The sequence below is a fragment of the Ascaphus truei genome, assembly GCF_040206685.1.
Source record: "Ascaphus truei isolate aAscTru1 chromosome 13 unlocalized genomic scaffold, aAscTru1.hap1 SUPER_13_unloc_1, whole genome shotgun sequence".
NCBI lineage: Eukaryota > Metazoa > Chordata > Amphibia > Anura > Ascaphidae > Ascaphus > Ascaphus truei.
In genome coordinates, this window is record NW_027453845.1 from 1,191,102 (window position 1) to 1,254,570 (window position 63,469).

Sequence of the window (63,469 nt, forward strand, 5' to 3'; positions counted from 1 at the left end):
TGAATTAAATTGAAAATAATTGTGGGTTAAAATAAAATTAATACTATCTACTAAAAATGTTTTAAGTGCTGGTGATGTAGTGACGTCCAATTCTAACCTGCGTGATATTGCCTGACAGCCTTTGGCATGATTTATGGTAGTGTACAATGAGGTAACATCCGCTGTCACCCAAGTGTACTCAGGCTCCCATTTCAGATCTCTAAGTATCTGAAGGACATGTGTTGTGTCACGCAGGTAGGACTGGACCTGATGTACCAAAGGTTGAAGGTGATGATCTATAAATAAAGATAAATTAGAAGTGAGTGATCCTATACCTGAAATGATAGGTCTGCCAGGGGGTTGTGTAATGCTCTTGTGTATTTTTGGGATAAAATAAAAGATGGGAGTGCGTGAAAACTGTACATCTAAAAATTCTAGTTCTTGTTGTGTTATAGCTCCTTCCTCGAGACCTTTGTTTAGCAATGTAGTGAGTTGAATTTCAAACTGTTTGAGAGGATTACTTAGAAGGGGGAGGTATGTGGCTGTATCTCCAAGCAGTCTCATTGACTCCTGGAGATAATATTCAATATCCATCACCACTATACCCCCCCGCTTTGTCAGCAGGTTTTATAACTATCCTCTTATTGTCCTCCAATTGTTGTAAGGCTAGTTTTTCATTAGTATTGAAATTGTCTCTATGAATTTTATATGTCCTACTAGACTCTTCAAATTCCCTGGTTACTATCTCCACAAAGGAGTTAACCAGATGACCTTGGGCAAATTTGGGATAAAAAGTGGACTTCACTTTAAAATTGTTATGTGATTTAATTGAATCTACATTCAAAGACTTCCGATCTAATTGACTAGTAACTGCATCTTTTAGAAAATATTTTTTTAGTGCAAGTTTTCGTGCAAACTTGTGCACATCAATGTGGATATTAAAGCTGTTGGGGCCGCATATTGGTGCAAATGTAAGGCCCTTACCCAACACCCTTTTTTCTACTGGAGTCAGGATGTGTCGACTAAGGTTAAAGATGTTTTGGTAAGTTTTACTATTACTTAACCTATTTCTATTAGTACCTCCTCTTCTCCCTCTGGTGCATTTTTTCTTTTTTTGTAATTCATGGGTGGCTGTACTTCTAGACTGGGTTTCTTTATTTCTACCTGGGGAAAGATGTGTTCCCTTTCCTTCCTCCACTCTAAAAAAGAAAAGTTAGTTTTAACCCCCGGGGTAGGTAAAGGCGTATATGACGCACTGTCAGGTTCGCTTTCTGACTCAATTTCTGATAGCACATGATATTTGTTACTAGACAAACTTGCTTCAATTTTGGATGTTGATGCTATCTGTGCGTCATATAGTTCCTTTGCTTTTTTTTGTTTGAGATACTGGCTCGTATCATGTTGAGGGATGGGAAAAAATAATTAATATAAATCAAAATAAAATATTACACAATAAAAACCACAATGTGATATATAGCTAAATATAGGACGGCTGCCAGGAAAAAAAAACTAACCCAAACACAGTTAGGGCCTCATGCAGTAAGCGTTGATAAGGGAATTATCGCCATTTTATAGCCAAAATTGGGTTTGAGATTCAGTAAGCGCCGATAAGTGCTTGATATCGCCAGGTTTCGGAGCCGATTATTTTGTTATGGCCAGTCGGCTGCCGATAAGCCTGTTTTCGCCACTGATCGCCACTTTTTTAATTCGGCTGGATTCAACAAAAAAAAACAGCTTATCGGGCCTGATCGGCACTACGAAATTGAGATGTTATGGCCAATTTCTCCCGCCAACTAAAGTTGGCAGTTTGGAGGGGAGAACGATCGCTAAGGCTGCCGCAACGGCACTTAGAAAAAAAAAACTTCTGTACATCAATGGAGTCAATGGAGCGGGGACGTATAACAGTATAGTACTGTTTACGTTTCATTGCTCACAATACAAACGTCATTTGCATTACAGTGTGGGGGCATTCCCTGCATTGTGTCACAGCTGACGTGTATTATTTGCATAACATTATACTTTTACATGTTTGCAGCATTTGCGGGTAACATTACTCATCATGTGATGATGTGCCAAGGGAAAATACTATACTCAACTCTTAAAGGAGAACCTCACATCATATCACACATTTTTATGAACTGAGCGACAATTATTTACATGATGTTACACATGTCACACATGTCACACATACACAGTATATTCATGTTCCTTTACATTACACAATGCTTGTAATGTGTCACGCATCTTTAAACGTTCATGTACATCTGTCTTCTCATGTTTACATCTAGTTTTGGGTCGTCCCTATTTTCATGACGTCACTTATTGGACGCTCAATCACATTGCATGTTTACATTGTAACCGTAGCATTACAAGCACTTCAACCTAACTTATACACACATGTACAGTAATTCAGCATTGGGACACCTTGTAAACTCATTCTATAGCAACTATCCTCATTACACAAATGCATGCATATGCACACGACTATTCATTGTTGTCAACATGTCACAATAACATGCCTAATTACACATGTTACACAAAACTTTTCCCACGTCAATCTCAGCCTTTTTGCCTAATTACATGACTGACTGTTGCGTTCACAAGTGTTACATGCATTGCACATGCAACTATTTATTTGCAAGCAATGTTTCTACAAAGGTTCACGTCACATCATTGCCAAATATCATCATTCCCTGCAGAATACACACAACAAATACTTATAACAAGAACTGCACTCAGCTTGCCACAGAAGTACTTTATTATGTTAATGTAACACCTTGCATTTTACTATGTCACCTGACATCATCACATACCTATTTAAAGGACGCCCATTACCTGATCATTCACAGCTACTCATTTCAAAATGTTGAGATTGTTTAGGAGACGGAGGAACATTCTTTTCTATGACATGCTTGATGATGAAGACAATCATATAGGGCAAGGGAGGGACACACCGAGGGACAGTGACAGTGACAGGGACAGTCACGCGGATACGACAGAGACAGGGAGAGGGACAGGAGATCAGAGGAGAAGACAGAGGAGACAAGTTGTGCCTCGTCCGCGTCTGTACAGGGAGAGAACCCTGTTAGATGGGATGAGTGAGGAGGAGATTGTAAGTCGCTATCGTTTGAGTTCAGCAGCAATCTTATCTCTTTATCAGGAGATAAGGGGAGATTTAGATTTTTTCACAGCCAGAGGTCGTGCAGTCCCTGGGCTTGTTAAAATGCTGTGCTCATTACATTATCTTGCTTCCGCGTCATACCAGACAACTGTGGGCATAGTGGGCGGGGTCTCGCAATCTACATTCTCGCGGGCCTTGACCCAGTTTCTCTATGCACTCAATAGACGCGCTAGGAATTATATTCATTTTCCTACAGAGGCGACAGAGTGGCTGGAAGTCAGGACTGGCTTTTATAATATAGCAGGGATACCATGTGTGCTGGGTGCAATCGATTGCACACATGTTGCTTTGATTGCACCTAGTCAGAGTGAGCATGTGTACCGCAATCGTAAGCACTACCATTCACTCAATGTACAGGTGGTATGTGATGCCACGATGAGGATAATGCATGTGGTACCCAAATTCCCTGGTTCCAGTCACGATTCCTCCATCCTGAGGAACTCTTCAGTCTTCCATGCGTTCGAAGAGGGACATTTTGAACATGGTTGGCTGCTGGGTGAGTACACATTTACATGTTATAACACAAAACACATTTTTATATAGGAATGTTGGCATTGTACAATTTGATCACTAATGTCAGCTTATGTGTGCTCCATTCATTATAGGTGACTCAGGATACGGAATTAGGCCGTGGCTCTTGACTCCGGTGCTAAACCCTCAAACTGAAGCAGAGGACAGGTACAATGCAGCCCATATATCTACAAGATCTGTTATAGAGAGGACATTTGGCCTACTCAAGACCAGATTTAGGTGTCTGGACAGAACTGGTGGGGCTCTTCTATACAAGCCTCAAAAAGTGTCTGATATTATCCTTGCCTGTTGCATTTTGCACAATGTTGCACTCAGGCACAATGTACAGTCAGACCTAGCTGAGCCTTTGGTAGACAAGCATCCCACCCATGTAGCTGCTGAAAATGAACAAACAGCCAGTGGTGGCCAGACACGCCAGAATCTCATCAATTCATTTTTTTCTTGTAAGTAAAAACATATATGTTCCAAGTTATACTTTTATAGTTACATTATGTTATCTTAACAATAATGTTTTTTTATATACCCTTCTGGTAGGACACAGATGAATATCGGTTGCACACCTTTCTTTTCTCTGCTGTGTGCACAAAGGGATGTGGCACCGGTATGTTATTGTTGCACAGGTTATATAATCCCTCTTCAATTGTACTTTAGTTGTGTGTATGTGAATACAACTGGGGTAACAAATCACTAATATTTTAGCATTGTGTTGTTCCTTATGCTAACACAATACACATATTATGCCCATACTCATTCATGCTTCTAGTATGCTTACATAAAATGTTATTGGTGCAGTGTAACATGTACATCCATATGATGTGTACACCAGGCTGATTTACATTTTGAATGTCATTAAATATACATGGTGTTGCACATTCAACACCAAATACACACTTTGCTGTGTTGTTTACGGTACTGAAGATGGCATGTCAATGTTTGCAATTTATATATTGTTCCTTTGCATTATAGGTATATCTCCAGTATGACTGATCATGGTATGTATATTTGCTGACATCTCTCATAAGATGTGCCTACCTCAATCTTCCTATAATTATTTGAAGTAAAAACCCTACATATTGGTTTTAACACAAATGTAACATACATGTACTTTCTGTATCATGTATATGCATTTAGCTACTCTTGAGCTTTCATGTGCATTGTATTAGAAAATGATTACTCACATTTCATCACATTTTATGTATGTTTCCTTATAAATTCCATTAATGTAATATAGAGGTGTTTGGAGAAAAGGGGATAACTGTACTTATGTGTTTACTTACGGGAGATCATTCATCACGGATGAAATTGACTGATCATAACACTCCATGCATGAATGCCTGTAATCACAACAATGCGTACTACATCTTAGATTTAGCAATGTAGGTGTTTTTTAATGCTAGGAATTAATAGTCAACATTAATTTACATTTGTGACATGTGTATGTATAAGTCACACGTGTGTGGATGTGTCCTACATGTACCAAGTGTAAAACTGTTAACAGAAAACACAATTTTGTTGCAAATGTTACTGTCATTTAGCATTTCTAATTTACCAATATGACAATGTTGGTAATATTTTCGCAATATAAATCACGTCACTTCATCATTATCATGATGATAATTATCAAGTATTCTCACAATTGTAACGTCAATCACGTGCACATTAGCATAGACACACTTTGTAAGACAACTGTTTGTGTCTGTATCAATTTGTGTAGGATCCATGTATAACACCGACAAATGATAACACCAGCTTTATTATGGTAGCTTATATCATCATATTGACTATACTATGTATTTTTAGAACGTTTACTAAACACAGTAAACTATAGTTAGTTAGGTTAATGAAATATACACAGAAACGTACTTCATTACATGATGTTGATGTCATAATCAGAACATCATGCATTGTAGGGGACCACAACATCTGGCCAATAACATTATTTGCTACAGTCCCAAACCATTTTATCAACATACCCATGTAACAAGAGATTTTTAACAAGAAATGGCTAGTTGGTTGTAAGTGTCCTTTACATTGGGAGAAGGAGTGGCTCAGTGAGTAAAGACACACACTGGCACTGAGATTTTGAAGCAGGGGAGTCTGGTTCAATTCCCGGTGTCGGCTCCTTGTGACCTTGGGCAAGTCACTTTATCTCCCTGTGCCTCAGGCGGCAAAAAATAAATTGTAAGTTCCACGGGCCAGGGACCTCAGCCTGAAAAATGTGTCTGTAAAGCGCTGTGTACAACTAGCAGCGCTATACATGAACATGCTCATATTATAATTATTATTATTATTATTATTATTATTGTTACATAGTTTCGACAGTCATACGTTCCATTACACAATAGAATTCACAAATGTGTTAGCAGAGTGGGAATGGTTGTTATATATAAAACACACCATGCCATAAAATGATAGTAGTCATTAAAGAACACTCAATAAAAATTCATGAGGCACTATTTTGCAACATCATTATGTTAATTAAGTGCTTATGCAATATAGGCATAAGGGTATCACATTTTTAATTGTTTGTTAATAAGCGCTGCAAGCAATATAAAATTAGTTCCATATGTAGTATAGTAGTCGGTGGCTCCTCCTCACAATCATCTCATATAAAGGTAGACTCTTCTGAAATCATACATTGATCCGATTGTATCTTCCCCGACATCTCTGAAATACAGCAAACACATGATGGTCAAATATGGCACCTTACTATATATGTATCCGTGACAACGCGTTACACAGCTCTATATGATTGTGTACATACACACGTCACTCACTTATATGTTAGAAGTACAAGTGTATATCAGTATGTAATGTTTCTTTAAATTTGTAGCAGGCATAACTATGTATATTATGTGAACGTTGCCTGTATACTGAAAAATGTGCGCGCACATCTTAGTGTGCGCACGCACTTCACGCTTGGCTGCACTAACTGTTAGCGCATGCGCAAAACAAAGCGTACGTTGTGCGTTCAATACATCTTGAAAATACCATTAAACATAAAATCTTTATTTCAAATACAATGAATACGAAACTACATTCGTTCTAAACGAGTACATCTGTATTCTTTTTAAACAGACGTGTTTGGACAGAAATGACGGCCGATAACACAATGCGCAAATGCAATACGTGTGACGTCATGTTAAACCAGCGTGAAACGCACGCTAACTCTCCTCCCACTCAATTAACATTCGGCTAACGCCCACTTTACGGCTACAAACACTGAGCCGCACACATGACACACTGCAGTTACCGTTACTATAACAAAACATGACAGCCAATAGGCTTTGAGGCGCGCACGTCGCTTGGGGGCGGGACTTACATCCGTAATCCTTTTTAAGGACGCCTTGGGCCATGACAAGGGTCCCACGTCATACGTGGTGGACCCGCTTTTAAATGTTGCATGATAACAAAACAGGTATGTGTTAGAGTTATGTTAAAATGTTGCTACTATGGTTAAAGGGATAGGAAAGTACGTATATTTATTCCGTCAGCAATGTGTACTACTCTTTCAGGTTATACTATATTGTATTCGGCAACAATTTCTTTGTGATCGCTACATGTTATGCAGTCTGCAATGTTACGCTGTATCCACGCATTGAAAGGGAAAATGGTGGTTAAAAAAAAAAAAAAAAAACATTTAAACGCACAGTCAACGCATAACGGTTGTTATATTTACCATTCTTCTAGAATTAACTCTTCGTCTGGCTGCAACTGGTCGCTCCAGAAATGCAAGGCATTTTCATCCACGCTTGACCCACCCGCTGAATCCAGTATGACACACATCTCCTCCATGAAGCGCTCATAGGAATCGCCACTGCTTTCTTCAAACAATTGGTCGGGAGGTAGGTTCATTTCTTCTGGTTCCCATTCCAATGCATTTTCAGCTGAAAGGCTTGGTACATAATCATAGTACTTTTGTTGTTGTACAATGTGGGTTTCAGGAATGGAGGGTGCAGATATTGCAGCAGGTATCGATTCACACGGAACAGTAGTAGCGGATCCATTGCTATTGGCATTAGGAATAAATATGCCTTTCACAACAATATACAGTATGTGCCCTCTTTCAGGGTAAAATGCTTTTCCTTTGCAATCTTCCAGAAACCATAGGTGTGTTCTAGCTTATCCTGCACACGTTCAAAAAAGTCATTAGTTGATAAAGTGAATCTTATTGAGGAATTAAAATTCCGCGCATGCCTACGGTCTTGGTAATAAGGATATTTAGCTCGAATCAAATCATAGATTTGGCGTGTGCTTGCTTTGTGTCCGCGACTGTTTAAAATTGCTTCTGAAACCATGTACTTATACCCTAAAAGGGGATTCATATTGTTAACGAATTCATCAGCCATGTCAGAGTAGCACAAAAGATGTGTGCAGTTCTGTCTTCTTTGCTCATCAAAATGATTCTGCTCAATGGCTAACAAATTCCTGTGTTTCGTTTTCAAGGTCAACAAAAGTAACTACTTTTACTCCTTATTTCAAACGCCAATTGGATGTGTCCTTTTAATTGGGTTAAGTTTTGTGGTTAGTGATAGGCGAATGTGGGAAAAACATGTATCATTTTTTTATCTCGTTTGTGAAAACATTCCTACACTTATTTCAGTAACATTGAGTTTTCTAGAAAAATAACAAAGAGCACTGTGTGAAAATAGTGCTTAGACAGCCATATCAGTAAATACACACACAACTGCAAAATGAAATGTTTTTTTCCCACATACTTTTCTGTGTGTATTTGAAAGTCTGGTTAACTACCTGTCTGCATGAGTTTAAATACGTGTGTATCTATATATATATAAATATATCTCTCATAAAAATATATATATATATATAAAGTGTATATTGTACTATATGTATAGTGTGTGTGTGTGTGTGTGTGTGTATATATGTATATGTATATGTATGTATGTATATATATATATATATATATATATATATATATATATATATATATATATATATATATATATATATATATATATATATATATATAAAATGTATCTTTTTTTTTTTTTTTTATATTGCAGGAGTACACACAACATATTGATGGCAGTAAGTAGGCCTTGTATGAAACCTATTTAAATGGTGATAAACATGAGTGAATTAAGTCATAAACATTTGTTTGCACCCAATAATGTTAGAGGCTCACACTTAGTATAGTTGTCAAACATTAGGCCTGTATTATTAAAATAGTGTGTTTTCACAAGGAAGCATGAAGTGTATGTTTTTTGTAAATACATCTATACCAGTTTAGATAGTACTATATATATACACACACACACACACACACACAGTGTGTGTCTGTGTGTGTGTGTGCATATATCAATACATACTACATATATTTTAGTATAAATTCAGAGATGTTCTTGAAACAAGAACACATAAATGATTAAAGGACAACATTACAATGGCCACCAAAGGTAAGTAATATTTAACACAAAATCCTGCTGTACACGTACAAGAAAGATGTTTGCAGTTAAATAGGTGCTTTTATAATTGCATGAAAATAATATGCACATGCAATGATTACATCAATTAACACACCCAAATGCAATGTTTTGCTGCAAAGTCAATGGCAGCTTCTCTAAACTTAGCAACTGGCTCCTGGTGGAGCATTACTGAACAGACGATTAATACATCAATATTTATAACACTATTCATTAATTAGGAGTGTTAACATTTCCAAAAATTCACGTGTACAAGAACATACTTGAAAGTTTGGAAACAACACAGTCTTCAGCATACATACAATAGTAATTAGATAATCTGAAGTCAACAAAACAAGGCCAAAGACATATTTTGTGAATTTTAAAATTTATTTTTTTTGTTCTTTTTGCGAGCGAGTAACAGGCCTGCTTGTTGTCTCTTGAATTTTCCTTTTTCTTTTGCCACCAACTTTAGGTACAACAGAGCCACTTTGAGTGGCCTCTGGCACTTCACGGGCAGGGCTTGTGGCCAGTGACTCACCTACAGGGCTTTTGGGCAGTGACTCACCTACAGGGCTTTTGGGTAGTGACTGTTCACCTACAGGGCTTGTGGCCAGTGACTCACCTACAGGGCTTGTGGCCAGTGACTCACCTACAGGGCTTTTGGGCAGTGATTCACCTACAGGGCTTTTGGCCAGCGATTCACCTACAGGGCTTTTGGGCAGTGACTCACCTACAGGGCTTTTGGGTAGTGACTGTTCACGGACAGGGCTTGTGCCCACTGACACATGTGAGCAAGTTGGTAGACACTGCACAAGTGATGGTTGGTCTGTTTCATGTGTGTCTTGTTTTGTTTTTGTCGCCTCCTTTGTAGGTGTCTGCTGCTGAATTTGTACAGATGGCAGCGGTAGGATGTCATCAGGAACCTGCACAGCAATGTCTGCTACTTGACCGGTAACATTTGGGCCTGGTGAATGAATATCAGATGAATGTGATGAAAACTGACCTGCATGAACAGATCCTGGCTGGGAGGTGTTGAATTGTGGTACATTAGTCATTCTCCAGTAATTAGCTTGTGTTTGCTGAACAACTAATGCTTCGAATGAGGTGTTGATTTTTTGCAACTGTTTAGGCACTTCAATGAAGACTCTGTGGAGATGTGCCAATTGTGAAACTGTTTCTTCCTGCAGTGCAATCATCCTTTCCAGCACTGTCATCAGGTCAGAATGGCGACGATTTTCTGCTTCCACAATTTTTCCCTCAGAAGCTACAATTGCATCATATGTGGTATTTGCTGGACGTTTTGGCGGTAAAACAGTTTCAATTGGAACCTCTTCATGGTCACTTGCTTGTATTTGTGTGTCTATGGCGGCGGCGGCGGCATCATCATCATCATCATCATCATCAAAATCCTCTTCATCATGTTCTACAAATAAATGTACACATTATTAAATGGCATGTTAATCTCTGCTGTGTTACTATGTAATTGTACTGTGTCATAAGTAACAACTAACATGTTTCCATACGTTTTATAACCTCACATTAAAAACTACCTTGACTTAAGAATAATGTTTGGACTCAGTATGAAATATGAGTGAATGAAAACTTGCTGTAAACTCACAACTCCTACATGATAGTTAACATCACTAACACAATACAAGTTGCCTTACACTTCATTTTCACTGACACTAAGTAATCCTATTTAAAGAAGATGTGCAAAACAAATAATGAACATGACAACATAACATATAGAAGAGCACATATTATATGGCCACCAACTGATACACTCACCTTCTAGGTGTGTTGAGCTGGCTGACCCAGGTGAAGACACTTGTTCAGTCTCAGGTGACACATGTCCTTCAGGGGCAACTATATATAACAATAACATAAGTTTTACATTTACATGTGTAAATATTGAACAAACAGTTATTGTATGTTCTGTATTTATGAGTACCTAACAGCATCATTTCCTTAACCCAAAATGTGTGTGTGAAAGTGAACATAAATAGTTGTAATAACAATGTGCATGCCTGTGTACTTAGAACTTTTGAGTTCCCTAACATAAAACATACTATGTTCCTGCAGTAATGCGTGAGGATAAATAGATAAAATTTGTACATAAAAATCATATGTTGTGTAGTGATATCAGTATCATAATGTACATAACTATCATGAGATGACCATTCACAATGGTTATCATGAAGGTGGTCATATTGCAAAAAGTGTTGTTTTTGGTAGAGGATATGTGTGGTACATTAATATAAGATGTGGCACACCTGAATGTGGCTGTGACTCAACAAGACAACACATGTAGTGTGTGATAATGTGTCGTTGATAGTAGTAGTTCAACTATAGATATGAGTGAACTAATGTGTGACGTACGCTTTGATAAGTAATGAGTTGTTGGGGCATTTAGTAGCTAAAGTGAAGCTTTCAAATGAGTGTGATTAACTTCAGTTGTGCTAGTCAGGTTGTAAGAACGGTATTCACTTCCCCAAAAAGCCTAATCAGCCACACCTTTCAATTACTTGAAACAGGTGAAAATGGTGTGAACTAAGTTGACCCTAAAATGAGGCTGTAATTAGTGTGTGTGCTGAACCCCACCCCCTCTGTTGAAGTGTATGCTGTGATGAGATATTAATTGCAGCTGCTTTAACACAATGGTAGATGAGCTAAATAGTCGTGTGCAGTTTTTAAGTTATGAAAACAATGACATAAAATATGATACGTGTGCCTCATTATGCTGTCTGTATATGAGTTAAAGCAAAAATGGACCTTTTCATAAACAACTATAGATGTGTTAGTGCAAGTGATGTTTGTAGGCCGTTGCATGCAATATATTTGATGCATGCTTAAAATAGGCAGTAATGTCATGTTTGTCGGAGTAAAATAAATAAAATACACAATAATATTATACATATTTCTGTTCTGTACCTGTAGCTAGTAATAATTTCTGATTAACATGTGTTACACATGTGTACTACCCTGTTGTTCCCCATCTTCGCCCACCATCAATTGCTTCCACTGCAGCAATGCATTTTGGGAATTCACATGTAAATGAGCACGCAATGGCACGTGCTATATTAGTTACTGCTTTTAGTAGGACTACAACATATATGTCTATTTTGAGATATATATATATACAGAATCAGACATATACATATATAGATGCAGGTATGCTTATATTGTGAAGACAGTATAAAAAGCAGTGTAACTATGCAAAATAACTGTAAGCAACGACACGCCTAGTACAGTAATATTTCTCACCTGGTGGAAATTGTGAGGGGTAAATTCCTATATCACGGTCACCAGGTAAGCCTTCCACGACGACGGGAAGTAATTTTGCCCGAAGCAGCTCCTCCAATGGACTTAATATGAGACGTTGTGGTGTGGGCCCACCTCCAGTGCCAGTAGCATGCACGCGTTGGTGTTGTATTTTCTTTTTCAATTTGGACCTAATATCATCAAATCTCTTGTGACAATTCCGCTTGTCCCTCACATGATTCCCACACGCATTGACACCAATGACTATTGTGTCCCACATTTCTTTTCTGCTTGCTGAACTTGTCCGCCCTTGAAAAACATATAAAATATATGAGGTAAATGATTAATAATAGAAGCACCAGTTTCCTACACTGCTAGCTGTTCCAAGAGATAGCAAACATGCTGTTTTATGTGTAATATGTGAAGCACATGAGCATTCACTACTAAACCTATACATGTAAGCAAGGTTGCATTCATATTGTATGCAGTTATGGCAAATTGACCGCCTGTGTTTAGTTGTCCTTGTAAGGCATGATAAAAAGCTGTGTTTCCAGACTAATTAACATAGAAAGATATTCTGAACCCATATTTGCATATGAACAAAACTCAGATGACCTAGGATCACATGTATTTGAATAATAAATGTAAAGGTACACTTACCTAGTAAATGTCCATATATACTGTCATAGTGCTCCAGAATGCCAGTGACAAGAGCTGTATTTTCCTGGTCATTGAAGCGAGGATTACGTGGCTTCTCCACACGTTTCTTCCGAGCAGGTTTAGGGTCAGAGCTTGGCTGGTGCTGACTGGACTCTCCTTCTTCCAATGGAAGAGCCTCCAAAAGCTGCCCACCAGCAAGCACGCCACCACCATCCACCCCATCAGCAACTGCGCCACCAGCAGCACTCACAGCACCAGCACTCCCACTCCTAGCACCAGCACTCCCACTCCTAGCACCAGCACTCCCACTCCCAGCAACAGCACTCCCACTCCCAGCAACAACACTCCCACTCACAGCAACAGCACTCCCACTCACAGCAACAGCACTCCCACTCCCAGCAACAGCACTCCCACTCCCAGCAACAACACTCCCACTCCCAGCAACACCACTCGGTGCACCAGCAACATCACTCCCCTGAACAGTACGTTCACTCCGACGCGTACTCGCACGAGTAGCACTCCCACTCCCACCAGCATCACTCTTCCCACGCTTTGCGGGCATACTTCCAGCACTCACAAAAAACAGACAACTAATGTACAGCCAATCACACGAAACACTTCCACATATAAAACAAGACAAAGATGTAAACAAAACAACAATGGACAAAGCTCACCCAATACACAACAAGTCTCTCCGTCAATATGCAAATGTTCAATCAGCCAGCTCTGTGCGTCTCTCTCTCTCTCACTCCCAACAACACAGAGAATGATTAGCAGTACACGTTGCCTTTAAATATGGCGCGCAATCCAATACATGCTTGTTTCGCCTGATTCAGCAAGATTTGTGATTGGGCAACCTATCAGCACCCCGCCACGCACGCCGATACACCTGTGTGTGATCGGCTAATCATCGTGAGAGTGGGCGGATTTGTTTTCGGGTTGATTTTGAATGTATTCGGCACTTACTGCATACGGAGAGGAAAAATCGCCATTAACATGACTAATCGGTAAGCTTGCCGATTTCACTTAATCGACGCTTACTGCATGAGGCCCTTAGTGAGAAACACAGAGAAAACAATACAGACCGGCGCCTCAAATGTCCAAAAAGGAAAATAAGTCCAAAGATGTGCTGCAGTGTCCAGTACAGGTGATCCAGTTGCCAGACAGCAGACTCCACAGCAGCAACCGTGGTATATAATGCAGGGAAGATAAAGAGAGAAATCATAGTGTGACACTGCATATCTGAAACATGTAACTCACACACACAAGACATACACCACTAACAACACTGACAGAAAGGCTGACAATATAACAGAGATTTATTAGAACAATTACTAAAAAATGGCAGTGAACTATGGAGCAGGTCTAGGATCCGGTGTGTAAAAACCGGAATCCTACTTACAACAATCCAGAGTTTTCAGGCAGTGATAGCAGGAGATGCAGTCCGGTATCAGCTGTTCCTAGGCGTGTGGTACTTCTATAATGGCCGCCGGCGCCTCCTCTGATAACTCTCAGGCCGGGCGTCTCTGCAGGCCAACCCTCGCGAGATTTTCCGTCCGGAATGACGTCACTCGCTGGGTGGAGCTATTCGCCGCTTACTGCTTGCCACACGTCTCTTCCGTCGGCTGGAACTAGGGATTGATGCAGGGGTCCGCTCCTTATGGTGTTCACTAACGAAGTGATTCTCTAAAAACACCCAACGCGTTTCGTGCGCATGCGCACTTCTTCAGGGGTAATTAGCACAGTCCAAGCTTGCCTTATATAATGGCAGGTGATACACAATTGGGGGAAATAGATTGTCTCTCAAATTGATCTTATGACAATCGTGATTGGTTGATACTCCTGTCACTCATGACGTGTGCTAAAAAACGACAGCCTAACATACACATAATACAATATATAACATAAAACTCACTACAAATACATTTCATATGTACAATATCCTGACAATCATGAAATAAAGTTTATTACAATTCATTAACATTACTAGATATTTATCTATCCACCATTGATGTTGCACAGTTTTGCACCAATCCTGCACCCACTATGTGCAAAATAGCTAATGATGCAGTTAATTCCTATATCTTATACTATATTAGTGAAAGCACTGTATGCCTGCCTGCCTGCCTGCCTGCCTGCCTGCCTGGATGTCCGGTGTCCCTAGGGGAAATCTCATTGGTCCCTTGGCCCGCCCCCGCACACCTCTCATTGGCCTGAGGCGGAGCGACGGGCCAAAGGACACACAAACACACACACACACAGGGACACACACATGGACACGGACGGGGACACACACACACAATCCCCTCCCGGTGCCCCTCACTCTCCCCCGTCAGCTGGACCGCACCTCAACTTCCACACCCCCCCCACCCTCCCTGTGCCCGAATTTACCCGGAGTCCCGTGTACACACACACACACACACATTCCCACCCCCCCAAGCTCACACACCTCACCCCCCCCCCAAGCTCATCCCCCCCCAAGCTCACCCCCCCCAACCTCACACCCCGGCGCCGCTACAGTCAGCGGGGGAGCGGAGCGAGCGCCCGGTACACACACGGGGGAGCGGCCACAACACGCGGCCTCCTGCCTCACATCCAGGTGGGAGCGGCCGGATGAGTGAGGCAGCGGCCGGATCAGTGAGGCAGCGGCAGGATGAGTGAGGCAGCGGCAGGACGGGTGAGCTCCCCCCCCCTCCACATGCTACGTGCTGCTCTTGCCCCTCCGCTCCCGGCTCCCCCCTGTCACCGCGTGACAGGCCGCGGGACGTGAGATGGGAGGGGGGATGCCCCTCCGCTCCCGGCCCCCCCCTGTCACCGCGTGACAGGCCGCGGGACGTGAGATGGGAGGGGGGATGCCCCTCCGCTCCTGGCTCCCCCCTGTCACCGCGTGACAGGCCGCGGGACATGAGATGGGAGGGGGGATGCCCCTCCGGTCCCGGCTCCCCCCTGTCACCGCGTGACAGGCCGCGGGACGTGAGATGGGAGGGGGGATGCCCCTCTGGTCTCGGCTCCCCCCTGTCGCCGCGGGACGTGAGATGGGAGGGGGTATGCCCCTCCGCTCCCGGCTCCCCCCTGTCACCGCGTGACAGGCCGCGGGACGTGAGATGGGAGGGGGGATGCCCCTCCGGTCCCCGCTTCACCTTCTCCCCACCATTGTCCCCGCTGCCTGCGCAGGAGGATGGGGGGGGGGGAGCGGGTGTTGGTGCTGGTGTGTGTAATTGTGTGAGACTGTGTGTGAGTGTCTGTGACTGTGTGTAAGTGTCTGTGACTGTGTGAAACTGTGTGGAAGTGTCTGTGACTGTGTGTGACTGTGTGTGACAGTGTGTGTAAGTGTTTCACAGTGTGTGAGTGTGTGTAAGTCTGTGTAAGTGTCTATGACTGTGTGAAACTGTTTGAAACTGTGTAAGTGTGTGTGACTGTGTGTGAGTGTGTGTAACTGTCTAATATTGTCTGTAACTGTGTGTGTATGTGTGGTGCACTGTGCAGTGTGAGCAATGAGCAGTGTGTCAGTGTGTGCAGTGTGAGCAATGTCCACTGTGTGTGCAGTGTCAGCAGTGTGTGTGCAGTGTGCAGTGTGTGTCAGTGTGAGCAGTGTGTGTGCAGTGTGAGCAATGAGCAGTGTGTGTGCACTGTGTGCAGTGCGAGCAATGAGCAGTGTGTCAGTGTGTGCAGTGTGACCAATGAGCAGTGTGTGTGCAGTATGCAGTGTGTGTCAGTCTGAGCAGTGTGTCAGTGTGTGCAGTGTGTGCAGTGTGAGCAGTGTGTGTGCAGTGTGTCAGTGTGAGCAATGAGCTGTGTATGTGTGTGTGTGCGCAGTGTGAGCAGTGAGCAGTGTATGTCAGTGTGACCAGTGTGTGTGCAGTGTGCAGTGTGTGTCACTGTGAGCTGTGTGTGCGCAGTGTGCGTCAGTTCGACCAATGAGCAGTGTGTGTGCAGTGTGTGTGTGCAGTGTGCAGTGTGCAGTGTGAACAATGAGCAGTGTGTCAGTGTGAGCACGGTTCACATCCCGGGCAACGCCGGGTCTCTCAGCTAGTATATATATATATGTCTAACTTCAAATGAATAGTAAAAAAATAAAAAATAAATTTGAATAGGGAAATAGAGGGGGGAGCAATAAAGAGGGAGCAGAAAAAGAGGGTGAGAGGGTGAAGAAATGTGTTAGAAGAAGAGGGTGGGGGCTCACATGGCCACTGACACTGTTGGCACTGATGGAGACACTAGAGAGGGTTGGGGTTCCTTACAATGCATTGATCAAATACATTGTAAGGAGCCCCAACCCTCTCTAACAGCGCGTCTGAAATCTGCATTGTAAGGAATCCCAACTTTCTCTAATAGCGCGTCAGAGATCAGATGCATTCAAAGGAGCCCCAACCCTCTCTAATAGCACGTCTGAGATCAGATGCATTGTAAGGAACCCCAACCCTCTCTAATTGTGACCCTTGCACTCACCACGAACAAGGCGGACCCCCGGTACTGAGGTGGGAAAGTAGAAACTGCGCACCCACAGCAGTGGAGGCACGCCTGGATTGTCAGCGTAGCCGGGTCGGGGTTGGAGAGAGAGGGTAGTCCAGATACTTGCCGCGGTCATGGGGAGGAGCCAGTAACGGTAGATGTCCGTTGTGCCGAGGTCGAGGGTTGGAGCTGGTGGGTTAAAAGAATGTCCTATATCCGTGGTCAGGGATGGAGAGATGCAGGTAGTCGAGGGCAAGCTGGGGTCGTTATACAGAGAGAGTCCAAGAGTCTAGCCGGGTCGGTACACATGAGGTCAAACTGAAAGCAAGAGAGGCAAGGCACAGCAGGAATGTAGGAACACAAGGCTACTATGGTCTATGCTCAGCAATTTGTAACTGAGCAAGCAGAGATTAAATAGGAGGACTGGAGCAATGAAAGTGAGAGGCGGAACGGAGGTGTGGCCCCCGCGGGAGCTGTGATTGGACGCAGAGCGCAGGAGACAGGTGGGCATTGTTACGGGTGTTGTGTCGCAGCTGGGGAGTGGTGCACGATCGTCCCGTGAGCGCACCGCGCGTGAGTGACACGTGACGCGAACGGGGGGTGGGACCAAGCTCCATAGAGATGTTTGAAAACCTCTGTGTGCGCGTGCGTTTTGTTGCCGGTCATTTGATTAGATGAGTTATTAAAAGCAAATTGTGTAGTTACTGTACCCTCTCTCCAGTTCATTTATTTTTTCGTTCCGGTTGTGCATCGCACATTTTTCACTTTGTACTATCTCCCTAGCGAACAACACACCAAAAGGTGCCCTGCAGCAACCCACAGGAGCAGGATTGAACTGATGCACCCTTTGATAACCATGAGTCTCCACTTTGTTATTATTGAGGATAGAGTCTATGATATTGGCCGACTAGCAAGTCTACAGTTATTGATTTAAAAAGTTAACTAGGTGCCATTCCATGTGAACATTTACAGCTGATTTGTGATAGCTCAATAACAGAGCAGAACCAGCTAGGCACCATCTTTTCTACATGTATATACTGTAAACCCCTAGACTGATCATTTACACCATTTATAAGTGGAGTTGGTAAGGATACCTTTCTATTTATGAGACAAAGGATTGGACATTACTGTAGTGTTTTTGATTTAAACAAACAGGGCCCCAAATCTACTGTTGGGATTGTTTTTTGGAGCCCCAGATTTGGTCTTTGGACTTGTTTTTGTCATAGTTTATAGACTGCTTGCTCACTGGATTGATTGTACTTAATATGTCATACCAAAATATTACACAACATATGAATTTATAGTCACAAATAGATTTTGCGAGAGTGTACGCAACAGCTCTACTCTGGGGGCCATGATGTTCACTTTTAAATGTCACATCTTCTTTAATATACACTAACGCAACATAGAGCGCTCCCAGATGGTATCGAATTGGTCTAACTGCATCAATACGAGACTCCCAACGTGTTTCACAAACTCTCTTTAGTGTTAAATTGGGTAAGGATTTTAAAAGAATGATCTATCTGTTGGTGGACCTGGGGAAGAAATTATACAACGGTTGAATTAAGCCCAAAATTTAAATGGCACCTATATTGGGTTTGGCAGTGTTGTTAACCACTAGGTTCAAATAATGAGAACTACTGTACATGGTACATAAAACGCACGTGGGTTCATGTTCAACATGTCTTTGAACTCCATTATGCTTTCCCCGCATATTTGCAGCATTGTCATAGCTTTGGCCCTGCATATTTTCTACATTTATATTGAGATCCAATAGTTCCTTTATTATCCAATCACTTAAGATGATGTCATTTCTGCCAAAAAATAAAATGGAAGCCATCACATGGTACATCCACCAATTAGATTGGTGGATATATCATTTGTCAGTCAAATGTGATGTCACAGGCCTTATATAAGGTCTGTCATGTCTTATTTGACCCTAAGAAGCCGTCCGATCAACATCTCCCGGACCTGTGAAGAAGAAAAAACTACTCACCCGGGCCTACTCTTCAAGCAACTGAGGATCATGGACCCACCCTCCCCATGGATTTCTTTCACCCCCCCTCCCCATGTCTCTTTCATCCCCCCATGTCTCTCTATCGCCTCCCTCCTCATGTCTCTCTATCGCCTCCCTCCCCATGTCTCTTTCACCCCTCTACCCATGTCTCTTTTTCACGCCCCACCCCATGGCTCTCTTTCACCCCCCTCTCTATGTCTCTTGCACCCCCTCCCCGTGTTTCTCTATCAACCCCCCCCTACAAATGTCTCTCTATCACCCCCCCTCCAAATGTCTCTCAATCACCTCCCAATGTCTCTTTCACCCTCCCCTCCCAATGTCTCTTTCAACCCCTCTCCCCATGTCTCTTCACCCCTGCTCCCATGTCTCTTCACCCCTGCTCCCCATGTCTCTTTACCCCTGCTCCCATATCTCTTCACCGCCGCTCCCCATGACTCTTTCACCCACTCCCCATGTCTCTTTCACCTGCTCCCCATGTCTCTTTCACCCCTCCCCATGTCTCTCTTTTAAACCCATTCCCATGTCTCTATTTCATCCCCCTCCCTATGTTTCTCTTTCACCCTCCTCCCCTCGCCATGTCTCTTTCACCCCCCTCCCCTCGCCATGTCTCTCCTTCACCCCCCTCGCCATGACTCTCACCCCTCCACCTTCCTTCCACATGTCATAAACTCACACACACACACACTCACACTTAACAATTCTTGGTATATCTATAGAGGGTATTACTGTGCATCTGTATTCTTTTTTAGTATAATGCTACTAGTAGTAGTACTTTTTTTTTTAAACAACTCTGAATTAAAATTTTAATGTATCATAATGTAACAATCATTTTTTGTTTCTATAGCAACCATTTACAAAGTCACATCCCCTTCCTCTTTTGAAACAGGCTCTGGCAACCCCTACCCCCCTTTTTTGAACGCTGCCCTCTCCCTAGCTGTGCAAAACTCAATTGTATCCAGTGACTGCCTGGTCACATGATCACCCCAGAGAACTTTGCATTTTTGGTCCTCTTCTGCTACACTGGCAACCATTTAGTGAACCCCCGAGCCGAATCTTCACCGATCTATCGCAACTTAGCTAATTACTTATCAATGTGTGGATTGTATTGATGCACATATCAAAGGGATTTTTTTTTTTAAACGACAGCTTGGACTGCTGCTTTAAAGGTGGGCAGAGTAAGTTTGGAAATGGGGAGGAGTCACAGACCTCCAAACAATTTAAATCTGCGCACACAAACCCATGTAAACTCAACCCCAGACCCACCTCACCATATATATTTGTCTTAAGGAGTGCTACTGGGTATGTGACATTGTACAGTATAAACACAAGGAAGAGAAGCCCAATGCAACATGATCCTCCGCCGACTTAAATTTAACATGTCAAAAACAGAACTCCTTATATTTCATGCCAAACCTGGCCCTACTACCACCTTCCACATTACTGTTGGAAGAACTACTATACATGCAGTAGCCCAAGCACGCTGCCCTGGGGGTCACAGACTCCTCTCTCACATTCAAAAGGTAGCTAAACCTGTCGTTTTTTCCTCCGCAATATTACAAAGATACGCCCTTCCACTGTTGCTCGACAGCTAAAACTCTGACACAGACCCTCATTCTCTACCATCTCAAATACTGGAACCTTCTGCTGTCCGGTCTTACTGCCTCTCACCTGTCTCCCCTACAATCTATCCTAAACGCTGCTGCCAGAATCACTCTACTCTTTCCTAAATCTGTCTCAGCGTCTCCCCTGCTGAAATCCCTCTCCTGGCTTCCTATCAAATCCCGTATCTCACACTCAATTCTCCTCCTCACTTTTAAAGCTTTACACTCTTCTGCCCCTCCTTACAGCTCAGCTCTAATTTCTCGCTATGCACCATCCCGACTCTTGCGATCCACCCAATGATGTCTTCTATCTACCCCTTTTGTATCTAAAGCCCTCTCTCGCCTTAAACCTTTCTCACTGACTGCCCCTCACCTCTGGAATGCCCTTCCCCTCAATACCCGACTAGCACCCTCTCTATCCACCTTTAAGACCCACATTCTAACACATCTGCTTAAAGAAGCATGTGAGTAGCTCCGTGGCTGATACTATAGACCGCATACAAAAAGCTTGGCCCATTGCAGACGCACTTACGAGAACGCCCTCCTACTGTCTCTGTATGTTCCACCTACCAATTAGATTGTAAGCTCTTCGGAGCAGGGACTCCTTTTCCTAAATGTTACTTTTATGTCTGAAGCACTTATTCCCATGATCTGTTATTTGTATTATTTATTTGATTGTCACGTGTATTACTGCGGTGAAGCGCTTTCTACATAAATGGCGCTATATAAATAAAGACATACAGTACATACATACATACAACATCCAACATGACAAAGCATATACTGTAGTTAAATATTTATCTGTTTCTCTCTCATATGTGGGGTCTGACTTACTTATCTCTCTCTCTCTCTCTCTCTCTCTCTCTCTCTCTCTCTCTCTCTCTCTCTCTCTCTCTCTCTCTCTCTCTCTCTCTCTCTCGTATCATCAAGAGGGTAATCTAAAGTTAATTTGCAGAATTTCAATAACCCTTGGCATTTGTAAATAATTTCTTTAGTAAATAAAGAGTTCAATTAAAAATAGATACATTTTATTGAAGAGTTTTAAATATATTCTTAGTAAAATATGTTACAAACTGACTTATAAATATAAATCTTATTTACAGATAGTCACAGAGCTTGGCATCAGTTACAGATTAGTCAGGGTTTTTTTTTTTTTGTGTTTTAGGGCCTAAGTAGCTCATGGGGGAAATAAGTCTGGATGGTGGGTATCCGTAACATTTGGAGATGTTATGATCCTCCTGCCTCTGAACAAAGCACTGTAGCCTCCCATTGGAGGTATGTTGACAGGCTTACTCCCTCTCCAGTTGTGCTTTCCTTTTCATAGCCTCTCTCTCCTCTCTCTGTTCTGGTGGAATAGGTATGGAGACCTCAAGCTCTTGGAGAGGCTGTTGACAGAAGGATGGAGTGAAGTTGTCCACTCTACTGGGTACATTGATAGGAAGCTGCAGGTTAGAAAGCTGGTGCTGCAGGTTAGAAAGCTGGTGCTTCTGGTTGAAAGGAGCTTGAATGGGGATAGTGGTTTGGCTGACCTTTTTAATGCATGTCACTGCAGCTTTCCGTTCTATGGATATCACTGGGAGGTGTTTGGGATTCTCTATAACTGAAGCTTTGTTTTCCCCACGTTGTTTGATTTCACTGGTTTTAATGCCAGGAGCTGGAATGGGGATAGTGGTTTGGCTCACCTTTTCAATGCATCTTACTGCAGCTTCCTGTTCTATGGATATCACTGGGAAGTGTTTGGGATTCTCTATAACTGAAGCTTTGTTTTCCCCATGTTGTTTGATTTCACTGGTTTTAATGTCAGGTCTTGTGTACTCATGTATTTTAAATAGCCTAGGCCTGGCATTAATACCGACTCCTTTAATTCCAGAAATACTGTCCTGTTTTTTGGCCATGAACCTTTTAATCGCATCAGTAAGAAACCACTGAACATGGGAAGCAGAAGTCTGGCTTTGGCGTCCTTGCATTGGTCCAAGCTTATTTCCAAGTGTAATGGATCCTGCGGGTGCCCCTGGACCTGTGGGACCTGCTTTTTTACCCAATGGGTGAAATACTTGAACAGAGTTAATCATTTGGAGGCTGAGGTTGCTGTGATGGGCTTTCACCTTTCCTTGTTCAGAAGGTTCCAATGACTTCTTGCCCTTCCCTAGGACTTCTGAATTCACTCCAGGCTGATTAGCACTTTTTCTTTTGAGAGCTTTGGGGTAATTATCAGTACCACAAGCAAGCGCTTGCTCAAAACTGAAAACGCTGGTCTGGTTCTTTGTTTTCTTCACTAGCTGCTTGATATTGCTGTTCTGTTTACGTTTGATCCCCATCTCTTGAGGTGTCTTTCGCTCAGGACTATGAGTAACTGCAGGAGACTTTGCATCTTTACATTTGATCCCCATCTCCTGAGGTGTCTTCCGCTCAGGACTATGAGTAACTGCAGGAGTTTTTGCATATTTACGTTTGATCCCGATCTCCTGAGGTGTCTTCCGCTCAGGACAATGAGTAACTGCAGGAGTCTTTGCATTTTTAAGTTTGATCCCCATCTCCTGAGGTGTCTTCCGCTCAGGACTATGAGTAACTGCAGGTGTTTTTGCATATTTAAGTTTGATCCCGATCTCCTGAGGTGTCTTCCGCTCAGGACAATGAGTAACTGCAGGAGTCTTTGCATTTTTAAGTTTGATCCCCATCTCCTGAGGTGTCTTCCGCTCAGGACTATGAGTAACTGCAGGAGTTTTTGCATATTTACATTTTATCCCCATCTCCTGAGGTGTCTTCCGCTCAGGACTATGAGTAACAGCAGGTGTCTTTGCATCTTTACGTTTGATCCCTATCTCCTGAGTTTTCTTCAGTTTAGGATTAATATGAGTAACAGCAGGTGTTTTTGCATCCATTGTACCTTCGCGGCTTTGCTGCATCTTTTCAGATACCTTATTGGAAATGTGGGCACCTGAGAGACAAACACGTTTCATCTTTTTTAACAGAACAGCCTCGTCACCAGATTGTGGGCCATGGGGTGACTTCCCTGGTATAGGAGCAGAAGAATGATTTACTGGCTTTGACATTGGTTTTACCTTCTTTTGCAGTGCAGTTTGAGGGACTTGATCCTTTGCAGCTGAAGAAAGGATCTTTTTCTTCTTTGTTTCCACTGTGGAGCACTTTGGTACTCCCTCAGACTTTGACGGACACTCAATCTTCACTGAACTCAGCACGTTATTACGAACCTTCTGAGCAATATGTGAGGGGGCCTTCACCTCTGAAGATCTCTTCTCCATATCTTTTAACCCACCCCTTTTCCACACTGGCACACATAACTCTTTGTTGCTTTGCACATCAATATGTAACTTTGAGAGGTGGCTCAGCTTCCGAGCTGGTTGAGTTGGGTACATTAGAGGTGGTTCCCTTTTTTCATTAGCAGCAAGCTGAACTGCTCCTTGTATAATTAAACTGGCCTGGGAAATATGTTGGGCTCCAAGCGAGGTCAGACACACTGTAACAAAATCAAAAAGGAGAAATAATCAATTATCATAAATACCAACACATTGTACATTACAACACAAAGGAAGAAAAGCAAACACATGCTTAATCCCTTCAGTATTGGCGAGGACTGGATATTGTAGAGTTCTATATATTTGTAACACTACAGTGGCGAATGACCGTAATTAAAGATCTTTATAACAGGTAATGGTATCGGTCAAGGAGAAGATTTTGAACAATGATTAGTAAAGATTCTCCATATCTCACCTTGTAAGGTCTGCAACACAATGCAGTGGGGAAAGGGAATTAAGCTAATTACACATGGAAATCAGTGCAAAGAACTACTGTACACAATGCAAAATTATGAGAGATATCCAGGTTTTATCACAATAATGATGGTGGAGTGATGAAGACGAAGAGAAGTAGATTTTATTGGTGGGGATATCATTAGTGATAAAGAGGGCAGATTATGATAAAAGGCCAACAAGAGTTTCACAAGTCTCTGTGTGTTATTTGTCAATGGGAAAACCAATACACTACAGTAGATACTCAGTTATGCATATTATCAATTTATGAACAAAGCGGCATTCAACTTAAGGAACATCCACAAACGTTTAGCTGCAATAGCAACAACTGGGGGAAATGCTATGATTTGGGCATCTAGATCTCTCCTTTTTTGCCCCTTGTGCTCCCCCAACTGAACCTGGTTTGCCTTACCCACCTAACACTCCTCCTACTTTTACATTTTCGGCTATCCTGGTTGCTTGGGGATCAGGGGCTGCTGAATAATGAGCCAGTGGATGGGACGGTCTTGGGCTTTTCCCCCTGGGGGAGGTTATTGGCAGCCCAGTGGGTGTCTGTAAGAAGGAGCCAATCTGTGCTGTGTTGCCACCAGTTGGAGCATATTGGCCAGGATCTTGGTGGTATGTCCTATCCTGAACGTGCATTCCTCTAAGGGGTATGAATGGTGGCTGCTGAAGTTGTGCATACTGGGTGGCCATTATACAAGGCCCTATTGTAGCACGTCTTTCCAAATGTGTGTTGGGACGGAAAGTAACAGGCTGCGTTGTGGCTTCTCCCCTAACCTGTCCTGCAAATCCTGTGTGTCCTCCTGTAGCAGTGTGGTAGAATCCTCCGTTCATGTCCGATACACGAGGGTAAGCGCGTGTTGCCTGTGGGATCTGCTGTAGATACATTGGTGTTCCTGCAGACCCTTGTTGCAAAATCATGCCTTGGGCCCCATGTCTGTAGACTTCTGTATTCCTCCCTACTGGGTGGGAGCTGTTGCTCCATGAAGGGTAAGCAGTGGTGACTGCAGGAGCACTGCAGGTCGGTGGAATTTAAATTTAAAAACTGATCTGTAAGGAAGAAAGGTAAAAGTGAAGGGCCAGAAAAGCACAATCAAGGCACATTTCTTTAACACACGGGACTCAACTCCAGTCATCAAGCCCCCCCCCCCCAACAGATTAACTTTTCAGGATATTCCAGCTTCAGCACAGGTGGCACAATCACTCAATCAGCCTCTGATTGAGTCACCTGTGCTGAAGCAGGGACGGATTGAGCCACCACCGCTGAAGCTGGGATATCCTGAAAGCCTGACATTGGGGGGTTAGGACTGCTTTAACAGACCTGCTAAAAGATATTCTTGATATCAAATACATATGAAATACATACAGATGCTCACTTGGCTTGGTATTTTTATTTTGCCTTTAAAATATTTGGGGTTTTGGTTCTGGTTTTGAATAAAGTTTTTGGTGGTCTTTGTTTTGTTATGAATAGCAAGCACTAACAGGGATAATGGCTTGCTGGGAAAACACATTTATTTGATTATCAATGTTACATACCACTGGGATGTAACACAGACAGAAAACTATTTCTAGGTAGTTTTCAACACAAAGTGGCAACTGGCATATAAAACTTGTGCAGTCCATCACCTGCTTTCATGTCCACCTATGAACACAATGACAAATATAGATGTACCATAGCTTTCGGAACTGGATCTTTAAAAATAAAAATAAAAACATAAAAATTGCCTGTTCCTACTGTGGTATTTTGTGGTAATATTATGGTGTGGTATTCTGAGACGTCTGGTATATTGAGGTATCTGGAGGAGCACTCAGGTCAGCTATATCTGTAAATCAAGTGGCAGATTCTGCCCTCGTTTTGTGGCTTTGTCTTTTTTGGGGCCTTTGTATTACTGTAGAGTAGTGGTTTCCAACCTTTTTTTGGTTAATGAACCATATGTGAAATTCTGAGGGACCCCAACCCTCTCTAACAACAAGTCTAAGATGAGATGCATTGTAATATACCCCAACCCTATCTAATAGTGCGTCTGAGATCAGATGAAGTGTGAGGAACCCCAATCCTCTCTAATAGCGCTTCTGAGATCAGATGCATTGTAAGGAACACCAACCCTCTCCAATAGCGCGTCTGAGATAAGATGCATTGTACTGTAAATTCTTCTGTATTAAGTACAATTTTAAAATGACCTGAAAATTATAGCGAACCCTTTAGGGATGCCCGGGGAATCCTAGGGTTCCTAGGATCCGTGGTTGAAAAACACTGCTGTAGACAATAATTTAAGGATATGGCTGAAAGTAGTCGAACATTACACCCCACGGTGTAGAATTGGTCCAATAGTTATTGACCTAAACTTAGGGCAAGGAAAAAGCATGCCTTATACATAACTAATCCTATTGTATACACTAAGGTTCCTGTGTCTTTTTTTACTATCCCATAGATCCCATAGACGTTTGCCGCTTTGACATTTATGCATACAGTACATGTGTTCTTTTCTATACATTACTGTTCAAATCATTTAAGATTTCGAATTACAAGCCAGATATAAAAGTAAATACAATAAAACAAATATGTGTGTATGTATCTATAATAAATCAGTTTTGACATTTATAAAAAAAAATATTATCCAATAAAGGCCAGGTACCTAACCCCCCTGGGTGTTGTCCCTCCCCCCCGCCCCCCCCCCCACCCCATCCGTCTTCTTTCTCCCATCCATTGATAGGAGTCATCTTATCTGTTCTGAACCCCATAAAACATTGTGAAAGTAAACAGTTCAGAAATATAGATATTATCCATTTCTTTTTGGGTATGTAAAGGTCACGTTGCTTCCTACCTGCCATGATACAGAGTTAAGGTGGAGATAATTAGTCTCTCCGTACAGCGCCACACTTTTCCTATCTCTGAGATGTCCACAAAACTAACGGTTTCCTTCGGGAACTAATTCAAGTCACGCACAAACAAGTTTACATTTGTGTATTTATCTCAGTCTCTAAGGCGATTCCATGATGTCATTACAGAACACTGCTGCTGGCATCTCCTAGGAGGCTCAATGATACTGTCTCGTGATGTCATAATAGAGAAATCAGCTACTGTTGACATTTAATTTCAAGTGGTTGAGAAGTGGTTAACTTGAGTAGCAGGCATAAAAATCACAGCTGCTGTGATACATTGTATTACGTACATTGGGTGACACAAGTACACATATGGACAGTGCCACTGACAGCAGTGGGATCAACATACTGTATCACTGGGTTCAAATGCATTGACTTCATGGCAAGATAAAGTATCACAGATTATAATGAGATGTATCACAGTCTGCGTCTCTGCCCCAGCATGCACCTTGGGGAGAGTCAGTAGGAGGAGTTGGGGAGGAGTTACATGGCAAACAGATTATAATGAGATGTATCACAGTCTGAGTCTCTGCCCCAGCATGCACCTTGGGGAGAGTCAGTAGGAGGAGTTGGGGGGAGTTACATGGTGCACAGATTATAATGAGATGTATCACAAGTTGCATTTCTCTGATACTTTTTTTTAACCTTTTATTTGCCCAAAACAATCCTCCATATCTGAAGTGCCATAAGTCTAACATACCGCGTCAGAAGTAAGAAACTGTTCTTACAGTATATATGCTGCGGCTCTGCTCCAAAAAATAGAGCCATGCGTCTAAACACAATTACTCTATGTTGCTGCATAGACCTTTTATGTCTAATTCCAGCACTGGGGAAGTGTTCAACTCCATTCAAGGGCAGTCTAAACTAAACTACTACTTTGGTACAGCACTGCACTTTGCTTTAATGCTTCAGACATACGCATTATGGGTATTGAATGGGTCCCCCTGCTTATTTGTGGGGGGATAGAGATGAGTCTTTTACAATGAGAGTGCTACTGGATCTATGTTCTATATACAGTGACACCTCGCGGCCTTAATTACAATTTATTTTGGGATGTTTTTTGTCAGTACACTAAAACCTCCTCTTGGATAGACACAGGGGGATATTCTAGTAGCTGGGAGTTGTGCAAAAGCGTGCAGAAAGAGCCTTATCCGATTGGATTTCTAGAACAGCGGTGCGCAAACTGGGGGGCGTGGGGTTTACAGAGGCCCCGAGCGCTTCCCGAAGGCACTTAAATTAAGTGCCGGGGGAGCTGCAGGGCCTCTGTAAACCTTCACTTACCTAGGCTCCGGCGGCTTCCTTCCTGCGTCGCCATGGCAACGCAGCATCAAAATGACGCTGTGAGGTCATGTGACGTCACGTTACTAGGGCAACGTGACGTCATGACGCCGGAAAGCAGGTGAGTGGGGGTTAGGGGGGGCACGGGAGTGAGGGGACCGCCAGTAGGGGGGCGCAGGGAAAAAGTTTGCGCCCCCCTGTTCTAGATTTTGCTCTTCTGTAAGTCCTTCTCGCATGTTCACCCCCTCATCCTCTCACTCCCCCTTCTCATCCTCTCACTCCCCTTTCTCATCCTTTCACTCCCCCCTCCTCATCCTTGCACTCCCCTCTCCTCATCCTCTCACTCCCCATACTCATCCTCTAACTCCTCCATCTTATCCTCTCACTCCCCCCTCCAGATCCTCGCACTCCCCCATCCTCATCCTCCTCTCACACCCCCCTCCTCATTCTCTCACCCACCCATCCTCTCTCACTGTCCTCATCCTCTCACTCCCTCCTCATCCTCACACACCCCCTCCTCATCTTCTCACCCTCTCATCTTCTCACCCTCTCATCTTCTCACCCCTCCTCATCCTCTCACTCCCCCTCCTCATCCTCTCCCTCCCTCCTCATCCTCTCACTCCCCCCTCATCCTCTCACTCTCCCCTTACTCCTCTTCTCATCCTCTCACTCCCCCTTCTCATCCTCTCACACCCCCCTGATCCTCTCACTCCCCCCTCCTCATCCTCTCACTCCCCCCTCCTCATCCTCTCACTCCCCATCCTCATCCTCTCACTCCCCCATCTCATTCTCGCACTCCCCCTCCTCATCCTAGCACTCCCCCCTCCTCATCCTCTAACTCCCCATCCTCATCCTCTCACTCCCTCTTCCTCTCACTCACCCCTCCTCATCCTCTCACGCCTCCCCTCCTCATCCTCTCCTCATCCTCTCACTTCTCCCTCCTCATCCTCTCCCTCCTCCCTCCTCATCCTCTCACTCCCCCTCCTCATCCTCTTTCTCCCCCTGCTCATCCTCTCACTCCTACCTCCTCATCCTCTTACTCCCCCATCATCCTCTCACTCCCCATCCTTATCATCTCACTCCCCCTCCTCTCACTCCCAGTCCTCATCCTTTCACTCCTACCTCCTCATCCTCTTACTCCCCCCTCCTCATCCTCTCACTCCTCCCTCCTTATCCTCTCACTCCTCCCTCCTCATCCTCTCACTCCTACCTCCTCATCCTCTCACTCCCAGTCCTCATCCTCTCACTCCCCCTCCTCATCCTACCTATTCCCCCTAATTCTCTAACACCCCTCATCCTCTAACTCACGCCTCCTCATCCTCTCGCTTCTCCCCCTGCTCTCACTGCCCCCTACTCATCCTCTCTCCCCCCTTCTCCTCTCACTCCCCCTTCCTCATCCTTTCACCCCCCTTCTCATCCTCTCACTCCCCTCCTCATCCTCTCACTCCCCCTTCATCCTCTAACTCACCCTTCATCCTCTAACTCACCCCTCCTCATCCTCTCACTTCTCCCCCTCCTCATCCTCTCACTCCCCCCTCCTCATCTTCTTGCTCCCCCTCCTCATCCTCTCACTCCCCCCTCCTCCTCCTCTCTCTCCTGTCCTCCTCTCACTCACCCCTCCTCATTCTCTTGCTTCACCCTTCATTCTCTCACTCCCCTTCCACTCCCCCCAACACTCCTCATCCTCTCCACTTACTCCACAACCTCTCTGCCCCTCCTCATCATCCCCCTCCTCATCATCTCTCCATGCATCCTCATCCTCTCACTCCTCGTTGTATCACTCCCCCCTCCTCGTCCTCTCCTCACCCCCTCCTCATCCTCTCACTCCCCCCCTCCTCATCCTCTCACTCCCCTCATCCTCTCACTCACCCTCCTCATCCTCATCCTCTCACCCACCCCTCCCCTCATCCTCTCACCCCCTCCTCATCCTCTCACTCACCCCCTCCTCATCCTCTCACTCCCCCCCTCCTCATCCTCTCAATCCCCCCCTCCTCATCCTCTCAATCCCCCCTGCTGAACCTCTCACTCCCCTCATCCTCTTACTGCCCCTCCTCATCCTCTCACCCACCTCTCCTCATCCTCTCACCCCCTCCTCATCCTCTCACTCACCCCCTCCTCATCCTCTCACTCCCCCCTCCTCATCCTCTCACTCCCCCCTGCTGAACCTCTCACTCCCCTCATCCTCTTACTCCCCCTCCTCATCCTCTCACCCACCTCTCCTCAGCCTCTCACCCCCTTCTCATTCTCTCATTCACCCCCTCCTCATCCTCTCACACCCCCATCTCCTCTCACCCCCTCATCCTGTCACTCCCCCTGCTCATCCTCTCACCCACCCCTCCTCCTCTCACCCCTATCCTTATCCTCTCTGCCCTCCCTCTCCTCATCCTCTACTCCTCCTCATCCTCTCACTCCCCCTCCTTATTCTCTTACTCACCTTCCTCATCCTCACTCCCCACTCCTCATCCTCTCACTCACTCCTCCTCATCCTCTCACTCACCCCTCCTCATCCTCTCACTCCCCCTCTGCTGAACCTCTCACTCCCCTCATCCTCTTACTCCCCCTCCTCATCCTCTCACCCACCTCTCCTCAGCCTCTCACCCCCTTTTCATTCTCTCATTCACCCCCTGCTCATCCTCTCACCCACCCCTCCTCCTCTCACCCCTATCCTTATCCTCTCTGCCCTCTCTATCCTCATCCTCTATTCCTCCTCATCCTCTCACTCCCCCTCCTTATTCTCTTACTCACCTTCCTCATCCTCACTCCCCACTCCTCATCCTCTCACTCACTCCTCATCCTCTCACTCACCCCTCCTCATCCTCTTACTCCCCCTCCTCATCCTCTCACTTCTCTCCTGCTCATCCTCTCTCTCCTCTCCTGCTCATCTTCTCACTCCCCACTCCTCATTCTTTCAATCCCCTCTCCTCATCCTCCCCCTCCCCTTATCCTCTAACTCCCCCCTCCTCATCCTCTCACCCCCCCTGCTTATCCTCTCACTCACCCCTGCCCATCCTCTTACTCCCCCCTCCTCATCCTCTCCCTCACCTCATCCTCCCACTCCCCGCTCCTCATCCTCTCACTCCCCACCTCCTCATCCTCTCGCTCCCCCCTCCTCATCCTCTCATGTCTCCCCCTCATCCTCTCACTCCCCCACTTAGTTAAAAATTGGCCAGAGGTCGGGCCCAACTTCTGCGTATGGTTGCTTGGCCTCCGATTTCTGCCAGGCCTCTGCTGCACCGATCCTCACCGGTCCATGCCGGAAGGAGGAATTATGTGTAATTGTAATAGTGTGTGTGTGTTTTGGGGGCAGAATTGTGTGTGTTTGTGTGTGTGTGTAAGGGGGGATTGTGTGTGTTGTCAGTGGGGCAGGGGGTTCAGTGTGAGGAGGGGGAGATTGAGTGAAAATAGGGTGACATTGAGTGATAGCTGAGGGGAGGGGAGAGTGTGAGAGATGTTGGAGTGAGCGAGAGGGAGGGAGAAAGATAGAGGGGGTGGTGGGGGAGTGAGTGGAAGTGTGAGAAATAAAAAGATAGAGATGGGGGGAAGAGTGTAAGATTGGGAAAGAGAGAGAAGAAGAAGAGAGAGGGGAGGGGAAGAGTGAGACAGGGGGAAGAGAAATACATTGAGGAGGGAGGTGTCAAAAGGGGGCAGAAAATAGAGGCGGAGGAGAAATAGAGAAATAGAGGGGGGAGCAATAGAGAGAGAGCAGAAAAAGAGTGTGAGAGGGTGAAGAAATGTGTTAGAAGAAGAGGGTGGGGGCTCACATGGCCACTGACACTGTTGGCACTGATGGAGACACTAGAGAGGGTTGGGGTTCCTTACAATGCATTGATCAAAAAATGGAAAGAGCCCCAACCCTCTCTAACAGCGCGTCTGAAATCTGCATTGTAAGGAATCCCAACTTTCTCTAATAGCGCGTCTGAGATCAGATGCATTCAAAGTAGCCCCAACCCTCTCTAATAGCGCGTCTGAGATCAGAGAAAACAATACAGACCGGCGCCTCAAATGTCCAAAAAGGAAAATAAGTCCAAAGATGTGCTGCAGTGTCCAGTACAGGTGATCCAGTTGCCAGACAGCAGACTCCACAGCAGCAACCGTGGTATATAATGCAGGGAAGATAAAGAGAGAAATCATAGCGTGACACTGCATATCTGAAACATGTAACTCACACACACAAGACATACACCACTAACAACACTGACAGAAAGGCTGACAATATAACAGAGATTTATTAGAACAATTACTAAAAAATGGCAGTGACCTATGGAGCAGGTCTAGGATCCGGTGTGTAAAAACCGGAATCCTACTTACAACAATCCAGAGTTTTCAGGCAGTGATAGCAGGAGATGCAGTCCGGTATCCGCTGTTCCTAGGCGTGTGGTACTTCTATAATGGCCGCCGGCGCCTCCTCTGATAACTCTCAGGCCGGGCGTCTCTGCAGGCCAACCCTCGCGAGATTTTCAGTCCGGAATGACGTCACTCGCTGGGTGGAGCTATTCGCCACTTACTGCTTGCCACACGTCTCTTCCGTCGGCTGGAACTAGGGATTGATGCAGGGGTCCGCTCCTTATGGTGTTCACTAACGAAGTGATTCTCTAAAAACACCCAACGCATTTCCCTAGGGAAGGTGTGCAGTGGACTTTTCAACGCTTGCAATTGAACTGCTGAGTATCTTTACCGGTCCGGTATTAAGAACGGTTCCCGTGACGTCATCCGCTGGTCCGCGACTTCAACCGTCCCCGGTGGGAACTAAAAAGCAACTGGTTGGTGTGCACCGGGGGAGAGACCATCGTGGAGTGCCTGATTCGTCAGTTCCTGCAGGCAGTGAACAACGGAGGCAGCAATCTGTTCCAGTGGAGCCACGGAGGGACTTCAACAGCAAAGCAGCGTTTCCTGGTCCTAGGAGCATGAGTATTACTCATACAATGCTTTTAATTGTTTTATGTTTGTGAGTTCATTTTTATTGAGATTTTTGGGAATTAAATATATCGATTTTTGCACAGTAATGCACTAGGATTTGGCGCTTTTTTTTCTTATATTTTTCTATGCAGGTGGAGAGGGAGGTCGTTGTGCCCTTTTAAGAAGCTGCCGGTTGATCCTAATAGTGCTTCTGTCACTCCCCAATTATTGGATCTATTTGTTGGACTCTAGAGGACTATCTGCAATTAGCAGATTAAGGCAAAGTTCACAGCACCACACATATTTTTTTGTATAATTGTATGTTTTAGCTTTTTTTATATCAGACATTCACAGTGCACTTTTGGTATATGAATTGATTTCACTATTCAGAATTTATTATAGTAGTATTCATTATATTGATTTATTAATAATATGTTTATATATTTATGATTTTTAATCAGTTAATTCAATTTTATATATCCTATATTTCTGGTTTTCCACACACAAGCGCAGACCCTCATTGTATATATTATATATATATATATATATATATATATATATATATATATATATATATATATATATATATATATATATATATATATGTCTAACTTCAAATGAATAGTAAAAAAAAAACACCCAGATCGAAGTCTATATTAAGTCCATTAGGAGAGAGGGTTTTCAGTTCGTAGATCCAGTAAGCTTCTCGCCTACTAATCTGTTGTAATTGATTACCCCCCCTCCAATTCACTTGTGAACTTTCTATAGCTTGACATTTCAGTCCAACAGGACTTTTATTATGGTGCACGCTGAAGTGGTGCGAAACACTATGTGTGGATAAACCTCGTCTAATGTTATAAATGTGCTCATATATCCTTCTTTGATAGCACCTGCCCGTCCTACCCACATATTGTAAGCCACATGGGCACTGCAATAAATAAATCACAGAAGTGGAGTGGCAGTTAATCAATGTTTTTATAGTGTAAATTTTATCTGTTACATTTGATTTAAAGGTTCTAGTGTTATTGCTGAAAGTACGAGCTGTGCATTTAGTGCATGTAAAAAAGCCCTTATTTTTACTTGCTATTGTTAGTTTCGAATTGTCTAGAGGGCAACTAGGAGCTAAACGTGTTTTTATATTTGCTGCTTTTGTGAAAATGATTTTTGGTTTCTCGGGAAGGCATTTAGATAATACGTTTTCACAAAGGAGCATAGGCCAATGTTTGTTAAAAATATGCCTGATCTTTGGCGCCATCTCGTTGTACTGGGTGACAAATGCCACCCCGTTGGTTTGTTCCAGCTCATTTATTTGCTTTTTGCTATTATATTCTAACAGTGTATTCCTCTCAATTTTATCTACCTGTAGAGACGCTTCTTCAAGTAAATGCTCCGGATAGCCTCTATCTCTGAACTTGTCTTTCAGCTCACCTGCCTGGAGCGCAAACTCCCCAGGATTTGAACAGTTGCGCTTCAGACGGGTGAGCTGACCCCTAGGGATATTCCGGATCCAACTTGGATTGTGCTGGCTGTCTGCCCTAAGGTAGTTATTAGCCTGCACTGGCTTAAAAAATGTTTTCGTCTCTATTCTGTTATCTGAAATATAAATGCCGAGGTCCAAGAATTCTATATGTTCCTTATTATAATTAAAAGTGAACTTCAAATCCCTATCGTTAAAGTTTAAGTACTCAAAAAATGATTCAAGCTGCTCCTGGCTGCCTGACCACACAGATATGATATCATCTATGAAACGGCGCCAGAGCACAAGGTGGGCCCCAAATGGACAGTTGTTCCAAATAAAATCTTTTTCCCAACTGTCCATAAAAAGATTTGCATAGCTTGGGGCAAACCTTGTGCCCATCGCCGTTCCACAGATCTGCAAAAAGAATTGTGAATTAAATTGAAAGTAATTGTGGGTTAAAATAAAATTAATACTATATACTAAAAATGTTTTAAGTGCTGGTGATGTAGTGACGTCCAATTCTAACCTGCGTGATATTGCCTGACAGCCTTTGGCATGATTTATGGTAGTGTACAATGAGGTAACATCCGCTGTCACCCAAGTGTACTCAGGCTCCCATTTCAGATCTCTAAGTATCTGAAGGACATGTGTTGTGTCACGCAGGTAGGACTGGACCTGATGTACCAAAGGTTGAAGGTGATGATCTATAAATAAAGATAAATTAGAAGTGAGTGATCCTATACCTGAAATGATAGGTCTGCCAGGGGGTTGTGTAATGCTCTTGTGTATTTTTGGGATAAAATAAAAGATGGGAGTGCGTGAAAACTGTACATCTAAAAATTCTAGTTCTTGTTGTGTTATAGCTCCTTCCTCGAGACCTTTGTTTAGCAATGTAGTGAGTTGAATTTCAAACTGTTTGAGAGGATTACTTAGAAGGGGGAGGTATGTGGCTGTATCTCCAAGCAGTCTCATTGACTCCTGGAGATAATATTCAATATCCATCACCACTATACCCCCCCGCTTTGTCAGCAGGTTTTATAACTATCCTCTTATTGTCCTCCAATTGTTGTAAGGCTAGTTTTTCATTAGTATTGAAATTGTCTCTATGAATTTTATATGTCCTACTAGACTCTTCAAATTCCCTGGTTACTATCTCCACAAAGGAGTTAACCAGATGACCTTGGGCAAATTTGGGATAAAAAGTGGACTTCACTTTAAAATTGTTATGTGATTTAATTGAATCTACATTCAAAGACTTCCGATCTAATTGACTAGTAACTGCATCTTTTAGAAAATATTTTTTTAGTGCAAGTTTTCGTGCAAACTTGTGCACATCAATGTGGATATTAAAGCTGTTGGGGCCGCATATTGGTGCAAATGTAAGGCCCTTACCCAACACCCTTTTTTCTACTGGAGTCAGGATGTGTCGACTAAGGTTAAAGATGTTTTGGTAAGTTTTACTATTACTTAACCTATTTCTATTAGTACCTCCTCTTCTCCCTCTGGTGCATTTTTTCTTTTTTTGTAATTCATGGGTGGCTGTACTTCTAGACTGGGTTTCTTTATTTCTACCTGGGGAAAGATGTGTTCCCTTTCCTTCCTCCACTCTAAAAAAGAAAAGTTAGTTTTAACCCCCGGGGTAGGTAAAGGCGTATATGACGCACTGTCAGGTTCGCTTTCTGACTCAATTTCTGATAGCACATGATATTTGTTACTAGACAAACTTGCTTCAATTTTGGATGTTGATGCTATCTGTGCGTCATATAGTTCCTTTGCTTTTTTTTGTTTGAGATACTGGCTCGTATCATGTTGAGGGATAGGAAAAAAATAATCAATATAAATCAAAATAAAATATTACACAATAAAAACCACAATGTGATATATAGCTAAATATAGGACGGCTGCCAGGAAAAAAAAACTAACCCAAACACAGTTAGTGAGAAACACAGAGAAAACAATACGGACCGGCGCCTCAAATGTCCAAAAAGGAAAATAAGTCCAAAGATGTGCTGCAGTGTCCAGTACAGGGGATCCAGTTGCCAGACAGCAGACTCCACAGCAGCAACCGTGGTATATAATGCAGGGAAGATAAAGAGAGAAATCATAGCGTGACACTGCATATCTGAAACATGTAACTCACACACACAAGACATACACCACTAACAACACTGACAGAAAGGCTGACAATATAACAGAGATGTATTAGAACAATTACTAAAAAATGGCAGTGACCTATGGAGCAGGTCTAGGATCCGGTGTGTAAAAACCGGAATCCTACTTACAACAATCCAGAGTTTTCAGGCAGTGATAGCAGGAGATGCAGTCCGGTATCAGCTGTTCCTAGGCGCGTGGTACTTCTATAATGGCCGCCGGCGCCTCCTCTGATAACTCTCAGGCCGGGCGTCTCTGCAGGCCAACCCTCGCGAGATTTTCCGTCCGGAATGACGTCACTCGCTGGGTGGAGCTATTCGCCGCTTACTGCTTGCCACACGTCTCTGCCGTCGGCTGGAACTAGGGATTGATGCAGGGGTCCGCTCCTTATGGTGTTCACTAACGAAGTGATTCTCTAAAAACACCCAACGCGTTTCGTACGCATGCGCACTTCTTCAGGGGTAATTAGCACAGTCCAAGCTTGCCTTATATAATGGCAGGTGATACACAATTGGTGGAAATAGATTGTCTCTCAAATTGATCTTATGACAATCGTGATTGGTTGATACTCCTGTCACTCATGACGTGTGCTAAAAAACGACAGCCTAACATACACATAATACAATATATAACATAAAACTCACTACAAATACATTTCATATGTACAATATCCTGACAATCATGAAATAAAGTTTATTACAATTCATTAACATTACTAGATATTTATCTATCCACCATTGATGTTGCACAGTTTTGCACCAATCCTGCACTCACTATGTGCAAAATAGCTAATGATGCAGTTAATTCCTATATCTTATACTATATTAGTGAAAGCACTGTATGCCTGCCTGCCTGCCTGCCTGCCTGGATGTCCGGTGTCCCTAGGGGAAATCTCATTGGTCCCTTGGCCCGCCCCCGCACACCTCTCATTGGCCTGAGGCGGAGTGACGGGCCAAAGGACACACAGGGACACACACACACACACAGGGACACAAACACACACGGACACGGACGGGGACACACACACACAATCCCCTCCCGGTGCCCCTCACTCTCCCCCGTCAGCTGGACCGCACCTCAACTTCCACACCCCCCCCCCACCCTCCCTGTGCCCGAATTTACCCGGAGTCCCGTGTACACACACACACACACACATTCCCACCCCCCCAAGCTCACACACCTCACCCCCCCCCCCAAGCTCATCCCCCCCCAAGCTCACCCCCCCCAACCTCACACCCCGGCGCCGCTACAGTCAGCGGGGGAGCGGAGCGAGCGCCCGGTACACACACGGGGGAGCGGCCACAACACGCGGCCTCCCGCCTCACATCCACGTGGGAGCGGCCGGATGAGTGAGGCAGCGGCCGGATCAGTGAGGCAGCGGCAGGATGAGTGAGGCAGCGGCAGGACGGGTGAGCTCCCCCCCCCTCCACATGCTACGTGCTGCTCTTGCCCCTCCGCTCCCGGCTCCCCCCTGTCACCGCGTGACAGGCCGCGGGACGTGAGATGGGAGGGGGAATGCCCCTCCGCTCCCGGCCCCCCCCTGTCACCGCGTGACAGGCCGCGGGACGTGAGATGGGAGGGGGGATGCCCCTCCGCTCCTGGCTCCCCCCTGTCACCGCGTGACAGGCCGCGGGACATGAGATGGGAGGGGGGATGCCCCTCCGGTCCCGGCTCCCCCCTGTCACCGCGTGACAGGCCGCGGGACGTGAGATGGGAGGGGGGATGCCCCTCCGGTCTCGGCTCCCCCCTGTCGCCGCGGGACGTGAGATGGGAGGGGGTATGCCCCTCCGCTCCCGGCTCCCCCCTGTCACCGCGTGACAGGCCGCGGGACGTGAGATGGGAGGAGGGATGCCCCTCCGGTCCCCGCTTCACCTTCTCCCCACCGCTGTCCCCGCTGCCTGCGCAGGAGGATGGGGGGGGGGAGCGGGTGTTGGTGCTGGTGTGTGTAATTGTGTGAGACTGTGTGTGAGTGTCTGTGACTGTGTGTAAGTGTGTGTAAGTGTCTGTGACTGTGTGAAACTGTGTGGAAGTGTCTGTGACTGTGTGTGAGTGTGTGTAACTGTGTGTGACAGTGTGTGCAAGTGTTTCACAGTGTGAGAGTGTGTGAGTGTGTGTAAGTCTATGTAAGTGTCTATGACTGTGTGAAACTGTTTGAAACTGTGTAAGTGTGTGTGACTGTGTGTGAGTGTGTGTAACTGTCTAATATTGTCTGTAACTGTGTGTGTGTGTGTGTGGTGCACTGTGCAGTGTGAGCAATGAGCAGTGTGTCAGTGTGTGCAGTGTGAGCAATGTCCACTGTGTGTGCAGTGTGAGCAGTGTGTGTGCATTGTGCAGTGTGTGTGCAGTGTGTGCAGTGTGAGCAATGAGCAGTGTGTGTGCACTGTGTGCAGTGCGAGCAATGAGCAGTGTGTCAGTGTGTGCAGTGTGACCAATGAGCCGTGTGTGTGCAGTATGCAGTGTGTGTCAGTCTGAGCAGTGTGTGTGCAGTGTGACCATTGAGAAGTGTGTGTGCAGTATGCAGTGTGTGTCAGTGTGTGCAGTGTGAGCAGTGTGTGTGCAGTGTGTCAGTGTGAGCAATGAGCTGTGTATGTGTGTGTGTGCGCAGTGTGAGCAGTGAGCAGTGTATGTCAGTGTGACCAGTGTGTGTGCAGTGTGCAGTGTGTGTCACTGTGAGCTGTGTGTGCGTAGTGTGCGTCAGTGCGACCAATGAGCAGTGTGTGTGCAGTGTGAACAATGAGCAGTGTGTCAGTGTGAGCACGGTTCACATCCCGGGCAACGCCGGGTCTCTCAGCTAGTATATATATATATATGTCTAACTTCAAATGAATAGTAAAAAAAAAAAAAAAAAATTGGAATAGGGAAATAGAGGGGGGAGCAATAGAGAGGGAGCAGAAAAAGAGGGTGAGAGGGTGAAGAAATGTGTTAGAAGAAGAGGGTGGGGGCTCACATGGCCACTGACACTGTTGGCACTGATGGAGACACTAGAGAGGGTTGGGGTTCCTTACAATGCATTGATCAAATACATTGTAAGGAGCCCCAACCCTCTCTAACAGCGCGTCTGAAATCTGCATTGTAAGGAATCCCAACTTTCTCTAATAGCGCGTCAGAGATCAGATGCATTCAAAGGAGCCCCAACCCTCTCTAATAGCACGTCTGAGATAAGATGCATTGTAAGGAACCCCAACCCTCTCTAATTGTGACCCTTGCACTCACCACGAACAAGGCGGACCCCCGGTACTGAGGTGGGAAAGTAGAAACTGTGCACCCACAGCAGTGGAGGCACGCCTGGATTGTCAGCGTAGCCGGGTCGGGGTTGGAGAGAGAGGGTAGTCCAGATACTTGCCGCGGTCATGGGGAGGAGCCAGTAACGGTAGATGTCCGTTGTGCCGAGGTCGAGGGTTGGAGCTGGTGGGTTAAAAGAATGTCCTATATCCGTGGTCAGGGATGGAGAGATGCAGGTAGTCGAGGGCAAGCTGGGGTCGTTATACAGAGAGCGTCCAAGAGTCTAGCCGGGTCGGTACACATGAGGTCAAACTGAAAGCAAGAGAGGCAAGGCGCAAGGCACAGCAGGAATGTAGGAACACAAGGCTACTATGGTCTATGCTCAGCAATGTGTAACTGAGCAAGCAGAGATTAAATAGGAGGACTGGAGCAATGAAAGTGAGAGGCGGAACGGAGGTGTGGCCCCCGCGGGAGCTGTGATTGGACGCAGAGCGCAGGAGACAGGTGGGCATTGTTACGGGTGTTGTGTCGCAGCTAGGGAGCGGTGCACGATCGTCCCGTGAGCGCACCGCCCGTGAGTGACACGTGACGCGAACGGGGGGTGGGACCAAGCTCCATAGAGATGTTTGAAAACCTCTGTGTGCGCGCGCGTTTTGTTGCCGGTCATTTGATTAGATGAGTTATTAAAAGCAAATTGTGTAGTTACTGTACCCTCTCTCCAGTTCATTTATTTTTTCGTTCCGGTTGTGCATCGCACATTTTTCACTTTGTACTATCTCCCTAGCGAACAACACACCAAAAGGTGCCCTGCAGCAACCCACAGGAGCAGGATTGAACTGATGCACCCTTTGATAACCGTGAGTCTCCACTTTGTTATTATTGAGGATAGAGTCTATGATATTGGCCGACTAGCAAGTCTACAGTTATTGATTTAAAAAGTTAACTAGGTGCCATTCCATGTGAACATTTACAGCTGATTTGTGATAGCTCAATAACAGAGCAGAACCAGCTAGGCACCATCTTTTCTACATGTATATACTGTAAACCCCTAGACTGATCATTTACACCATTTATAAGTGGAGTTGGTAAGGATACCTTTCTATTTATGAGACAAAGGATTGGACATTACTGTAGTGTTTTTGATTTAAACAAACAGGGCCCCAAATCTACTGTTGGGATTGTTTTTTGGAGCCCCAGATTTGGTCTTTGGACTTGTTTTTGTCATAGTTTATAGACTGCTTGCTCACTGGATTGATTGTACTTAATATGTCATACCAAAATATTACACAACATATGAATTTATAGTCACAAATACATTTTGCAAGAGTGTACGCAACAGCTCTACTCTGGGGGCCATGATGTTCACTTTTAAATGTCACATCTTCTTTAATATACACTAACGCAACATAGAGCGCTCCCAGATGGTATCGAATTTGTCTAACTGCATCAATACGAGACTCCCAACGTGTTTCACAAACTCTCTTTAGTGTTAAATTGGGTAAGGATTTTAAAAGAATAATCTATCTGTTGGTGGACCTGGGGAAGAAATTATACAACGGTTGAATTAAGCCCAAAATTTAAATGGCACCTATATTGGGTTTGGCAGTGTTGTTAACCACTAGGTTCAAATAATGAGAACTACTGTACATGGTACATAAAACGCATGTGGGTTCATGTTCAACATGTCTTTGAACTCCATTATGCTTTCCCCGCATATTTGCAGCATTGTCATAGCTTTGGCCCTGCATATTTTCTACATTTATATTGAGATCGAATAGTTCCTTTATTATCCAATCACTTAAGATGATGTAATTTCTGCCAAAAAATAAAATGGAAGCCATCACATGGTACATCCACCAATTAGATTGGTGGATATATCATTTGTCAGTCAAATGTGATGTCACAGGCCTTATATAAGGTCTGTCATGTCTTATTTGACCCTAAGAAGCCGTCCGATCAACATCTCCCGGACCTGTGAAGAAGAAAAAACTACTCACCCGGGCCCACTCTTCCAGCAACTGAGGATCATGGACCCACCCTCCCCATGGCTTTCTTTCACTCCCCCCATGTCTTTCTTTCACCCCCCCTCCCCATGTCTCTTTCATCCCCCCATGTCTCTCTATCGCCTCCCTCCTCATGTCTCTCTATCGCCTCCCTCCCCATGTCTCTTTCACCCCTCTCCCCATGTCTCTTTTTCACGCCCCACCCCATGGCTCTCTTTCACCCCCCTCTCTATGTCTCTTACACCCCCTCCCCGTGTTTCTCTATCATCCCCCCCCTCCAAATGTCTCTCTATCACCCCCCCTCTAAATGTCTCTCGATCACCTCCCCATGTCTCTTTCACCCTCCCCTCCCAATGTCTCTTTCAACCCCTCTGCCCATGTCTCTTCACCCCTGCTCCCATGTCTCTTCACCCCTGCTCCCCATGTCTCTTTACCCCTGCTCCCATATCTCTTCACCGCCGCTCCCCATGACTCTTTCACCCCTCCCCATGTCTCTCTTTTAAACCCATTCCCATGTCTCTATATCACCCCCCTCCCTATGTTTCTCTTTCACCCTCCTCCCCTCGCCATGTCTCTTTCACCCCCCTCCCCTCGCCATGTCTCTCCTTCACCCCCCTCGCCATGACTCTCACCCCTCCACCTTCCTTCCACATGTCATAAACTCACACACACACTCACACTTAACAATTCTTGGTATATCTATAGAGGGTATTACTGTGCATCTGTATTATTTTTTAGTATAATGCTACTAGTAGTAGTACTTTTTTTTTTAAACAACTCTGAATTAAAATTTTAATGTATCATAATGTAACAATCATTTTTTGTTTCTATAGCAACCATTTACAAAGTCACATCCCCTTCCTCTTTTGAAACAGGCTCTGGCAACCCCTACCCCACTTTTTTGAACACTGCCCTCTCCCTAGCTGTGCAAAACTCAATTGTATCCAGTGACTGCCTGGTCACATGATCACCCCAGAGAACTTTGCATTTTTGGTCCTCTTCTGCTACACTGGCAACCATTTAGTGAACCCCCGAGCCGAATCTTCACCGATCAATCGCAACTTAGCTAATTACTTATCAATGTGTGGATTGTATTGATGCACATATCAAAGGGATTTTTTTTTTTAAACGACAGCTTGGACTGCTGCTTTAAAGGTGGGCAGAGTAAGTTTGGAAACGGGGAGGAGTCACAGACCTCCAAACAATTTAAATCTGCGCACACAAACCCATGTAAACTCAACCCCAGACCCACCTCACCATATATATTTGTCTTAAGGAGTGCTACTGGGTATGTGACATTGTACAGTATAAACACAAGGAAGAGAAGCCCAATGCAACATGATCCTCCGCCGACTTAAATTTAACATGTCAAAAACAGAACTCCTTATATTTCATGCCAAACCTGGCCCTACTACCACCTTCCACATTACTGTTGGAAGAACTACTATACATGCAGTAGCCCAAGCACGCTGCCCTGGGGGTCACAGACTCCTCTCTCACATTCAAAAGGTAGCTAAACCTGTCGTTTTTTCCTCCACAATATTACAAAGATACGCCCTTCCACTGTTGCTCGACAGCTAAAACTCTGACACAGACCCTCATTCTCTACCATCTCAAATACTGGAACCTTCTGCTGTCCGGTCTTACTGCCTCTCACCTGTCTCCCCTACAATCTATCCTAAACGCTGCTGCCAGAATCACTCTACTCTTTCCTAAATCTGTCTCAGCATCTCCCCTGCTGAAATCCCTCTCCTGGCTTCCTATCAAATCCCGTATCTCACACTCAATTCTCCTCCTCACTTTTAAAGCTTTACACTCTTCTGCCCCTCCTTACAGCTCAGCTCTAATTTCTCGCTATGCACCATCCCGACTCTTGCGATCCGCCCAATGATGTCTTCTATCTACTCCTTTTGTATCTAAAGCCCTCTCTCGCCTTAAACCTTTCTCACTGACTGCCCCTCACCTCTGGAATGCTCTTCCCCTCAATACCCGACTAGCACCCTCTCTATCCACCTTTAAGACCCACATTCTAACACATCTGCTTAAAGAAGCATGTGAGTAGCTCCGTGGCTGATACTATAGACCGCATACAAAAAGCTTGGCCCATTGCAGACGCACTTACGAGAACGCCCTCCTACTGTCTCTGTATGTTCCACCTACCAATTAGATTGTAAGCTCTTCGGAGCAGGGACTCCTTTTCCTAAATGTTACTTTTATGTCTGAAGCACTTATTCCCATGATCTGTTATTTGTATTATTTATATGATTGTCACGTGTATTACTGCGGTGAAGCGCTTTCTACATAAATGGCGCTATATAAATAAAGACATAAAGTACATACATACATACAACATCCAACATGACAAAGCATATAGTTAAATATTTATCTGTTTCTCTCTCATATGTGGGGTCTGACTTACTTATCTCTCTCTCTCTCTCTCTCTCTCTCTCTCTCTCTCTCTCTCTCTCTCTCTCTCTCTCTCTCTCTCTCTCTCTCTCTCTCTCTCTCTCTCTCTCTCTCGTATCATCAAGAGGGTAATCTAAAGTTAATTTGCAGAATTTCAATAACCCTTGGCATTTGTAAATAATTTCTTTAGTAAATAAAGAGTTCAATTAAAAATAGATACATTTTATTGAAGAGTTTTAAATATATTCTTAGTAAAATATGTTACAAACTGACTTATAAATATAAATCTTATTTACAGATAGTCACAGAGCTTGGCATCAGTTACAGATTAGTCAGGGTTTTTTTTTTTTGTTTTGTTTTTTAGGGCCTAAGTAGCTCATGGGGGAAATAAGTCTGGATGGTGGGTATCCGTAACATTTAGAGATGTTATGATCCTCCTGCCTCTGAACAAAGCACTGTAGCCTCCCATTGGAGGTATGTTGACAGGCTTACTCCCTCTCCAGTTGTGCTTTCCTTTTCATAGCCTCTCTCTCCTCTCTCTGTTCTGGTGGAATAGGTATGGAGACCTCAAGCTCTTGGAGAGGCTGTTGACAGAAGGATGGAGTGAAGTTGTCCACTCTACTGGGTACATTGATAGGAAGCTGCAGGTTAGAAAGCTTGTGCTGCAGGTTAGAAAGCTGGTGCTTCTGGTTGAAAGGAGCTTGAATGGGGATAGTGGTTTGGCTGACCTTTTTAATGCATGTCACTGCAGCTTTCCGTTCTATGGATATCACTGGGAAGTGTTTGGGATTCTCTATAACTGAAGCTTTGTTTTCCCCACGTTGTTTGATTTCACTGGTTTTAATGCCAGGAGCTGGAATGGGGATAGTGGTTTGGCTGACCTTTTCAATGCATCTTACTGCAGCTTCCTGTTCTATGGATATCACTGGGAAGTGTTTGGGATTCTCTATAACTGAAGCTTTGTTTTCCCCATGTTGTTTGATTTCACTGGTTTTAATGTCAGGTCTTGTGTACTCATGTATTTTAAATAGCCTAGGCCTGGCATTAATACCGACTCCTTTAATTCCAGAAATACTGTCCTGTTTTTTGGCCATGAACCTTTTAATCGCATCAGTAAGAAACCACTGAACATGGGAAGCAGAAGTCTGGCTTTGGCGTCCTTGCATTGGTCCAAGCTTATTTCCAAGTGTAATGGATCCTGCGGGTGCCCCTGGACCTGTGGGACCTGCTTTTTTACCCAATGGGTGAAATACTTGAACAGAGTTAATCATTTGGAGGCTGAGGTTGCTGTGATGGGCTTTCACCTTTCCTTGTTCAGAAGGTTCCAATGACTTCTTGCCCTTCCCAAGAACTTCTGAATTCAATCCAGGCTGATTAGCACTTTTTCTTTTGAGAGCTTTGGGGTTATTATCAGTACCACAAGCCAGCGCTTGCTCAAAACTGAAAACGCTGGTCTGGTTCTTTGTTTTCTTCACTAGCTGCTTGATATTGCTGTTCTGTTTACGTTTGATCCCCATCTCTTGAGGTGTCTTTCGCTCAGGACTATGAGTAACTGCAGGAGACTTTGCATCTTTACATTTGATCCCCATCTCCTGAGGTGTCTTCCGCTCAGGACTATGAGTAACTCCAGGAGTTTTTGCATATTTACGTTTGATCCCGATCTCCTGAGGTGTCTTCCACTTAGGACAATGAGTAACTGCAGGAGTCTTTGCATTTTTAAGTTTGATCCCCATCTCCTGAGGTGTCTTCCGCTCAGGACTATGAGTAACTGCAGGTGTTTTTGCATATTTTAGTTTGATCCCGATCTCCTGAGGTGTCTTCTGTTCAGGACAATGAGTAACTGCAGGAGTCTTTGCATTTTTAAGTTTGATCCCCATCTCCTGAGGTGTCTTCCGCTCAGGACTATGAGTAACTGCAGGAGTCTTTGCATCTTTACGTTTGATCCCTATCTCCTGAGTTTTCTTCAGTTTAGGATTAATATGAGTAACAGCAGGTGTCTTTGCATCCATTGTACCTTCACGGCTTTGCAGCATCTTTTCAGATACCTTATTGGAAATGTGGGCACCTGAGAGACAAACACATTTCATCTTTTTTAACAGAACAGCCTCGTCACCAGATTGTGGACCATGGGGTGACTTCCCTGGTATAGGAGCAGAAGAATGATTTACTGGCTTTGACATTGGTTTTACCTTCTTTTGCAGTGCAGTTTGAGGGACTTGATCCTTTGCAGCTGAAGAAAGGATCTTTTTCTTCTTTGTTTCCACTGTGGAGCACTTTGGTACTCCCTCAGACTTTGACGGACACTCAGTCTTCACTGAACTCAGCACGTTATTACGAACCTTCTGAGCAATATGTGAGGGGGCCTTCACCTCTGAAGATCTGTTCTTCATATCTTTTAACCCACCCCTTTTCCACACTGGCACACATAACTCTTTGTTGCTTTACACATCGATATGTAACTTTGAGAGGTGGCTCAGCTTCCGAGCTGGTTGAGTTGGGTACATTAGAAGCGGTTCACTTTTTTCATTAGCAGCAAGCTGAACTGCTCCTTGTGTAATTAAACTGGCCTGGGAAATATGTTGGGCTCCAAGCGAAGTCTGACCCACTGTAACAAAATCAAAAAGGAGAAATAATCAATTATCATAAATACCAACACATTGTACATAATAACACAAAGGAAGAAAAGCAAACACATGCTTAATCCCTTCAGTATTGGCGAGGACTACATACTGTAGAGTTCTATATATTTGTAACACTACAGTGGCGAATGACCGTAATTAAAGATCTTTATAACAGGTAATGGTATCGGTCAAGGAGAAGATTTTGAACAATGATTAGTAAAGATTCTCCATATCTCACCTTGTAAGGTCTGCATTCCTCTAAGGGGTATGAATGGTGGCTGCTGAAGTTGTGCATACTGGGTGGTCATTATACAAGGCCCTATTGTAGCACGTCTTTCCAAATGTGTGTTGGGACGGAAAGTAACAGGCTGCGTTGTGGCTTCTCCCCTAACCTGTCCTTCAAATCCTGTGTATCCTCCTGTAGCAGTGTGGTAGAATCCTCTGTTCATGTCCGATACACGAGGGTAAGCGCGTGTTGCCTGTGGGATCTGCTGTAGATACATTGGTGTTCCTGCAGACCCTTGTTGCAAAATCATGCCTTGGGCCCCATGTCTGTAGACTTCTGTATTCCTCCCTACTGGGTGGAAGCTGTTGCTCCATGAAGGGTAAGCAGTGGTGACTGCAGGAGCACTGCAGGTCGGTGGAGGGTTCACAGCAGAGGAATTTAAAAACTGATCTGTAAGGAAGAAAGGTAAAAGTGAAGGGCCTGAAAAGCACATTCAAGGCACATTTCTTTAACACACGGGGGGACTCAACTCCAGTCATCAAGCCCCTCCCCCCCCCCCCACAATAGGTCAACTTTTCAGGATATTCCAGCATTAGCACAGGTGGCACAATCACTCAATCAGCCTCTGATTGAATCACCTGTACTGAAGCAGGGACTGATTGAGCGAGTTGTACTGAAGCAGGGACTGATTGAGCCACCTCCGCTGAAGCTGGGATATCCTGAAAGCCTGACTTTGGGGGGTTAGGACTGCTTTAACAGACCTGCTAAAAGATATTCTTGATATCAAATACATATGAAATACATAGAGATGCTCACTTGGCTTGGTATTTTTATTTTGCCTTTAAAATATTTGGGGTTTTGGTTCTGGTTTTGAATAAAGTTTTTGGTGGTCTTTGTTTTGTTATGAATAGCAAGCACTAACAGGGATAATGGCTTGCTGGGAAAACACATTTAATTGATTATCAATGTTACAGACCACTACTCTGATCAATAGTGGTCAGAAGTTTCAATATTTAAATACATTTTTAAGCAAGCTCCATGATTGCCTTCTATTCATAGCATTGCTGTGTGTTGAAACACCAGAGCACCCGTACATTTTTGCTCAATATATGGGGTTTAATATATATATATATATATATATATATATATATATATATATATATATATATATTTATATATATCTATATATATATTTATATATATATATATATATATATATATATATATATATATATATATATATATATATATACATATATACATATATACATATACATATATGATGTGTTGGGATGTAACACAGACAGAAAACTATTTCTAGGTAGTTTTCAACACAAAGTGGCAACTGGCATATAAAACTTGTGCAGTCCATCACCTGCTTTCATGTCCACCTATGAACACAATGACAAATATAGATGTACCATAGCTTTCGGAACTGGATCTTTAAAAATAAAAACATAAAAATTGCCTGTTCCTACTGTGGTATTTTGTGGTAATATTATGGTGTGGTATTCTGAGACGTCTGGTATATTGAGGTATCTGGAGGAGCACTCAGGTCAGCTATATCTGTAAATCAAGTGGCAGATTCTGCCCTCGTTTTGTGGCTTTGTCTTTTTTGGGGCCTTTGTATTACTGTAGAGTAGTGGTTTCCAACCTTTTTTTGGTTAAGGAACCATATGTGAAATTCTGAGGGACCCCGACCCTCCCTAACAACGAGTCTAAGATGAGATGCATTATAATATACCCCAACCCTATCTAATAGTGCGTCTGAGATCAGATGAAGTGTGAGGAACCCCAATCCTCTCTAATAGCGCTTCTGAGATCAGATGCATTGTAAGGAGCCCCAACCCTCTCTAATAGCGCGTCTGAGATCAGATGCATTGTAAGGAACCCCAACCCTCTCCAAGAGCGCGTCTGAGATAAGATGCATTGTACTGTAAATTCTTCTGTATTAAGTACAATTTTAAAATGACCTGAATATTACAGCAAACCCTTTAGGGATGCCCGGGGAATCCTAGGGTTCCTAGGATCCGTGGTTGAAAAACACTGCTATAGACAATAATTTAAGGATATGGCTGAAAGTAGTCGAACATTACACCCCACGGTGTAGAATTGGTCCAATAGTTATTGACCTAAACTTAGGGCAAGGAAAAAGCATGCCTTATACATAACTAATCCTACTGTACTGTATACACTAAGGTTCCTGTGTCTTTTTTTACTATCCCATAGATCCCATAGATGTTTGCCGCTTTGACATTTATGTATACAGTACATGTGTTTTTTTCTATACATTACTGTTCAAATCATTTAAGATTTTGAATTACAAGCCAGATATGAAAGTAAATACAATAAAACAAATATGTGTGTATGTATCTATAATAAATCAGTTTTGACATTTATAAAAAAAAATATTATCCAATAAAGGCCAGGTACCTAACCCCCCTGGGTGTTGTCTACCTCCGTCCCTCCAACCCGCCCCCCCACCCCATCCGTCTTCTTTCTCCCATCCATTGATAGGAGTCATGTTATCTGTTCTGTACCCCATAAAACATTGTGAAAGTAAACAGTTCAGAAATATAGATATTATCCATTTCTTTTTGGGTATGTAAAGGTCACGTTGCTTCCTACCTGCCATGATACAGAGTTAAGGTGGAGATAATTAGTCTCTCCGTACAGCGCCACACTTTTCCTATCTCTGAGATGTCCACAAAACTAACGGTTTCCTTCGGGAACTAATTCAAGTCACGCACAAACAAGTTTACATTTGTGTATTTATCTCAGTCTCTAAGGCGATTCCATGATGTCATTACAGAACACTGCTGCTGGCATCTCCTAGGAGGCTCAATGATACTGTCTCGTGATGTCATAATAGAGAAATCAGCTACTGTTGACATTTAATTTCAAGTGGTTGAGAAGTGGTTAACTTGAGTAGCAGTCATAAAAATCACAGCTGCTGTGATACATTGTATTACAGTACATACATTGGGTGACACAAGTACACATATGGACAGTGCCACTGACAGCAGTGGGATCAACATACTGTATCACTGGGTTCAAATGCATTGACTTCATGGCAAGATAAAGTATCACAGATTATAATGAGATGTATCACAGTCTGCATCTCTGCCCCAGCATGCACCTTGGGGAGAGTCAGTAGGAGGAGTTGGGGAGGAGTTACACGGCACACAGATTATAATGAGATGTATCACAGTCTGCGTCTCTGCCCCAGCTTGCACCTTGGGGAGAGTCAGTAGGAGGAGTTGGGGGGAGTTACATGGTGCACAGATTATAATCAGATGTATCACATTCTGCGTCTCTGCCCCAATTTGCACCTTGGGGAGAGTGAGTAGGATGAGTTGGGGGCAGTTACATGGTGCACAGATTAAAATGAGATGCGTCACAAGTTGCATTTCTCTGATACTTTTTTTTAACCTTTTATTTGCCCAAAACAATCCTCCATATCTGAAGTGCCATAAGTCTAACATACCGCGTCAGAAGTAAGAAACTGTTCTTACAGTATATATGCTGCGGCTCTGCTCCAAAAAATAGAGCCATGCGTCTAAACACAACTACTCTATGTTGCTGCATAGACCTTTTATGTCTAATTCCAGTACTGGAGAAGTGTTCAACTCCATTCAAGGGCAGTCTAAACTAAACTACTACTTTGGTACAGCACTGCACTTTGCTTTAATGCTTCAGACATACACATTATGGGCTTTGAACGGGTCCCCCTGCTTATTTGTGGGGGGATAGAGATGAGTCTTTTACAATGAGAGTGCTACTGGATCTATGTTCTATATACAGTGACACCTCGCAGCCTTAATTACAATTTATTTTGGGATGTTTTTTGTCAGTACACTAAAACCTCCTCTTGGATAGACACAGGGGGATATTCTAGTAGCTGGGAGTTGTGCAAAAGCGTGCAGAAAGAGCCTTATACGATTGGATTTCTACAACAGCGGTGCGCAAACTGGGGGGCGCGACCCCCACGCGGGGCGCGAGACTGCCGGCTGGGGGGCGTAGGGTTTACAGAGGCCCAGCGCTTCCCGAAGGCACTTAAATTAAGTGCCGGGGGATCTGCAGGGCCTCTGTAAACCTTCACTTACCTAGGCTCCGGCGGCTTCCTTCCTGCGTCGCCATGGCAATGCGGCATCAAAATGACGCTGTGAGGTCATGTGACGTCACGTTAGTAGGGCAACGTGACGTCATGACGCCGGAGCGCAGGTGAGTGGGGGTTAGGGGGGGCGCGGGAGTGAGGGGACCGCCGGTAGGGGGGCGCAGGGAAAAAAGTTTGCGCCCCCCTGTTCTAGATTTTGCTCTTCTGTAAGTCCTTCTCGCATGTTCACCCCCTCATCCTCTCACTCCCCCTTCTCATCCTCTCACTCCCCTTTCTCATCCTCTCACTCCCCCCTCCTCATCGTTGCACTCCCTTCTCCTCATCCTCTCACTCCCCATACTCATCCTCTAACTCCTCCATCTTATCCTCTCACTCCCCCCTCCTGATCCTCGCACTCCCCCTCCTCATCCTCACACTTCCCTCTCCTCCTCCTCTCACTCCCCCATCCTCATCCTCCTCTCACACCCCCCCTCCTCATTCTCTCACCCACCCATCCTCTCTCACTGTCCTCATCCTCTCACTCCCTCCTCATCCTCACACCCCCCCTCCTCATCTTCTCACCCTCTCATCTTCTCACCCTCTCATCTTCTCACCCCGCCTCATCCTCTCACTCCCCCTCCTCATCCTCTCACTCCCTCCTCATCCTCTCACTCCCCCCTCATCCTCTCACTCTCCCCTTCCTCCTCTTCTCATCCTCTCACTCCCCCTTCTCATCCTCTCACTCCCCCCTGATCCTCTCACTCCCCCCTCCTCATCCTCTCACTCCCCCCACCTCATCCTCTCACTCCTCATCCTCATCCTCTCACTCCCCCATCTCATTCTCACACTCCCCCTCCTCATCCTCGCACTACCCCCTCCTCATCCTCTCACTCTGGCCTCCTCATCCTCTAACTCCCCATCCTCATCCTCTCACTCCCTCTTCTTCTCACTCACCCCTCTTCATCCTCTCACACCTCCCCTCCTCATCCTCTCCTCGTCCTCTCACTTCTTTCTCCTCATCCTCTGACGCCTCCCCTCCTCATCCTCTCCTCATCCTCTCACTTCTCCCTCCTCATCCTCTCCCTCCTCATCCTCTCACTCCCCCTCCTCATCCTCTCACTCCTACCTCCTCATCCTCTTACTCCCCCCTCCTCATCCTCTCACTCCTCCCTCCTCATCCTCTCACTCCTACCTCCTCATCCTCTTACTCCCCCATCATCCTCTCACTCCCCATCCTTATCATCTCACTCCCCCTCCTCTCACTCCCAGTCCTCATCCTTTCACTCCTACCTCCTCATCCTCTTACTCCCCCCTCCTCATCCTCTCACTCCTCCCTCCTCATCCTCTCACTCCTCCCTCCTCATCCTCTCACTCCTACCTCCTCATCCTCTCACTCCCAGTCCTCATCCTCTCACTCCCCCTCCTCATCCTACCTATTCCCCCTAATTCTCTAACACCCCATATCCTCTAACTCACGCCTCCTCCTCTAACTCACCCCTCCTCATCCTCTCGCTTCTCCCCCTGCTCTCACTGCCCCCTACTCATCCTCTCTCCCCCTTCTCCTCTCACTCCCCCTTCCTCGTCCTTTCACCCCCCTTCTCATCCTCTCACTCCCCTCCTCATCCTCTCACTCCCCCTTCATCCTCTAACTCACCCTTCATCCTCTAACTCACCCCTCCTCATCCTCTCACTTCTCCCCTCCTCATCCTCTCACTCCCCCCTCCTCATCTTCTTGCTCCCCTTCCTCATCCTCTCACTCCCCCCTCCTCCTCCTCTCTCTCCCGTCCTCCTCTCACTCACCCCTCCTCATTCTCTTGCTTCACCCTTCATTCTCTCACTCCCCTTCCACTCCCCCCAACTCTCCTCATCCTCTCCACATCCTCCACAACCTCTCTGCCCCTCCTCATCATCCCCCTCCTCATCATCTCTCCATGCATCCTCATCCTCTCACTCCTCGTTGTATCACTCCCCCCTCCTCGTCCTCTCCTCACCCCCTCCTCATCCTCTCACTCCCCTCATCCTCTCACTCACCCTCCTCATCCTCATCCTCTCACCCACCCCTCCCCTCATCCTCTCACCCCCTCCTCATCCTCTCACTCACCACCTCCTCATCCTCTCACTCCCCTCTCCTCATCCTCTCAATCCCCCCTGCTGAACCTCTCACTCCCCTCATCCTCTGACTCCCCCTCCTCATCCTCTCACCCTCCTCTCCTCATCCTCTCACCCCCTCCTCATCCTCTCACTCACCCCCTCCTCATCCTCTCACTCCCCCCCTCCTCATCCTCTCACTCCCCCTGCTGAACCTCTCACTCCCCTCATCCTCTTACTGCCCCTCCTCATCCTCTCACCCCCTCCTCATCCTCTCACTCACCCCCTCCTCATCCTCTCACTCCCCCCTCCTCATCCTCTCACTCCCCCCTGCTGAACCTCTCACTCCCCTCATCCTCTTACTCCCCCTCCTCATCCTCTCACCCACCTCTCCTCAGCCTCTCACCCCCTTCTCATTCTCTCATTCACCCCCTCCTCATCCTCTCACCCCCCCATCTCCTCTCACCCCCTTATCCTGTCACTCCCCCTGCTCATCCTCTCACCCACCCCTCCTCCTCTCACCCCTATCCTTATCCTCTCTCCCCTCCCTCTCCTCATCCTCTACTCCTCCTCATCCTCTCATTCCCCCTCCTTATTCTCTTACTCACCTTCCTCATCCTCACTCCGCACTCCTCATCCTCTCACTCACTCCTCCTCATCCTCTCACTCACCCCTGCCCATCCTCTTACTCCCCCTCCTCATCCTCTCACTTCTCTCCTGCTCATCCTCTCTCTCCTCCCCTGCTCATCTTCTCACTCCCACTCCTCATTCTCTAAATCCCCTCTCCTCATCCTCCCCCTCTGCTCATCCTCCCCCTCCCCTTATCCTCTCACTCCCCCCTCCTCATCCTCTCACCCCCCCTGCTTATCCTCTCACTAACCCCTGCGCTCCTCATCCTCTCACTCCCCACCTCCTCATCCTCTCGCCCCCCCTCCTCATCCTCTCATGTCTCCCCCTCATCCTCTCACTCCCCCACTTAGTTAAAAATTGGCCAGAGGTCGGGCCCAACTTCTGCATATGGTTGCTTGGCCTCCGATTTCTGCCAGGCCTCTGCTGCACCGATCCTCACCGGTCCATGCCGGAAGGAGGAATTGTGTGTAATTGTAATAGTGTGTGTGTTTTGGGGGCAGAATTGTGTGTGTGTGTGTGTGTAAGGGGGGATTGTGTGTGTTGTCAGTGGGGCAGGGGGTTCAGTGTGAGGAGGGGGAGATTGAGTGAAAATAGGGTGACATTGAGTGATAGCTGAGGGGAGGGGAGAGTGTGAGAGATGTTGGAGTGAGCGAGAGGGAGGGAGAAAGAGAGAGAGGGGGTGGTGGGGGAGTGAGTGGAAGTGTGAGAAATAAAAAGATAGAGATGGGGGGGAAGAGTGTAAGATTGGGAAAGAGAGAGGAGAAGAAGAGAGAGGGGAGGGGAAGAGTGAGACAGGGGGAAGAGAAATAAATTGAGGAGGGAGGTGTGAAAAGGGGCAGAAAATAGAAGGGGAGGAGAAATAGGGAAATAGAGGGGGGAGCAATAGAGAGGGAGCAGAAAAAGAGGGTGAGAGGGTGAAGAAATGTGTTAGAAGAAGAGGGTGGGGTCTCACATGGCTACTGACACTGTTGGCACTGATGGAGACACTAGAGAGGGTTGGGGTTCCTTACAATGCATTGATCAAATACATTGTAAGGAGCCCCAACCCTCTCTAACAGCGCGTCTGAAATCTGCATTGTAAGGAATCCCAACTTTCTCTAATAGCGCGTCTGAGATCAGATGCATTCAAAGGAGCCCCAACCCTCTCTAATAGCGCGTCTGAGATCAGATGCATTGTAAGGAACCCCAACCCTCTCTAATTGTGACCCTTGCACTCACCACGAACAAGGCGGACCCCCGGTACTGAGGTGGGAAAGTAGAAAATGCACACCCACAGCAGTGGAGGCACGCCTGGATTGTCAGCGTAGCCGGGTCGGGGTTGGAGAGAGAGGGTAGTCCAGATACTTGCCGCGGTCATGAGGAGGAGCCAGTAACGGTAGATGTCCGTTGTGCCGAGGTCGAGGGTTGGAGCTGTTGGGTTAAAAGAATGTCCTATATCCGTGGTCAGGGATGGAGAGATGCAGGTAGTCGAGGGCAAGCTGGGGTCGTTATACAGAGAGCGTCCAAGAGTCTAGCCGGGTCGGTACACATGAGGTCAAACTGAAAGCAAGAGAGGCAAGGCACAAGGCAAGGCAAAGCAGGAATGTAGGAATACAAGGCTACTATGGTCTATGCTCAGCAATTTGTAACTGAGCAAGCAGAGATTAAATAGGAGGACTGGAGCAATGAAAGTGAGAGGCGGAACGGAGGTGTAGCCCCCGCGGGAGTTGTGATTGGACGCAGAGCGCAGGAGACAGGTGGGCATTGTTACGGGTGTTGTGTCGCAGCTGGGGAGTGGTGCACGATCGTCCCGTGAGCGCGCCGCACGTGAGTGACACGTGACGCGAACGGGGGGTGGGACCAAGCTCCATAGAGATGTTTGAAAACCTCTGTGTGCGCACGCGTTTTGTTGCCGGTCATTTGATTAGATGAGTTATTAAAAGCAAATTGTGTAGTTACTGTACCCCCTCTCCAGTTCATTTATTTTTTCGTTCCGGTTGTGCATCGCACATTTTTCACTTTGTACTATCTACCTAGCGAACAACACACCAAAAGGTGCCCTGCAGCAACCCACAGGAGTAGGATTGAACTGATGCACCCTTTGATAACCGTGAGTCTCCACTTTGTTATTATTGAGGATAGAGTCTATGATATTGGCCGACTAGCAAGTCTACAGTTATTGATTAAAAAAGTTAACTAGGTGCCATTCCATGTGAACATTTACAGCTGATTTGTGATAGCTCAATAACAGAGCAGAACCAGCTAGGCGCCATCTTTTCTACATGTATACTGCACCGACACACTTTATTCGAGCAAATACCCGGTATGTACCTGGCAGATACCTGGAATGCGCCACTCCTAACCTCTGACAAGCCCCGTTGCATTTGCCTTCCCAGCCTGGGTTCATGCCTGGCTGATGGGCGGCTGATCTGTTAAATGATAATGATTAGGATTTAATAGGCTGCAATGCTTCGCGTGTCTACCAGATGGCATAAATTCATGAATTGTAATGCAGTTTATATATATATACTGTGCAGTATTGCAGCCAGCGGGAATAAAATGCTTCAATCCCTGCTTGGAAAATAACTCAATGTACTCGGGCAGAAAACAGTCACAAACCTCAATACACCCGGGTATACCCGAATTCGTGGGACTAGCCAAGCTCGAATAAAGTGTGTCGCCAGTGTATACTGTAAACCCCTAGACTGATCATTTACACCATTTATAAGTGGAGTTGGTAAGGATACCTTTCTATTTATGAGACAAAGGATTGGACATTACTGTAGTGTTTTTGATTTAAACAAACAGGGCCCCAAATTTACTGTTGGGATTGTTTTTTGGAGCCCCAGATTTGGTCTTTGGACTTGTTTTTGTCATAGTTTATAGACTGCTTGCTCACTGGATTGATTGTACTTAATATGTCATAACAAAATATTATACAACATATGAATTTATAGTCACAAATACATTTTGCGAGAGTGTACGCAACAGCTCTACTCTGGGGGCTATGATGTTCACTTTTAAATGTCACATCTTCTTTAATATACACTAACGCAACATAGAGCGCTCCCAGATGGTATCGAATTGGTCTAACTGCATCAATACGAGACTCTCAACGTGTTTCACAAACTCTCTTTAGTGTTAAATTGGGTAAGGATTTTAAAAGAATGATCTATCTGTTGGTGGACCTGGGGAAGAAATTATACAACGGTTGAATTAAGCCCAAAAATTAAATGGCACCTATATTGGGTTTGGCAGTGTTGTTAACCACTAGGTTCAAATAATGAGAACTACATGGTACATAAAACGCACGTGGGTTCATGTTCAACATGTCTTTGAACTCCATTATGCTTTCCCCGTATATTTGCAACATTGTCATAGCTTTGGCCCTGCATATTTTCTACATTTATATTGAGATCCAATAGTTCCTTTATTATCCAATCACTTAAGATGATGTCATTTCTGCCAAAAAATAAAATGGAAGCCATCACATGGTACATCCACCAATTAGATTTGTATCTAAAGCCCTCCAATTACCATTAAATAAACTAAGCTATTATCAAAAGGATTATCTTTTGCTCCAGTTACTGGGCCAGATAGTTTTAAGTTATATGTTGATGTTCAACGATATGTACGCAAACTTTGTCTCAAAAAATATTTTCAAAGAGACGCCATATCTAGAATAGATACCAACACTAACTTACCACTAACTACTAGTACATCTACTTTCAGGAATCCCTCAACCTTCTTTCCTAAGTTTTTAAGTGGTCCTTTTGTGGACACATTTGCCCACATGGTCACAGATGACCTAGAGACCTTAAGTCGAAGTTATAAAGTCAAGACAGATAATCTTAGTAAAGATGAAAAATTGACACTACGTGCACTTGAAGAGAATGAAAACATAATTATAAAACCAGCAGACAAAGGGGGGGGGGGGTTGGTAATTATGGATAAATCATACTATATCAACGAGTCACTAAGAATTTTAGGTGACATATCCACTTACCAACTCCTCCCATCAAATCCCACTACACAATATCAGCAAAAATTATTTAATTATCTAACATTTGGTTTAGACCAAAACCTAATTACTCAAAAAGAGTTTGAATTTCTTTACAATAGACATCCCAGATTACCTCTTTTTTATATAATACCTAAAATACATAAAAATATAAATTTCCCCCCCGGTCGCCCCATCATTTCGGGCATTCAATCGTTAACATCACATTTATCTCAATATATCGATAGGCAACTTCAAAAATATGTCGTACAATTACCTTCATATCTCCGGGATACTACCCACATACTGCAGACCCTCCAGGACATTCAGTGGCAACCCCATTATTTTTTTGTTACTGCAGACGTCAATTCACTATACACAATAATTAATCATGAACAAGGATGTGAATCAGTCATTTCCAAAGAGTACAAAGATTTTTTGATTTTAGGAATTAAATTTATTCTTTGTCACAATTTTTTTATTTTAATAAGGCTTTTTATTTACAGGTATGTGGCACCGCCATGGGCACCAAGTTTGCACCTAGTTATGCTAATTTATTTATGGGCAACTGGGAGAAACAACATATATGGTCCAGTTGTCCCTATGGTGCAAACTTGGTGCTGTGGCGGCGCTACATAGATGATATTATTTTTATTTGGTCGGGCACACTAGCACAGTTAACTCAGTTTCAGTTATATATGAATAATAATATTAATAATTTAAAATTCACATTTGTCACCAGCCCCAATAAAATAGAATTTTTAGATTTAGAAATCACTATTGTTAATAACCACATTCACACCAGCACATATTTTAAACCTGTTCAATCTAATAATTATTTACATGCACAAAGTCACCACAATCCCACATGGGTCAAAAACATACCGAAGGGACAGTTCATTAGACTAAAAAGAAACAGCTCTCATCCAGACACATTTAAAATCCAAGCCGAAGATCTGAAGCAAAAATTTGTGGAGAGGAAATATTCCCCACAGGACTTAGATAGAACTATTGCCGAAGTTGCAGCGATGGACAGAACCAGTCTCTTGCAATATAAAAATAAAAATACTAATACAACAGGCAATTTGGCATTTGTCACTCAATTTAACCAAATGGCACCAAATATACGCAAAACTTTCAAAAAATATTGGCCAATATTAAAAAAGGATAAAGAACTTGAGGGTATTTTACCCGAATATCCATATATTATATTCACAAAAGCTCCTAATATAGGTGTAACGGGTTTTCCCCCCCCAATCGCAGATTACACGGTGGGTGCGGGGAACATACGGTGTTACCATAGGTGTGGTGCATTACCTGTTGGCTCGCAGGAGGGCTGAGCTTCCGCCACGGGGAACCTGGGGCAATTATACTAGGGTACTCACTTACAACGATGCAGCGCCTCCACCTGCGATGGCTCCCACCAGAGGGGGAGTGGTTCCTCGCAGGACAATCACAATAATCAATACTCACACACAGTGATATATAATAACTGATACCATTTACTTAGGAACATAAAATAACATATCATGACATGTACCAACATAACCGGTGTCCCTCTCTCAAGGAGACACTTACTGCGACGTCTCGCAGGACGCTTCCCCAACACCAGGTGATCCCACCCAGTGTCCAAAGAACCCCACCCAATGTTCCGCACTCTTGCAGAGATCGTTTGTGACTGCGCAGTCACTATTTATACTAAGGGCCCGTGGGTGCACTTGTGTGTTAGATAGTACCTGCCGAGCACTCCCGTGCTCGGATCTCCAACGGACTTCACAAAGGATCAGTCGTGTGATGGTTCCGTCTGATCCTACACCGAACTCCTTGCACGCGGACCGCCAGGGGCAGTCCCAACCTGGAAACAGTCTCTGTGGACCCCAACGTGGGTCCGAACCGCTTCCACAGGAACAGCAGCAGCCGCTGTGTCCTTATCTATATAAGTGGTACTAACGTGACAGGAACCCTAACCTAGGGCCTGTCCCTGTAGTACAGCAACCTGCAGTGGCTTGGGGAACTCCTATGGCCGGTAGGGGGTAATGACCTGTCCCACTCCCCTAACTACCCAAGTCCCTTCAGCCTCACTACTTTCTAACTAGTCCCAGCGCCTACAGCAGCAAGCTGTAGCTCACTGGAGGCTGCAGGCAACGTGCTGCACAACAAGGTGCCTGCCTGTCAGACCTCACAGCACTAACAGCCGTGACTCTGACAAGGCAGCACTCTATGCTAAGGGCAGCGTCCCTATCTTGGGCCTCCCTCAGCACTTACCCACTAAACTAGTGGGGAGTTGGGGCCTACCTGGGGTGTAGGTACCTATATGGGGCAGGAGCTGCACTCGCTCCCCGCACCCTTCCTTCCCTACAGCTCCCTGACTCCAACTCTCGGTAACCTTCCTTTCCCAGCTCCCACAAATGTAAGTGGCAGGGTCCCTAACCTGAGGGCTGCCCCTGGCAACACTCACCTTACTGGGGAGCTGAGCTATCTCGGGCCCTGGGGGTGCTGGCCTAGTACAGGGAGTCCCCGACTCCTGTACCCTACCTCCTTCCTTGAGCTGCTCCGGTCTCTGACTGATTAGCCTGCTCCAACTGCTAAAAACCCTGTCTGCACACAACATTGTTGCAACTCTGCAGCATGAGAATCTGCCAGCTCTATTGGCTTCAATGCTGCCTGTGACAAAGGTGAAAGTGCAGTCCCCTGAGGCTGCTGGGAATTGTAGTCCTTGGCAAAGCTCTTTTCTATGGGGACCGCGTGCGCGATCTTTACTGCGCATGGGCGAAGCTCGCGCCAAAACCAAGAGGGCGGTGCCCGCCAGGAGAAGTCGCCGTCCCCTTCCCCCACTGCCACAGGGATAAGGCAGGGGGCAAAGGAAAATCAGGGGAACCGGGGGTGACCCCCTTACACTGGACAGAGACTGGCACCTAGCTGTCCATCACTGCAGCCTCTTCATCGCAATGCAGCACTTTGTGGGGGATACTTCCTCTGTAACAAATGCACGGCATGCAAATACAGTACCAAAAAAACTAACTTTATATCAAATAAAACCCAAAAACAGTATAAAATCAAGCAACATATCACATGTAGTAGTTCTTTTGTTATATACTGTATCTACTTGAATGTCCATGTGGTCTGCAGTATGTGGGTATGACCACAAAAGCTATAAAAAGACATTTGTACGAACATATATACAATATTAAAACCGGTTTAGTTACACACAATGTGTCCAATCATTTTCTTCAGGTGCACAATCGAGATCCGAAAGGTCTAAGATGTGTAGGGATAGAGTGTATTACACCACACTGGGGAGGAGGAAATACATTGAGCCTTTTGGGGAGAAGAGAATCCTATTGGATTTATGAGTTACGCACTCTGTCCCCAATGGGCTTAAATGTAGAATTTGATTTGAAATCCTTTTTTTGTGGGTTAAAATTACCATCGTCCATTCAATAGACATACCTCAGATAATAGTGTCTATTTCACTTCTAACAGTAGGCTCCTCCTACATATATCATAAGTACACTATTATTAGCATAACACATTCACAAATATTTTAATTATCATTATATTAAGTTACACTAGTTATCAATGGGCACATCAATTCATTATAGATCACGATTATAAAGTTCATATATGAGTGTATCACGTAAAAAAAAAATTTGATTATATTTTTTATTTTAGATTAATTATGTAAATATATAAATATATTTTGTTAGTTATATATGCTATTTGTTATTCACAGAATAAGTTTGTCATGTCAATGTTGTTTGTTACGTATAACAGCTGTATACAAATTGTAGTAGCTTTTTGCAATATCATTTTTGACTGTTCAATTGCGCATCTGTTTGATTACACAACCATTTTCAAGAACTACCTCATTTTTTCCACTGCGCATGTGCAATCAGCTGCAGGTGAAATTACTTACTAAAATTGCGGACCCTGTATTTAAAGGATGTCTCTGGACTTTTATTTCATATACCCCTGAGGAAGAGAGCAGAGCGCTCTCGAAACGCGTAGGGTGGCGATTTTAATACCCAGCACCTTGGTGTCAGTATCCCCACGCATTGGCGAATCTGTGTGCGCCACTAACCGGCTAGTTTCCCGTTGCCGACGGCGTGCCGAATCAGCTGCTGCTGTTTGCCATCTACCGGACGTCCTCCCCAGCGTGTTGCAGGAGTTCCTGTTTGATGAGTTACATCCACGAGCAGACGGAGACGCCAGTTAGCAGAGAGCAGCTTAAAGAAATGAGAGGGGATACTCTCTAAATTATCCACTGCCTGCAAACCTATTCCATCTGGTGAGTAGGCATTGCAACCATCATCATTGGTGCTACGGAGTATTAGAACCATTAATTCATTCATTTTACTTGTTCACATAATATATGTCCATGTGTATTGTGCATTATATTAATTATTAACTGTTATTAAATGTTTTTATTGTGTTAAATTCACCTATCCAGTTCTCAGCTGTTATATGTTGTCTTAAGTGTTGTTTGTCTTACATTCTACAGTATTACGCTATGTGTTGTGCTTTTTCTTTTCTTTCAAGCACACCGTGAGGAGCCACGTTTCTTCACAGCCAACAGGCTTGGTTTTCGTATATCCTTTTATAGTAGTTGTTAATATAGGCGCCCACGGAAACTATCTTTTGTCCATAAAG

At 44.7% G+C, this 63,469-nt stretch overlaps 1 protein-coding gene and 1 long non-coding RNA gene across 2 annotated transcripts; one reads left to right on the forward strand and one right to left on the reverse strand.

Moving 5' to 3' along the window:
- Positions 1–8,823: 8,823 nt before the first annotated feature.
- On the reverse strand, positions 8,824–35,954 carry LOC142473889 (uncharacterized). Its single transcript, XM_075580829.1, has 5 exons — positions 35,924–35,954; positions 35,177–35,654; positions 12,382–12,608; positions 10,906–10,983; positions 8,824–10,540 (listed from the first exon to the last, which is right to left on the reverse strand). The coding sequence occupies exons 1-5, from the start codon at positions 35,952–35,954 to the stop codon at positions 9,504–9,506; spliced, it is 1,851 nt and encodes a 616-aa protein (XP_075436944.1). The 3' UTR covers positions 8,824–9,503.
- A 20,904-nt stretch (positions 35,955–56,858) lies between these two features.
- Positions 56,859–63,256, forward strand: LOC142473890 (uncharacterized). Its single transcript, XR_012790106.1, has 2 exons — positions 56,859–56,929; positions 62,975–63,256. It is a non-coding gene; the product is annotated as an uncharacterized LOC142473890 (long non-coding RNA).
- The last annotated feature ends 213 nt before the right edge of the window (positions 63,257–63,469 follow it).

Coding starts and splice junctions, on each gene's coding strand:
- LOC142473889 (XM_075580829.1), bottom strand. CDS start 35,954: ATGCCAAAGGCTGTCAGGCAATATCACGCAG. Junction 12,609..35,176: donor GAGATGGCGCCAAAGATCAG/GCATATTTTTAA, acceptor GAATCATGTGAG/GGACAAGCGGAATTGTCACA. Junction 10,541..10,905: donor CAGCTCAACACACCTAGAAG/GTGAGTGTATCA, acceptor ATTTATTTGTAG/AACATGATGAAGAGGATTTT.